This window comes from Felis catus, chromosome A2 (assembly GCF_018350175.1).
Source record: "Felis catus isolate Fca126 chromosome A2, F.catus_Fca126_mat1.0, whole genome shotgun sequence".
NCBI classification, from domain to species: Eukaryota; Metazoa; Chordata; class Mammalia; order Carnivora; family Felidae; genus Felis; species Felis catus.
This window is the reverse complement of record NC_058369.1, coordinates 71,280-133,032: the sequence shown is the minus strand read 5'-3', so window position 1 is coordinate 133,032 and position 61,753 is coordinate 71,280. Positions and strand designations below refer to the sequence as shown.

The 61,753-nt window shown below is 58.6% G+C and overlaps 3 protein-coding genes and 1 long non-coding RNA gene across 8 annotated transcripts; all 4 read left to right on the top strand.

The window, feature by feature from the left end:
* Positions 1–2,873: 2,873 nt before the first annotated feature.
* On the top strand, positions 2,874–10,220 carry ODF3L2 (outer dense fiber of sperm tails 3 like 2). Of its 2 annotated transcripts, XM_023242420.2 has the most exons (4): positions 2,874–3,720; positions 5,583–5,690; positions 7,534–7,647; positions 9,212–10,220. In XM_023242420.2, the coding sequence occupies exons 1-4, from the start codon at positions 3,618–3,620 to the stop codon at positions 9,694–9,696; spliced, it is 810 nt and encodes a 269-aa protein (XP_023098188.1). In that variant the 5' UTR covers positions 2,874–3,617; the 3' UTR covers positions 9,697–10,220. The 2 variants fall into 2 exon arrangements, with proteins under 2 accessions (XP_023098188.1, XP_044898245.1); XM_045042310.1 differs by lacking the exon at positions 2,874–3,720 and having other exon boundaries at positions 5,436–5,690; positions 7,545–7,647.
* A 2,065-nt stretch (positions 10,221–12,285) lies between these two features.
* On the top strand, positions 12,286–44,715 carry SHC2 (SHC adaptor protein 2). Of its 4 annotated transcripts, XR_006588403.1 has the most exons (14): positions 12,292–12,813; positions 25,784–25,854; positions 27,806–27,866; positions 28,016–28,165; positions 29,560–29,613; positions 29,752–29,803; positions 29,898–30,024; positions 31,267–31,420; positions 32,050–32,107; positions 34,686–34,829; positions 36,644–36,954; positions 38,851–38,984; positions 39,126–39,186; positions 40,555–44,715. XR_006588403.1 is itself a non-coding variant. In XM_045042297.1 (13 exons), exons 1-12 carry the CDS (start codon positions 12,349–12,351, stop codon positions 38,977–38,979), a joined length of 1,776 nt encoding a protein of 591 aa, XP_044898232.1. In that variant the 5' UTR covers positions 12,294–12,348; the 3' UTR covers positions 38,980–38,984; positions 40,555–44,715. The 4 variants fall into 4 exon arrangements, 3 of the variants coding, with proteins under 3 accessions (XP_044898242.1, XP_044898232.1, XP_023098186.1); XM_045042297.1 differs by lacking the exon at positions 39,126–39,186 and having other exon boundaries at positions 12,294–12,813; XM_023242418.2 differs by lacking the exon at positions 39,126–39,186 and having other exon boundaries at positions 12,296–12,813; positions 28,046–28,165.
* LOC111557508 lies at positions 12,826–20,054 on the top strand. Its single transcript, XR_002737562.2, has 2 exons — positions 12,826–13,240; positions 16,011–20,054. It is a non-coding gene; the product is annotated as an uncharacterized LOC111557508 (long non-coding RNA).
* Positions 44,716–45,942: 1,227 nt separating the features above from the next.
* Positions 45,943–49,646, top strand: C2CD4C (C2 calcium dependent domain containing 4C). The gene is made up of 2 exons (XM_023242412.2): positions 45,943–46,106; positions 46,664–49,646. Exons 1-2 carry the CDS (start codon positions 45,968–45,970, stop codon positions 47,965–47,967), a joined length of 1,443 nt encoding a protein of 480 aa, XP_023098180.2. The 5' UTR covers positions 45,943–45,967; the 3' UTR covers positions 47,968–49,646.
* The last annotated feature ends 12,107 nt before the right edge of the window (positions 49,647–61,753 follow it).

Here is a 61,753-nt window from a genome sequence, read left to right as displayed (position 1 = left end):
CAGCTGGAGGTGGGCCCCCCAGTCCCACAGCCACAGATCCTGCAGCAACCCCGGGGAGCTGGGACGTGGGCCCCTCCCCGGGGGAGCCTCTGGATGAGCCCTCAGCCCTGGCCAACAGCAGCACTGCAGCCTGAGCAGAGGACCCAACTCTGTCTATGGACTGTCTTCAGAAGCTGTGAGGTAAGAAATGTGGGTGTTTTTTGAGCCACTGTGTTGCGGGGAGGGGGGGGGATTTGTTATGTAGCCCAGAGAGCCAACAGCCTGGACCCGCGTAGCTGGCTGTCCACCGGAGAGTCCACACCTCACAGTTCCCAAACTGAGCTCTAGACCTTCTCCTAACCTGCCCCTCCCCTGCGTGTTCCCTCCTAGTAACAGGGAGCGTCCCCAACACCTCCGGTCCCCTCACCCCTACCTCAAATGTGCCACAAACCCTGTTGCTTGTAGTTTTAAAATAGATCCAGGACCCACCTGCTTCTTACCTCCTCCTCCACCACCGCCCACCAAGCCCCCCACCTCCCCACACCCGTCCGGGACCAGCCCCCTCCCCTGAGCCCCGCTCACGGTCTGTTTCCCCGCGGCCGCCAGAGGGCGCCAGTGAGCACCGGCTCGAGCAGGTGCCGGCTCTGCCCGCGGCCCTCGGGGGCTCCGCGGTGCCTCCTCCGGGACCCTGCACGGCCCGCTCCCTCTCTCCCCATCGCTCGTTCTGTTCCACTCAACACGGGCCTCCTCGCTGCTCCTGCCGGACGCCCGGTGCACTCGAGGCTCAGACCCTTTGTACCCGCTGTGCCTCTGCCTGCTGTGTCTTCTCCCCAGACCGCCCCCTCCACCCCCAACCTCCTTCAAGTCTCTGCGTGAATGTCACCTTCTCAGTGACCACTTCATGTCAGACTGGAAACTCTCCACACCTCCAACCTCTCCTTACCCTTGGTTTTCTGTTTCTTTCTTCCTGTCTTTCTTTCTTTCTTTCTTTCTTTCTTTCTTTCTTTCTTTCTTTCTTTCCATGTTTATTTATTTTGGAGAGAGACAAAGACAGAGCTTGAGTGGGGGAGAGGCAGAGAGAGAGGGAGACACAGGATCCGAAGCAGCTCCAGGTCTGAGCTGTCAGCACAGAGCCGGACGCGGGGCTCGAACCCACGGACCGTGAGATCACGAGCCCAAGTGGGCCGCCTGACCGGCGGAGCCCCCCCGGGGCGCCCCAGCCTTGGTTTTGCTCCACGGCACTGCTTTGCCTTCTAAAGCAGTGTAACTCACTTGTTTGCTTCTTTCAACAAAAGGGTGAGGAAGGGAGTTTGTGTGTTTTGTGCACACCTCTTTTCCCAGCACCTGAACAGTGCCTGCACGCGGCGGGCACACAGATGGGTAAAGGTCGGGTTAACCCTTATGCGCTCAGACCCTGCAGCCTCCTCCGAGGCACTGAGGCCCGCGGCCTCAGCCGCGGCCCCCACGCGGCGCCGTGTTGCCAGGGCAGAGCCCTGTGCCCCATCCCAGTCCGGGCTTCCTTGTTTCAGTTTGCTGATCTGCTCTTTTCTGCCAGTGAATACGTTGGATTAAAAACATGGCTCATGTGCATGGGCTTACAATTAATTAGCTTCTCATTCACATGCTGTTACCTGGCAGTTGTGCGGGTCCTGAGCTGAAAGTGAGAGCTGGAGGAGCCGAGTGGTCATGGATCGAGGCCGGCTGGGGTGCCTAAGCTCAGTCTGGTGATGTTGCTGGACCTTGAGGCCCCCAAAACCTCCCTTTCAGGCTCAGGCAATCATTCCAGTCTGTTCCCCACCCCACACTCGCTCTTGGCTCCTTCCTATGTCACAGTGGGGAAGCTAAGGCAGCTGGGGCTGAGTCCCAGCTAGCACCTGGATGAAGGACTGTCCTCCGGCCGGCACGCTGGTTCTTTCTCTGCCTGGCCTAGGGTCCTTGAGGCTGACCCCAGCGGCCGTATCCTGCACTTCTGGCCAGCTTGGGTCAATCAGAGACTCTGCCAGGAGGGAGAGGAGGAGGTGGGGGTGTCTATCTCCCATCTCCATCCTCAGTGCCCAGTTCTGGTCACAGCTCTGGAGTTTGTGCTGCTTCTGGAAGGAAGCAATGGCTTGTGTACTTTGGGGGCCCACAGGTTACTGAGGATGGGACTGGCTATGGGCTGATTTGTTGGCCGAGTCTCCCCAGGTGAAGGGAGCCCAGGTAAGCACCCTGAGGTGGGAACTGGCTTGAGTGGCTTTAAGGACTGGGAGGTTGCTACTGTGGCCAGAGGAGAGGGGGCGAGGGCAGAACGGGCAAGACTGGGCCCCGCGGGGCCTCGAGTGCCAGGGAGGGCTGGCAGTGGACCCCCAGCACTCCCAGAAGGCTGAGCGGGGGTTGCAGTCTGGGAGAAGACCTGGACCCTCGAGCTAAAATCTGAGTCAGAGAGCCCTGGATTCAACTCCTGGCTCTGCTGACGTTACTCAGGGACCTGAGCTCTGAGCCTCAGTTTCCCCACCTGTAACCACAGGTGAGGTTTTAGCAGCTGCATTTCCGTCAGTGAGATGCTGAGATAATTAAACAACACGAGGCACATGAAGTGCCTGAGCACATGGGAATTTTCTGGTGGCTTCACACAGACCATGCTATCCCTTTCATGTGTGGGGTCTGTAGTAATGTCTCTCTTCCATTTTTTTAAATAGTTTATTTATTTTGAGAGAGAGCACGTGTGGGTGCACACATATGCGGGGGCGGGGGAGGGGCAGAGAGAGAGGGAGACACAGAGTCTGAGGCAGGCTCCAGGCTCTGAGCTGTCAGCGCAGATCCCGACACGGGGCTCGAATCCACAAACCGCGAGATCATGACCTGAGTCGAAGTCTGACACAACCGACTGAGCGCCCAGGCGCCCCTGTTTTCTAGCACATTTGACGCCTCCTTATATACTATGTGCTTATTTATATTACTATGTGTTTATATATACTATGTGCTTTGTCCTCTCCTGAGAACACTACCTTCTTGTCTGTGTATTCCTGTTGTATCCCCACCAACCCAAACAGAACCTGTATGCAGTAGGTGCTCAATAGGTGCTTATTGGATGAAGGCAAGAAGGAAGGAAGAATGCAGGCAGGCTTCTTGGCCTAAAGTTGCAACCCCCAGAGTGGTAAATTCACTGTACGACCTTGGGCTGCGTCTCAGTTTCCCCAGCTGTAGAAATGGGGCCACACTGCCCATGACCTCACCAGTCCCTTCTGCTACATGGCTGTAGGTGTTGTGTTTGTGGCTCTGGCTCCCTGGAGCCTTCTCTGGCCCCGGCTGCCCAGCTTGGCGGCTCTCCGGGGACCTGCTCTGCTGACACCGGATTCTTCCCTGGACCATCCAGCCACCGGGCCGACACTTGATCCTGGCCTCACTTCCAGGCCAACGTCCGCCGACCAGCCTGCTAGGGCTGGGGCCCCAAGACTCTGTGCTGCGGGACAAGGGACTGTCTGTGCCGTCCCCAGGGGGGTGTGGTGAGGCTGGGGCTCTGCCGACACCAGCACAGGCTGCAAGGACTGAGGACAGTACCTGACCTGCGGCCCGGAGCCGCTGCAGCTGAGGAGAAAACACCAGGCGCAGGACCTGCCCGGCCCCTGTGCCTCGTGCAGCCACCTCCCCTGCTCACCATGGGGACCCTTGGCTGCAACCCTGCTCCACGGCTGACCACTGAGTGCCAGAGTGTTCAGACCGGCTTGAGGAAGTCCTGTGGGACGGCCACCTCGGAGAACGGTACGCACCAACCGTGGGGGAGGGAGGCCATGGTGGTGGGATCTCGTCCTCTATTCTCCCCAGCTGTGCTGGGGCTTCTAGAATATTCTGGGAGCCACCTGGAGGGGGGGAGGCTCTGATGACTCCCTGCTCCTCCCTAAACCTCAGTTTTCCTCGCAGCGGAATGGGTGTGAAGATAGCATTTCTGTTGGCTCTTGTGCAGTCCTCCACCCAGCAAGGACTGAGCATTTTATGGGCCAGGCACCCTTGCAGGTGCTGATGCTACAGCAGTGACAGAGCAGCAAAGGTCTGTGGGGGAGACACACACAAGGAAAACCAATAAGCAGAATTTAGAGCATATTAGTGATAAGTGCCTTCGACAACGGAGAGCGGCAAGGAGAGAACGGGCGGGTGTGGAGGCTTGAGGCCTGGACACTCTGCAGGGGCCACGGGCACTCTGGTTCTGACGCTGTGCATCCTCAGTGAGGGTCGAGGCCCCTGCCTCATTGATCTGCGTGTAGCAAGACAGCTCCGTGGCCCTGACATTCTTGCTGAGGACACCAAGCACTGCAGCTGTGGTGGGGTGTCTCTGTCGGGGCCTCGGTTTCCCCACGTGACAGTGTACCTCTGTCTGGGCCTCAGTTTCCCCACGTGACAGTGTATCTCCGTGTCTGGGCCTCAGTTTCCCCACGTGACAGTGTATCTCCGTGTCTGGGCCTCAGTTTCCCCACGTGACAGTGTATCCCCGTGTCTGGGCCTCAGTTTCCCCACGTGACAGTGTATCTCTGTCTGGGCCTCAGTTTCCCCAACATGATAGTGTATCTCTGTGTCTGAGCCTCAGTTTCCCCAATGTGACAGTGTATCTCTGTCTGGGCCTCAGTTTCCCCAATGTGACAGTGTATCTCTGTCTGGGCCTCAGTTTCCCCAATGTGACAGTGTATCTCCGTGTCTGGACCTCAGTTTCCCCTATGTGACAGTGTATCTCTGTGTCTGGGCCTCAGTTTCCCCACGTGACAGTGTATCTCTGTCTGGGCCTCAGTTTCCCCAGCATGACAGTGTATCGCTGTGTCTGAGCCTCAGTTTCCCAATGTGACAGTGTATCTGTCTGGGCCTCAGTTTCCCCAATGTGACAGTGTATCTCTGTCTGGGCCTCAGTTTCCCCAATGTGACAGTGTATCTCCGTGTCTGGACCTCAGTTTCCCCTACGTGACAGTGTATCTCCGTGTCTGGGCCTCAGTTTCCCCACGTGACAGTGTATCTCCATGTCTGGGCCTCAGTTTCCTCAACGTGACAGTGTATCTCCGTGTCTGGGCCTCAGTTTCCCCTACGTGAGAGTGTATCCCCGTGTCTGGGGCCTCAGTTTCCCCTACGTGACAGTGTATCTCTGTGTCTGGGCCTCAGTTTCCCCAATGTGACAGTGTATCTCTATGTCTGGGCCTCAGTTTCACCACGTGACACTGTATCTCCGTGTCTGGGCCTCAGTTTCCCCACGTGACAGTGTATCTCCGTGTCTGGCCTCAGTTTCCCCTACGTGAGAGTGTATCCCCGTGTCTGGGCCTCAGTTTCCCCTACGTGACAGTGTATCTCTGTGTCTGGGCCTCAGTTTCACCACGTGACACTGTATCTCCGTGTCTGGGCCTCAGTTTCCCCACGTGACAGTGTATCTCTGTCTGGGCCTGCAGCCCCTCCTACCTTTGACTCAGATGTGACTCACAATGCCCCTCCCTCACTTTTCCCCCTCCAGTGGGGGCAGCTCCCCCACCTCCACGTGCCACGGAGGGTGGTTGGGAGCCCAGGCGGGGGCTCAGGGGCTGGCCCCGGGTTCTCCCCCTAGTCTCAGGGTGTCCGGGCCCCAGGCCCTCACCTGAGGGCTTTGGTCGCAGGCTCCGGACCGGGCCTGTACGTCCTGCCGTCCACCGTGGGCTACGTCAACCACGACTGCACCAGGGTGGTCAGTCCCGCCTACTCACTCTTCCGGAGGCCCAGCCCAGGTAAGGCCAGCAGGGGGTGCGGGTGGGGGCGGGGGCCTCCCAAGCCCCCTGTGTCCCCTCAGGCCCCCCGAGGGAGGCAGGCAGCTTGCTGCGGGAGCCTGGAGAAGCTGCGTCCTCGTAGGCAGAAGACAGCAGGGCGTGGTGCTTAGGGCCCGAGTGTGTCTTTGGGCCGCTGCAGACCCCTGGACTTTGGACCAGCGTCCTAACCGCTCTGTGCCCTCGTCTCCTTCTCTGTGAGGAGTGGTGCCACGCTCCTCACAGAGCTGTCCTCGGGGTTAAACAAACATCCATTACGAGTAGCTCCCACAGTCTGCGGATCTGCACAGTGCTCAGTAGGAGTGGGTGCGGAGGGGTTTCTCTGTCGGCAAGACGAGGCCCCTCACAGGCAGCTGTGGAGAGGACAGGGTGACAATTCCTGCTGTTGGGCAGGCAGCAGGCGGTGGGGCTGGCCCCGTCAGCGGGGTTCCTCGCCTCCGCGTGGTGCACCCTTCTCCCGGCTGGAATGACGGCGTCAGGATGTGAGTGAACGTCACGGGCATCGATGCTGTTAATGTGGGTGGCCCTGGCCCCAGCACACCGTCCACGCCTATTAGCAGTGTCACCGGCACGTTCTAGCAAGACTGTGCCCTTCATATGAATGCCCACAAATTCCCTCACCCCATTTTCTAGAGCTGCTCTGAGGTCCCAAGTGCACCTGGGTGGGAAGGGCCCTGAATGAGGACTTTGATTCACCTGGACGAAGGCACGTGGGGAGGGGGCGGCTGACATCTTCAGAATCAGCAAAAACCCCAAACCAAACTGAAACCCAACTCAGGCAACTCCAAGGGGTCCCCAGGAAGGCAAAGGAGGGAATCAGCATGACATCTATCACCAGGAAGGGTTAAGAACTTCGCCTGTGGCCCAGGGCGACCTGGGTTCCCAGGTTCTGTCCTTGTCACAGGACACACTCTGGGGCAGAGGGACAGATTGGGGAGTTGAGGGTGAGTGGTGGCCAGTGTAGACTTTGCTAATGCCCAGGGAAGACTTCTTGGAGGAGGAGGCCTACAGTCTGGGCTTGCAGGAGGAGGAGTTCCATGGAGCCCCAGGAGACAAGAGGCCCAGGAAGGACAGCCCAGGCAGAGGTCTTGATGAGGAGAGGGCCCAGGAAGGACAGCCCAGGCAGAGGCCTTGATGAGGAGAGGGACGCCCTTCCTTTGTCAGCAAAGGTGCTCCCTGCGTGTGTGTGCCGCATGCACACAGAGCCGCTAGCCAGTGAGTGTGTGTCCCACACGCCACACACCGATGCGTGTGCATTTATGCCCGAATGGCTTGGAAGCGGCAGTGACAGCACTGGCCCCAGTGACTGGCTCCAGCAGGGAAGTGCCCTGTGCCAGGCTGCCCTCCATGGGCCCTCTCAGCTTTCAATCTCCTCACTCACCCTGCCAGTGGGGAAACAGAGGCAGAGACAGGGAGATGGCCTGCCCACAGACAAAACTCACGGAGGCCCTGCTGAGACCCCCGAGGTCCGACTCAAGGCCCCCTTAGGCATGCCCCATGACAAGCCCAAGCATGCAAAGGGCCCTCCTCAGAGCCTAGTTACTCTTACTGTGGCACAGTCCTGACCCACCCACCAGCTGGTTTCCTAGTCTGCGGCAGAAGAGAGGTCGAGGGGGCACAGCTGTGATCACAAGGGCACTGATGTGCTCGTCAGACAAAGTCAAAGCAGGTACCCGGGGCCCCCAGGTCAGTGGTCTAAGGTCCCTGCTCTCCAAGATGGGGCTGGGGGTGGGGCCGACCAGGGGCACTGAGCGGGGTCGGTGGGGCCATCAGAGGTGCCATTAGGACCGGGGGCTCCTCTCCCCAGCGTCTCCACAGGACGTCAGCCCTGGGCCAGTCTACTTCTTGGACCCAAAAGTCACCCGGTTTGGCCGAAGCTGCACCCCTGCTTACTCCATGCAGGGCCGGGGCAAGTCTCGGGGTGAGTATCTGATCAATGCTTCCCCACAAGGACCCCGCCCGTTCAGGCTCCCACCTCTGTCCTCTCCTTCTCCTCCCATCATCAGGTTCTTAGAATTTCAGTGTCTTTGGAATGACAAATTAAGGGACTCCGAGGAGGGGCTGGGGCCCTGAGAGAACCTGAATGAGGAAGTGGGCCAGGGTGACAGTGACCCTGTGTAACATATGGTGCCAAGAGGGCATCTGGGGCCCATCCGTGACATCAGGGGATGACAGGGCACAGTGGGGACTGTGGCAAATGTGGCAATTCCCTCCACAGACTCCAAAAAACTCACTTCCACCTTAAGTGCTGAATTTAATAACCTGATTCCAGTCTCCCATCCACCCTTTCCTCTTTTGACCTATCACCCATTTGCTCATCTACTCACTGATCAATCAGTTCATCTATCCATCCATTCACTCATCTATCTACTCACCAACCTATCCATGAACCCACTGCTCATCATCCAGTCCATCTGTTGATCCACTGATCCATCCATCCATCCAACTGTCCATCCATCCACCCATCCATCCATCCATCCATCCGTCCATCCATCGAATTATCCTTCCATCTGTCCATCCATCCATTCACCCACCAGCCACTCACCCTTCCTTCCATCCATCCATCCATCCATCCATCCATCCACCCACTTACCCTTCCTTCCATCCATCCAACCATCCTTCCATCCATCCATTCACCCACCAGCCACCCTTCCTTCCATCCATCTGTCCGTCTGTCCATGCATCCATCCAACCATCCTTCCATCCATCCGCCCATCCATCCACCCACCCACCCACTAGCCACCCACCCTTCCTTCCATCCAACCATCCATCCACCCATCTGTCCATCCTTCCATCCATCCATCTACTGATCCATCCCCCATGATCTTTCCGTTCACAATCCATCAACCCATTTATCATCCACGGAATCATCCATTCATCTACCCACCCACAAGTCAGCTCTTAATCCCTTTATCTATATATTCATGGATCCATTCATCTACTCATTCACTCCCCAATCACTCACCTCCCATCCTTCTACTCACTCATCCAAACATGTATTAAGCTGAGGAGTTGAAGTAGATTTGACATGCCCTTGCTTTTTATGAGACCCAGTCTGGTGATGGAGTTAGGCCTACATGGAGACCATCCCACCTCACTGTGCCCGTGTCTAGAGGGGAAGACCCTGGAGGGCCCTTAGAAGGGCTGTGAGGGCCTGCCTAGGAGGAGGGAGTGGGGAAGGCTGCAGGAAGGAGGGGGCTGTGGGGCTGTCTGGAAGGGTGAGGAGCAGCCCCTGGGGGGTGGGAATGGGAAAACGGAAGGTATGCGGGGCAAAGGGTTGAGCATGGGCAAAGGCCTGGAGGCTTGAAAGACAACAGGTAGTGTGTGCGTGGGGGGGGGGGGGGGAGGTCTGGGAAGCAGCAGAGACACCTTGGGGCTGCCTGACAAGTGCTGTGAGCTCCAGGATGTGTAGGGGCAGTGGGAGGCCATGCAAGGTCTTTGAGCAGGTGAGGACTCCTATCAACCCTCCTGCCCCATTCTCACAGGTCTGGAGGTGACACCAGGCCCAGGGGCCTACAGCCCAGAGAAGGTGGCCCCTGTGCACCAGCGGACACCCCCAGCTTTCACTCTGGGCTCCCGCCTGCGCCCACAGCTCCAGGACACCTCCACCCCTGCTCCTAACACCTATACCCTGCCCTCCCTCTGGGGTTCCCAGATATTCATTAAGCCCAGCAGCCCCAGCTACACAGTGGTGGGCCGCACGCCCCCCGCCCGTCCCCCTCAGGACCCTGCTGAGATCCCAGGCCCGGGCCAGTACGAGAGCCCCGACCCCAACACCTACCGTCAGCGCCAGCCCGCCTTCACCATGTTGGGCCGGCCCCGTGCCCCCCGGCCCCCAGAGGAGACTCCTGGCCCTGGCACCCACAGCCCTGAGCAGGTCACCATGACCAAAGCCCGGGCGCCGGCGTTCACCATGGGCATCCGCCACTCCAAATGCGCTCCCACCATGGTTGTGGACACCATGCCCTGACACCTTTGGGGTTAGGATTCCCGGCAGCCCCGGGACCAACCCAGTTTACCTGTGTTGTCACACGGGGTGTGGGCAGGCCCCTCCTGGGCCTGGCTGTGGAGAAGACACATCTTGCCTTCCTTTTTTTGAACTCTGAGGTCCTTCTAGGTCCCCTGCTTCCTTTGGTCCCTGGGGCTGTGACCCCGTGGCTCCGTGCAGGGCGAGCTTCCTTCCAGTGCCCCAGTTTCTTCCTCCCGGTCACAGCAGGTTAAGTCAGGCCACGCAGAGAAAGGGACAACTGCAGCCCTGCCCAGCGGCCGGCGGAGCTTTCTGTGTCCTGGAGCTCAGTGTCCACCCTGCTAGGGCCTGGGTCCCTGGCACAGTTCACGTTTCGGCTAAACTTGGGCTCTTCTCTGCTTCTCGTGGGTGCACAGCCAGCTGCCTGCCCCTGGTCCCAGCCCCCAAACCAGGCTGGAAGCGGCCTGATCCCTCTCTCTCTAGCTGCTTGCCAATAAAGCTCTGTGGCAGCAGAGCTGTCAGAATCACACGTGTGAGCTCATTTAACCCACTGTCCATGTCAAAGCAGAGACTTAACTGTGCCCTTGAGATCCAGACCCCCAATTCTAAAGCCCCTGGGGCCTGGATGGAAGCACAGGAGGGATCCAGGGCTGGGTAAGGCCAGAGGCAGACCCGGGCTTTGAATGGGGGAAGTCAGGGAGGCTTCTTGGAAAAGAGGACATTGAAGCTGGGCTTTGAAAGATGTATAGGAGTTTAATATATTCTAATATCCATCATCAGTAGGTGCCTACCGTGTTTCAGATATTGGTGAAGATCGTCTAAGCTTCAGAGCAATCGGGCGGCAGTTGGTGTTCACTGAGAGAAAATGGGGCTTTGGAGAGATGGGACACTTGCCTGAGGACACACTGTGAGCCCTCGTGTCCCCCTAATGCCAGGATCCGAATCCTGGCCATTGGGCTCTGTTCCTGCCATTCTTTGCTAGTGACAGGAAGGACACACAGAGGTGGTGTCATGTGACTGAGCCTCCTGTGTGAAAGCCCAGGCCTTATAAATCCTTGACCCAGGAAGACCCTAACCCAGGAGCCTGGGAGGGACAGACTGCCACCATGTCTCCCCAAGGAGGGGGCCCCGGGGCTGCACCTCAGGCTTGACACAGAAGGGTCCTGACACGCATGACCTCTGCTCTGTCCCTTTCTCCCAGTCCAGGGATGCCAATCTTGAACACAGACCCCTTTAACTGACTAGGTGGACACACACCAGGACCCCTAACACACACACACACACACACACACACCCCTCAGGGGAACCCAGGTGCCTTCCTCACACACATGTTCAAACTTGCACTCAATATACACTCCCACACAGTCCCACATGTATGCAGACAATAATAGACACAAACACGTCCAGACGGGGGCTCCAGACCCAGACAAACTCCCCCCCCCCCCCCCCCCCCCCCCCCCCCCCCCGGGTCCACCAGCAGACCCAGAGGCCACGCCCGCTCTATGGGGGCTCATCCCTACCCTGCACAAGAGCGTCCCAGTGTGAGACACACAGGCTTGGGGCAGCATCCCCGACCCCCACCCCAACGCCGGCCAATTGGCTGCGCGTCCCTCCTCCGCTTCGCCTCCTCCTCCACGAGCTCCGCGGCGACCGCCAGTCTGTGATCTCATTTCTCTGATTTATCGATCGGGCTCCAGACAGCCTCACCCCTCCTCCACCTGCGCGCGCGCCCTGGCCCCCTCCCATTGTTTCCCGGCAGTCAGCCCCACCCCAGTCGGGGGAGGGGAAGGAAGGTCTGTCAAGAGAGGCCAGGAGGCCTGGGGTGACCGTGGCATCCCTGATCCCCAGTACAGAAAGAATCACCCTTTCAGGTCTGGGTGGGGGACAGAGAGGTTGGGGACCGAAGGGCGGGCCCGCCTGCGAGGCTGAGGCCCACGAGTTCAGCTGGGTCGCTGCGGGACAGAGCTCCCCAGAAATGGAGGAGGAGCCCGTGACCCTCCAGCCCCGCGTCCCCGGCTTACAGCCTTGGAAAGTGAAGCCCACGGGGAAGCGGCATAAGGGGGGCCTCGGCTTCGTCCTGAGTCCCCCCTCCCAGACCCAGCCGGCCCAATTCACACTTCCGAGTACGAGTGGCCGCTGCGTGCCCCTCTCTGGGTCTCAGCTTCCCCATCAGGACACAGGGCAGGGACAGCGGTTGGGGTTAGGGTTTGGGGCTTTCTCCTCTGACCGCGTCCCCACCCCTCCGCAGGCCTCAGTTTTCCCATCGGTCAAAACCGGGAGAAGACAAGTGATTTCCAAGTCTCTCCCACCTCGGTCCTTCTAGGAATTTGGACAACGGGTGGAGGGGCCACGCTGGGGTCGCTGTCCGGGTCTTGGGTTGGAAACATCGCTCCCTCGCTGGCTGGCGGATCCCAGGCAGGGTCCGTGCCCTCTGTGGGCCTCAGTTTCCCCAGCCTCCCCGCAGGCGCCGGGACGCCCAGGGCCCGGGTCCCAGGGGCGCAGCCCCCCGCGGCTGCGCGCTGGGCCGGGCGGATGACATCACCGGGCCGGGGGCGGGGAGGGAGCGGGAGGGAGCGGGAGGGAGCGGGACGGAGGGGAGGGCCTCCTCCGCGCCAGGCGCAGCGCCCGGTCGGGCTCGGTCGGGCGACCGCGGCCATGACGCAGGGTCCGGGCGGGCGCACGCCCCCCGCGCCCCCCGCGCCCCCGGAGCCCGAGGCGCCCACCACCTTCTGCGCGCTGCTGCCGCGCATGCCGCAGTGGAAGTTCGCTGCCCCCGCGGGCTTCCTGGGCCGGGGCCCCGCGGCAGCTCGGGCGGCCGGGGGCGCGGGGGCCGCCGACTCCCAGCCCGAGCCGGCCGGTCCGGCCAGCGTCCCTGCGCTGGCGGCCGCGGTCCTGGGCGCCTGCGAGCCGCGCTGCGCCGCGCCCTGTCCGCTGCCGGCGCTCAGCCGCTGCCGGGCCGCCGGCGGCAGGGGCCCGCGGGGCGCGCGGGGGGCGGCCGGGCCCGCGGACGCCAGCGCCGACGAGTGGATCCGCAAAGGCAGCTTCATCCACAAGCCGGCGCACGGCTGGCTGCACCCAGACGCCAGGGTCCTGGGGCCCGGGGTCTCCTACATCGTGCGGGTGAGTGCGCCGGCCGGGATCCCGCGGACCACACCTCCCCCGGACCCCCTCCCCCACTTCCCACTCTTGGACCCTCGGACCCCTCTGCCCCCTCGTCCCTCCTCTCCCTGCCACCCGGACCCCCACCTCCAGCCGGCTCTGCGCCGGCCGCCCCCAACCGGGAGGCTCCGGGCTCGGTGTTCCCACGGCGTCACGTGGGGAGGGGCGGGGCGAGGGAGGCAGGTGGGTGGGGGACACGCATGCGCAGGGTGAACGCGCTCCCGCTCCGTTGGCGCCCGCTTGCGTAGGGTGGACGCGCTCCCTTTGGCGCCGGGAGGGGGGGGGGGTCTGCGGAGCGCGGTCGCGGGTGGTCGCGTCCTACCGCCGGAGCCCGTTCAAAGCTCTTTCTCGGACGGCGGAATCGGAACCTGCAGAGACCTTGGCCCAGGTGGGGGGCCCGGGGAAGGGGTATCCGGACCCGGCCGCGCCCAGCCAGACCGCAGTGGGACTAGGGGACTCGCGCTGCGGTGCAAAGAGAGGGGCCCTCTTTTATCCTGGTGCTTTACTGGGAACCTTGCAAACGCACGGAACAGCCCCTGTGTACCTGCACCTACGACGGTCAACATTTCCGCCTTCTCCACTCAAAATACCTATCCTGGCGGGTAGTTTTCCACGAAGCGGAAGGAAGTAAGCGGCCGAGTGTGACGCTTGCTGTGAGATGTCCCGCACGCGTCTCCCTAGATAGCCGTCCTCCTGCACACGCACAGCTCATTGTTACGTCTGGGAAATTACCAGAGATCCCGAAGTGTCATCAGACTGGTAGTCATTCACACCCCGTCAGTTGGCCTTTGGGGACCAGGAGCCTGGAAGTTAATGTGATTGCATTTGGTTATCTGTCCATTCCCTTTACAACCGTGTCCAGCACCTCTCCCAGGACTGGGCTGAGTAGTGTCTCCCACTAAATTCATGTCCATGGGGACCCGCGAATGCAGCCTTATTTAGGAATAGGGTCTTTGTAGAAGCAGTCACGTTAAGATGAGGTCATCCTGGAGGGTGGCCCTAATGTAATGGTTGGTGTGTTTATGAGAAGAGGGCATAAGGACACAGACGCACAGGGAGAAGCCACGGAGGACGGAGGCAGAGGCTGGGGTGATGCAGCCACAGTCCTGGGGGCACCAAGGGTTGTGGCTCGCCACCACCGGGAGCTGGAGGAGGCAGGAAGGACCCTCCCCTGGAGCCTGCAGACGGAGTGCGGCCCTGCCTCCACCTTGTTTTCAGACTTCTGGGCCTCCAGAACTGGGAGCATGTATGTTTCTGTTGTTGTAAGCGGCCCAGTTTGTGGTACTTTGATAGGGCCGGCCCCAGCAGAGGACTGTGCCCCTGATAGGGTGGACGTTCTGGATGTCCCAGACACTCCCTCCACGTGGGGTCCAGGTGTGCGACATCACATCCCAGGGGGCCTGTTAGATGTGTAGAGCCTCAGGCCCAACGTGGAGTTGTTGAGGCTGTAGACCGCCCCACGTTCTGGATCTCTCTTCTCACGGCGTCTTTTAACTGGGTTCTTTGCCCTTTCCCTTCCTGAGTCCTGGCAGTGGGTCCACAGGCTTGACTGGATTCAGAAGTGGCTTTGTAGCAAGAGTGTCTCGTGGGTAGTGCTGCGGACTTGACGAGGGAGCTGTGTCTGCCCACTGGCTGTGAGGGCAGGCGTGTAGGATGTTCAGAGTTCAGATGCTTGCGTTGTAGGGTGCGGGGTGTTGGGTTCTTCCAACGATCATGACATTTTTGTCAATGCAGCAGGTATTTAATGCATGCCCACCCTGCCAGGCACTGACAATCTGGTCGGAAATGGGGAAGATCTGGTGCCTGCCCTTACAGGGCTTAGATTCTAGAGGGAGACGCTGACAGTAACTAACCAAGAGAACACATAAATGGAAGGTGCAGGCAGGTGCTAAATTACGATGCAGGAACGAAAGTACCAGAGTGAGAGACTGGGTGGTCACCTCGGCAGGGGCATTAAGGAGAAGGCATCTCTCGGCAGATGACATTTAAACTGAGACCTGAAGCTGTGAGGCCCCAGACACGAAATGACTTGGGAAAGAGAGTTCCAGGCAGGGGCAAAGCAAGTGCAAAGGCCCAGTGGCAGGGAATGAGTTTGGCGTGTTTGGGTAACAGCAGGAGACCTACATGGGGCTTAGAGAAGGAGAGATAAGAGATTTGCTGGCAAGTTTGGCTGTAGATGGTTTTAAGCAGGGGTCGCAGGGTGGAGTTGGGGGTTTGAAAGGGTCTTTCTGGTGGCGCTATGGAAACGGGGTGGGAGTGGGGGCTGGAAGGGCAGCAGAGAGACCCAGGAGGGGGTGAGGGGAGAAGACCTGGACCCGGGTAACGTGAGGGTGGAGAGAGGTGGGGACAGGGTCTGTGTTGGAGATGCAGCCCAGAGGGGTCTCCGACTGACAGATGAAGGGCCCTGACCCCAGCCGGTCGGAGGGCCCCGTGGGGTCCGAAACAGCCTCGGCCCCCCGCCGTGTTTGCCTGGGAGCCTCTCTCCGCGCGCCTACGTCACAGAGCCAAGTAGCGCCTTTTGGTTTACAGAGCGGCATGAGGTTAAGGCAGGGGGCAGGCATCCCTCAGGTCACACCGGGATTGGCTGGTCTGAGCAGGACTCTTTCACACTAGGACCCTGGGACTGCAGAAGAGGATGTATGGTTCCCATTTTGTAAGTTGGGAAACTGAGGCACAGCGCGGCAGAGCGTGTCCACAGATGCGGAGTGAAAATCCAGTACCAGACCTGGAACTAAGGTCCCTCCCACAGAGCCTGAACTCACCCATCTGTCAAATACTAGGGCAGTTGACAGATTGACAACCCCAGAGACATCCCGTCCTGGGACCTACAGATGTGTCCCCTCACACAGCAGAGGGGACCTTGATCAGGCCCCTGAGGCGGGGGTGACCCTGGATGCCCTGGGGGCCCGGCGTCCTCACGAGAGGGAGGCAGAGAGCCGGGCGGACCCCGCGCTGCTGGCCGTGAGGATGAGGAGGGGCCGCAGGCCCAGGATGCGGCGCCTCTGGCCGCCGGAAAAGGGGGACACGGGGCTCCCTGGGGCCCCGGGGGAACCGGCCCTGCCCACGCCCGGGTGTTAGCCAGGAGGCCCGGGTCCGACTCCTGACTCCAGAACTATAAGGGGATAAGTTTATGTTAAATTTGTAGTCTTTTATTGTAGCGGCAAGAAGAAGCTAGTATTTCAGTCGGCTCACCTCCCTGATGTCACAGAACCGTCACAAAAGCCTAGAAGGATCCCTGTTTGAGATGAGAAGGCCCAGCCCCGGAGAGCAGAGATGGGAACGTGGCATCTGAGTTCCAGGTGCACCGTGTTCAGTGCTGTGTGTGGATCGGGGGGGGATTATCCTCACAACTCTGAGGGTTCCCACCCATTTTACACATCAGGAAGCCGAGGCACGGCGACGTCCAGGAACCTGCCAGGAGCGCTGTCCTGGTGAGGGTCCTGGCAGCTGCGATGCCTTCAGCTGTGTCACCACACCCTGACTCAGGGCTTAGACGTAAAAGATGTCGATTGTCGTATGTGAGAAGAGACCCCGGGTGGACGGCGCTGCGCTTACCTCAGCAGCTTGGTGACCTCATCGTGGATTCAGGCTCTTCTCTTGTGTTGAGGTGAATGGTGTCCCCGTGTTCAGGTCAACCTGGAACCTCAGAACACGGTCTTGTTTGGAAGTAGGGTCTTTGCAGATGTATGACCCGAGGATGAGGCCATGCTGGAGGAGGGTGGGCCCTGAATCGGTGACCGGTGTCCTTGTGAGCCGCGTGAGGGCCGGAGGAGGAGGCCACACGAGGGAGGCGGAGATTGGAGTGACCTGGCTACACCAGGGGCTGGACAGCGGCAAGGACCCTCCCCGGAGCCCCCGGAGGGAAGCACTCTGCACCACTTGGATGTCAGGCCTCTGGTCTCCAGACTCTGAGGGCACGTGCTTCTGTTGTTGCGAGCCGTCCAGTCTGTGGTGCCCTGTTACGGCCTCCCCAGGAGGCGAATACGCCACCCTTGACGTGACTTCCCTCTCGGATTAGTTCCTTTCCTGGCTGCAAAGTAGTGGCTGTGGCTCCACCTGTCCCGTCAGCCTGCAGAAAAGACCCTCTTCCCGCGGGGCCTTTTTTGAATAAGGGGACCATTCCCAGAAATCCCTAGCCAGCTTCCCCTCATGTCTCTTTGGCCAGACTTGTGTCCTGTGACTTTCCCTAAACCGAGGTCATCGCTGCCCAAAGAACTTTCTGAGATGATGGAATGTTCTAGATCTGTGCTGTCCAGTATGGTAGCTCCACGTGACCCTGAGCCATTGAAATGTGGCCGGTGTGACTAACAAACTAAATTTTAATTTTACTTAACTTTAAATTCAACTGGTCCCACGAGGCACGTGCTTACTGTGCTGGGTGGCTCGTCTAGTTTCCTTTGGTCTTTGGACCTTGTCTGAGGAGGTGGGTATCTGAGCAGAAGTGAACCTGTGATGTGGACAAGCCAGAATTTGCACCAAGCTGCGGGGACTGCTAACCTTGTTTTCCTCCCACTCCTACAATTTTGACACTGCCGACCTCTCCATTCACTAGAATTTCCCTGATGAGACCTTTCTGCTTTTTGAGGTGCCCTCGCTCGTGTCCTTTCAGGCGCTCTTCCTGAATGAAGGTTTTTACAGCGTGTGCCCAACTCTGCCCGAGGTGCTGTGGGGCACAGAAAGACAGTGACCCTGCCCAGGCAGACTGACTCTGGGAGCGGAAGGGAGCTCGAGCCTGGACACGTGTCAGTGAAGTGACTAGGACTCCGTGTCGCCCAGTCTTTCCTGAAGTGTGGTTCTCATATCCTGGCAATACACAAGGAACTATGGGAGGCTGACTGAGTAGAGCTGTCCTTTGGCCGCAAATGTAGCTTATTCCTTGAAGGAAAGGGGCAGAGTGTCTCCAGGGTGGACTAGCTCAGTGGCTCGACAACATCCCTAAAGACCTAGGTCTTTCCATCTGTTTGCACTGCCATCTTCAGCATGCTGGCTTAGCCGCCCTCGTGGTCACAAAACGGTAGCCACAGCACCAGGCATCACATGTGGATGCAGTCACGTGTACTGGAAGAAAAGACCATTTCTTCCCTAGTTCTCTTTTTCAGAAACTCTCCACCATTCCTCCCCACCCCCTCCCTCATTTCCCCCAAATGGCAAAATCCATTCACAGTAAGGGAAATGGGATTACCAAAGTGGCTTAAACCAATTATGAGCAGTGTGAGGTGCCTAGACATCTGGGAACTTCTTGGGCTCCACCCCAGAGCTGGAAACTCCGCGAGTGGGCCCAGTGATCGACGTTTCCAGGTGATTCCAACATCCATTAATGTTTGGGAACAAACAGTTTAAGACAATTGCTTGCAATCCTGTTGGATTAACCACGACTTACGAATGCCTGGTGTTTTGAAACCCTCCACCCTGAAATGAACTTGAGATACATATAACACTTACCCGCACATTCATTTCCCCTTAAAATTCACGCGGTGGCATAAAGCAACAGTGAAAAGAGAAGCTCAAGGACAACGCTTGATGGTAACCTAGGGGGTGTTTCAGGATGCAAACACGTACGCTTCGTCCTGTAGGAGCACCGTGATGGCAACAGGGTCCGGTGCCTTTTGAGACCCCCCCATGCACGTGGCAGCCACAGACACCGTTGGAGGTGCTGTATACAACTTGGCATTCCAAAGTAGGGGGCACCTCTTGGTAAAGTCTGAGCTACACAGAATAAATAACGTGTCAATACGTGTGATGGTTTTGTTAATTCCGTGGGTATTAAAACCATACTGAAAAGTGAAACATGGAATCACCACGCGACCCGGCAATCCCGCTTCTGGGAGTGCACCTCAAACAATTCAAACCAGGGACTCAAATGGGGATTTGCACCCCCGTGTTCTCAGCAGCACACTCCACAACAGCCAAAGACAAAAAAAAGTGGACACACCCCGAGTGTCCATCGGTGGATGAAGGATGAACACGACGTGGTCCGTCCACACCCCGGAGGATGACCCAGCCCCAGGAAGGGAGGACGTCCTGCCACCTGCCACCACATGGACGGACCTGGAGGTCACTGTGTGCAGTGACAGGAACCAGACACAGAAGGACACGTCCCGCGTGACCCCACTCACAGGGGGTCCCTAGAGGAGAGACAGAGAGTAGACGCTGGGAGCCAGGGGTGCGGCAGGGGGCTGGGAGTCAGTGCTTCACGGGACAGGGTCTCAGTCTGGGGAGACGGAAAGTTCTGGAGACGGGTGGCGGGGGCGGCTGCGCGACAGTGTGAGTGCGCTCGATGCTGTTGAGCTGTGCGCTTGGAGACGGTTACGATGAGGGGCGCCGGGCTGGCTTGGTGGAGCATGCGACTCTTGACCTTGGGGCTGTGAGATCGAGCCCCACATTGGGCGTGGAGATTACTTAAAAATAAAATCTTTAAAGAAAAAGAAATGGTTAAGGTGGCAAATCTTATGTGTTTTCTACCACAGGAAGTGAACAGAAGTTGCCTCCCATGGCTTGGGTTATGACTGAGACGAGTTAAGATTGGAGGCACGGTGGTCACACAGGGTTTCCCACATACACGAGAGCCTGCAGGTCATTCTGAGGTCCCTGGGGACCTAGGGCGGTTGGCATCAATGGGAGACTTCCCGTGTTAGGAGCAGGGCGCCCCCGCTTTCTGAAGAGCTCACACTGGTCGTCTTGCCGTCCCTGGGTCTGTGTCTGACTGGTGTTTGCTCACGATTGGGCTCAGGTTGTGCGTTCTGGGCGAGCAGCACAGAGCTGTGTGTTCCCCACTGAGCAAAGCAGGAGGCAGGGACGGGTGCCAGTCCCGATACCGGTTCTGGAAACTTGGATCGCTTGGTGTACTGGTACGAATGGCGCTCCCCCAAATTCGTGTCTGCCAGAGCCTTAGAATGTGACTTTCTTTGGAAATAGGGTCTTTGCAGACGTAATCTAGTTTAGATGACAGGATGCCGTAAATCTACACGACCGGTGTCCTAAAAGGAGAGAAGTTGGACGCAGACACACATGTGACAACAGGGGCAGAGACTGGAGTGTGCCTGGCAGCCGAGGACATCTGGCCACCCCCGTCAGAAGCTGGAGGACGCAAAGCGTCAGCTGCCCTGGAGCCCTCGGCTGCAGTGTGGTCCTGCCCACGCTTTGGGTTTCGATGTTTGGCCTCCAGAACTGAGAGAAAATAAATTCCTGTTGTTCTAAGCTGTCCGGATTGTGGTGCTTTGTTACGGTGGCCCCAGGACACTGACACACCGTCACACTGGTGAATTTATTTCCTTTGTAATTAGTAACTGTCTGCGGGGATGTAGTGTGTGTGTGTTTTTTTTTTAATCCGACCTTTAAAACTTAAGGGTGACAAGCATAAAGCGTGTGAGGGCGTGTCAAGCTCATCGTGTCTGCTTGGGCACCTGTAGTGCAGCAACACCAAATCAGATGTGCCCGCGCGTCCCCCCAGGGGCCTGCAGCCTCCCCACCCCCACCAGCATAGTTTGGTTTTGTCTGTTCTAGAACCTTGCTGGGGAGGGGGTTGAGAGGCTGTGCAAACAGCCTGGCTCCCAACACGCTCCCACTGATTTGTCGTAGCAGAAATCGACAGCTCTTGCCTGGATGGACGCTTCCGTTCCGGTAATGATGTTTACTTCAGTGGCCGTTAGGAAAACACTGTTGCGCATCAAACCGGAGTCTGATGGTGCAAAAGGCGGTCTCCTCTCTTCCTCATATAAGCTAAAAAAAAAAAAAAAAGATGTAATTCAGTACCATAAAATGTGCCCGCTTAAATTGTACAGTTCAGATTTTTAGTACATTTATACAGTTGTGAAACCCTCACCATGATCTAATCCCAGGACATTCCTCACCCTGAAAGGAAGCCCTGTCCCCATTAGCATTCACCCTCACTCCCCTTCCCCTCCCCCGGCCCCCACGAGCCACCCCCCCCTCCCGTCCGTGGATGAGCCTGTTCTGGACGTTTCACACACGCGGACTCACACCCCGCGTGGCCTCTCGTGTCGGGTTCCCTCCCTGAGCGTCGCGTGTTCGGGTCCGTCCGCGGGGCGGCGGGGGTGGGCGCCTCACTCCTGCTCCTGGACGAGGGACGTGCGTGTGCTCGGGGGACGCGTCGTGTCGATTTGTTCATCCATTGATGAAAATTTGAGTCATTTCCTGCCATTTCCTTGAAAAATAAACCCAGTTATGTTTATAATTGGAATTTATTTAAAATGAAACGTTAAGTGAACAATAGTATGTGCCGTGTGGCACGACTTGAGGAGGTAGATGAGGGCGGTGGGAGCTTGGCCCCGTCCCCTTCTGGGCCTCAGTTCCCCCACTGGTAAATCACCCCTTCCCTGTGGCGTCCTGGGGTGGGCTCTGGGCTGCCCTGGTTTTGCACGTGCACAGGAGCAGGTGGGACGCAGGGCCATTCAGGGGTGTCCTGACCTTCCGTGTTAGTGTCCTGGGGCGGCTGCAACACATTAGCACCAACGAGGCGGCTTAAAACACAAGAGTGTTCTCTCCTGGTCCCGGGGCTCGGGTTCTGAGACCCAGCTGGGGCAGGCTGGTTGCTTCTGAGGCCCGGAGGGAAGCACCTGTCCCGGCTCTCCCGGATTCTGGAGGTGCCGGCCTCTCGAATTCTCCACACTCCACCTCCAGCCTCACACACCTCCCTCTGCCTTACTGGGAGGTGTGTGTCTTACTGGGACACATGTCTTGGATTTGGGGCCCATCCCATCCACAGGCTCGGGGGGTGAGCACGTGTGTCCACCTTCAGGGGGCCAGCCTCCAACACACCACGGCTGACATTCGGTGAGTTTGTGCTTCTAGGACAGAGGTCACACTCGCTGGCAGACCCAAGGCTGAATTTGACCTCGGATCTTCTCCCACTGCCTTGTCTTTATGTTTGTTTTAATGTGTATTTATTTTTTGAGAGAAGGGGACACAGGACGAGTGGGGCAGGGGCAGAGAGAGAGGGAGACACAGAATCTGAAGCAGGCTCCAGGCTCTGAGCTGTGAGCACGGGCCTGACCCAGACCTCGAACTCACGACCTGTAAGATCATGACCTGGGCCGAAGTCAGAGGCTTAGCCCCCCAGGCACCCCTGAATTTTTACTTTTAAAGAGAAGGCAGTGGGAAGGGGCACCTGGGGGTTCAGTCGGTTAAGTGTCCGACTTCAGCTCAGCTCACGATCTCCCGGTCCGTGAGTTTGAGCCCCGCGTCGGGCTCTGTGCTCACAGCTCAGAGCCTGGCGCCTGCTCTGGCTCCAAAGTCTTGGACTTCTTGTCTCTTTAAAGAAGACTCAGGTGTCTGGGAGCACTGGGCCCTCTGGCTATGGAATATGCAGTTTACCCCAGTCCCCACTCCTTCCTGTTGTGCAGTGGGGAGACTCCAGAGCCTAAGGGCATGGGTTCAAACCCCGCATCTGCACCTACCAGCTTATGACTTTTACTGAGCCTCATTGGGCCTCTGTTTCTTGAGAGTGGCCATTCCACCTAACAGTGGTCATTCCAGCACGGGGACGTGAGTGCTGTCATTAAGAGAAGTAATGTGTGCAGCATGCTTGTGTGATAAGTGGGTTGTGATCCATCAGTGTGGGGGGCTCACCTCTCTGCAGGCCTCGCCCGCCTGGCCCTGTAGGCATCTGTCCCAGGGCGGCCCCTTTGTATCCCCTCTTGTGTGAGCTCCCCCTTCCCTTCATCTAAGGAAGGGCCGGGGGCACACTGGAGGACTTCAGCCTCACAGCTAGGGAGGGCTGGCATGAATTAGGTGAGTCTAGGGAATTAGGTGGTATGGGAATCAGAACCTGGGCCTAGAACACCGAAACCCACCAAAGCTGTCCTCTCAGTGTGCAGATCCACTCCTCGGAGCAGCGACCACGGCAAATTCCCTTTGAGGTCCCCTGTGTCTAACACATGCCTGGCATATAGGCCGTGCCCTTCCATCTGTCCATCTGTCCATCTGTCCATCGGTCTACCTGTTCATCCATCCATCCATCATCCAGCCAGCCAGCCAGCCAGCCAGCCGGCCATCTTCCCTTCCACCCATCCATTATCCATTTGTTCACTCATCCATCCATCTGTCCATCCATCACCCTTTCATGCATCCATCCACCATCCATCCATCACCCACCCGTCCATCCATCCATCCATCCATCCACCCAAGAGAAGGTGAAACAGATCTGTTCACTTCCCTACTTAAAACTCTCCCATGCCTCCCCCACTTGCCCAGCATGAAACACAGACCTTCAGCATAGCCCCAGGGCTCCGCAGCCTTCTTGCTATCCTTCTTAGCTCTTTGTGCTCTGCTCTAGCCACACTGGAGTGAGCCTGCAGCCTCTTCAAACTTGTTCTCACGTGTGGGCCTTGTAGTGGCCATTCCCTTGGCCTGGGTCTTTGCTCGCCTTGCCCCTTGTCTTCTGGTCACTACCTCAGGTAGCAGTCGCCGTGTAGCAAATCATCCCACAGTCTAGTGCGGGACAACAAACGTTATTTTTTTGTGGTTTTGTGGGTCAGCTTGAGCCGGTCTCTTCATTCCCATGGCAGTTGGCCAGTGTCAGCTGGGATGATAGGGATGGGGACGTGTCTGTTCTCACAGAGCAGGCTGGCCTAGCAGGGTCTCAGGGACCTGGGACTAGTGAGGGGACAAGCTCCAGGGCACAAGGGCCTTTTAGGCCTTGGCTGCGTCACCTTTCCTGACATGCCATTCGTGACCTGTGTCATCTTTCCTGACATACAAGGGCCTGGATAGGGGGAGGGATAGAGGGAGGGATGGGGGTGGGTAGGGACGGGGAGGGGAGGAGGGAATGGGGTGAGGGACGGCTTGTGAGCATAGTTTCAGTCTGCCAACAGCATGCGGTTTCTCCCCTGGAAACAACCACTTTACCATGCTAGAATCTGCTAGAATTACTCATCTACTCGCACTGTGTATACTCGCATGTGTGCACATCTTCCCCCTTGACCCCTTGTCCGAGGGAATCGTGACTCACCATGACCTCCATTCTGCACCTTGTTCCTGCTGTCTAATAATATACCTTGGAGATAATTTCATGTAAATAAACAATTCTTGTCTCTTTTACAAATGCATACTCTTCCATTTCAAGAACGATTTGTTTGGATTTAGCAAGCATACAGGGCCCCCAGTTAAATTTAAAGTTCCAACGAATACCAATAATTTTTGGCGTAAGTATGTCCCCTGCACTATTTGGGGCATACTTACACTAAGAAATATTCATTGTTTAGTGGGAATTCCGGTTGGCCTGAAGTCATGTATTGGATCGCACAAGCCCAAATGTGTTGTTTTAGGGTGTCTCTAATTTCTTGCTGATTTGTTCAGTTCTACAGGTCCCAGCAGCAAGGGGGTGCGTGTGCAAAAGCTCTCCCTGAGGGGAGACTGAGGCAGGAGACACAGAAGAGGGCCAGGTGTAGGGAGCCAGCCCCTGGTGCCAGCACCAGGGGGGGCCCAAGGGCAAAGGGAGTGGGTAAGCGCGGATCCATCGGGGCACCAAGCACCCGTCCACCTGTCTCCCTGTAGTCCTGTGCTCGGAGCCCCGTGGATCGGGCAGAGCGTGGGCCACCCCGCACAGTGACTTGTGAACACACGGGCAGTCCCTGGGCTGATGTATCTGGGGGCTAAAGTCCTAACAATGGAGTTTCAAGGTCAAAATGTATGGGCATCTATGATTTTTAAAAAATTGTAAAATTGACAAAATTAACATTTTATTTAAACAATTTTTAATGTTTATTTCTGAGAGGGAGAGTACAAGTGGGGGAGGGGCAGAGAGAAAGGAAGACACAGAATCTGAAGCAGGCTCCGGACTCTGAGCCTTCAGCACAGAGGCCGTCATGGGGCTCTAACTCACAAACCGCGAGATCATGGCCTGAGCTGCAGTCGGACGCTTAACTGACTGAGCCACCCAGGCACCCCGACCATTCACCATTTTAAAGTGTACAAATAGTATTTAGTACATTCGCAAGGTTGTGCAACCATCACCATTATCTGGTTCCAGGACATTCCGTCACCCTAGAAGAAACCTGTCCTCATTAGCCATCATCCCCTCCCCTCCCCTAACTGCTGGCACCTGCCAACCCTCTCTGTGTCTGTGGATTTACTTGTCTGGACGTTGCACAGACAGGGAATCACAGGACAGGTGCTGTGGCCTGGGGCATCACAGGAAATCACAGGACGTTGCACAGACAGGGAACCACAGGCCACGTGGCCCTCAAGATGCTGTGCCAGATGCCCCCCAGCACACAGGCACAACTGGAAAGAGGCTTGTGGCCCTAGTCTGGTCCCCGCTCCCCCTCCCTTGGCTGTGGTCGAAGCAGTCTGGGAGCTCTGCTGACTGTTTCTACCTCCTCTGTCCCTCTGCATTGTCTCTTGGAGGGTCTGAACTACCTTTCCGTGGACATGGTGGCCTAGGCAGGAGTTAGCAAACTTTCCCTGTGAAGGGCCAGTCAATGCGCTGGGTTTCACAGGCCAGATGGTTTCCTCCCAGTCTGCTTGCAGGCCCTGTGCTGGGTTCTGGGGCTACAGTAGTGACAGGAGCATTACCATCCCAGTCTTCCTGGGCTCACCCTCTAATGCAACAGGAAGGGAGAGCAAGCAGCTGATGGTTAAGCCAAAGCGAGACTGAGCCTGGAGGGTCAACCAGCTTCCGTGGAACAACGTGCTTAGCATCAGGGAAGGGGGTTCTCTCTGAGGAGGTGACACTGAGCCTGGAGACGGGGAAGGAATCAGTGCACACGAAGATGGGGGAAGGGAGCAGCAGGGGCACAGCAGGTACAAAGGCCCTGAGGCAGCAAAGCTAGACATTGCTGAGGACGGGGCTGGAGACGAGGGTGAAGAGCTCGCTGCAGGGAGGGCTTGGATTCGCTTGTCACCTGACCCAGGCTCTGCTGGGCTCGTGCTCAGGGCCTGCCTGCTAATTGCTTCTTCTCTCTTCTCTTAGTACATGGGCTGCATCGAAGTCCTCCGCTCCATGCGCTCTCTGGATTTTAACACTCGCACCCAGGTGACCAGGTGAGCCTTTGAGACCGGCTGCTGTGGGGCCAGGGCCTCGGGGCAGCTGAGGGAGGGCTGATGTGAGGCTTTGGAGAGGTGGCAGTAGCCGCTCAGACAGTCTGCGCAGCGACATTCCCTCCTGCCTCACAGCTTGGAGAACAGTGTGGCGGGACTGAGAATGGCCTTGTGGCGGGGCATAAGCTGAGTTCCAGCTCTGTCCTGCCGTCCAGTTGTCTCTGCTCCCCAGACCCTGGATTCTAATAGAAATGACACCTGGCGCCTTGCCGTGTGCGAATTCCACAGGCGTGCTGGACCCACAGGTGCTGGCTGGTGTCCGGCTAGGACTCAGGTCAGGCCTGGAAGGGGCTAGGAGCTGGTTCTGGGTGGCACCTCCGTTGTCCCTGCTTTTTTTGGTGCAAAGCACATCGATCTCGTGATGCTCTGAGCTGCCAGGAATGAGTCATGAAGAGGCTTAGGGATCCACGTCCATTTTGTTTTTTAATGTTTTATTTATTTATTTATTTATTTTGAGAGAGAGAGAGAGAGAGAGAGAGAGAGAGAGAGAGAGACAGAGCCTGAGCGGGGGAAGGGCAGGGCTGCCAGCTGTCAGCACAGAGCCCCACGTGGGGCTCGAACGCATGGACCCCTGTGAGATCATGACCTGAGCCCGGCCACCCAGGCGTCCCAGGATCGATGTCTTTTTGCATGTGAAAACAGGCCATTCACTGTAGACATAAAAACACTCTACTGAGTTGTAATTCACACATCAAACAATTCACGCACCTAAAGTCCACAACTCAATGTGTTTTGGTTTCTTCACAGAGGTGTGCCTGTTCTGGACGTTTCCCAGACGCGGACTCACACCCCGTGTGGCCTCTCGTGTCTGGTTCCTTCCCTGAGCCTCGTGTGTCCAGGGTCTGCCCGCGGGGCGGCGGGTGCGGGTGCCTCTCGCGCCTGCTCCGGGCTGAGTGATGTGCGCGTGCGCGGTGGAGGGGTGTCCGCGTGCGGGGTGGACACGTTCATCTGTGGACGTGCGCGTGGGCGGTGGATGTACCCGAGTGACCCGTGCGTGCACGGTGGTCGCGTTTCTCTGTGGATGTGCGCATGCGCGGTGGACACACCTGAGTGATGTGCGCGTGCGCGATGGACACGTTCCTCTGTGGACCTTTGCCTGCGCGGTGGACGCATTGTTTGTCAACCTGTCAATGGACACTTGGGTGGCTTCGACCTTTTGCTGATTGTTGTGACTCGTACTGCTGTGAACGCGCGTGCACAGGTTTTGTGTGCACGTGTGTTTTCATGTCTCCTGGGACGGGAGGTGGGGTGTCGGGCTGTGTGGTGTCTCCACATCTCGCTGTTTGAGCAGCAAGACCTTTCCCGCCGCGCCTTTTCGCCTTCGCGCCTGCCGGGTGTGAGGGCCCCGGCCACTTGGGGCCCAGCACGGTCCCTCTGACCTTCAGGACCCGTGAAGTCCCAGTCCTCCCCAGGGCTAGCGGTTTCACAGAGGTCTGTCTCTTAGTCTGGCGAGCCCAGAGCAGAGGTCACGCTCTCATGCCACAGCTGGGGATCTTGGCTGGCCTGTGGCCGCATGACACTTGGGGTCCAGGCTGACGCCCTATGTCGTTGGCTCCCCTGAATCTCACCCCTGTGGTTTGGAGTTGGGCCATGGCCCAGGGATGTGTTGATCACTGAGAAGGAAGCCCCAGAGGGCAAGAGCTGAGGTCGGTATGTGCATGGGTATCTGCCGGGTACAAACGGGTTGGGGGCTGAGAGCCCCCGGTCCGTGGCTCTGTTCCTCCCTCCTCTCTCCAGGTACCCGCTTCCCTCCCTCCTGTGAGCCCCTTCCCAGCTCAGGATTCAAGTACCTTCTCTGCCCATGGCTTCTGCCCCCCACACTCCCTGAGCTCCTACCCCCTCCCCAAGCCCCCCTCCGAGTTCACTAAGCCTCCTCCTACAACCCCCCACACAGGGAAGCCATCAACCGGCTCCATGAGGCAGTGCCTGGCATCCGGGGCTCCTGGAAGAAGAAGGTGGGTGACGGGCTGGTGGTCCTGGTGGGTGTGGTTGGAGCGGCGGCGGGGGGGGGGGGAGGGCGCGCCATGGCCTTCCTGGACCTTGCCCCAGCTGGAGCCCCTCTGCTGCCCCACCTTTCCCAGTGCCTGGGCTCCTCACTCTGCAGGCCCAGCACTGCCCTCTGCCCTGTCCCCAGGCCCCGAACAAGGCGCTGGCCTCCATCCTGGGCAAGACCAACCTGCGCTTCGCTGGCATGAGCATCGCTGTGAGCATCTCCACCGACGGCCTCAACCTGTCCGTGCCTGCCACGCGCCAGGTGAGTGCCGCCACCCGTGTCCTCAGCCCCCAGCAGCCCCCCGTGCAGGGCAGGTCCAGGGTCCCGTGGGCAAAGCTGGAGAGATGGCAGGTGTGGGGCTGTGTGTGAACATGTTCACCTGGAGATGTGCCGAGGCCCCGCCTGAGCCAGGAGCCGAGCTGCCCTCATGGCACTCACAGTTGGCACGAGTGCGGGGGTGGGGTGCAGGGAGGCTGCTGAACCCCCACAGTGCCCAGGACACCCCTGCCGAGATGGACCCCCCCCGCCATTGTCAGCAGTGCTGAGGGTGAGAGCCCTGGCCGGGAATCTTCTAGTGGAAACAATCCAGCAAAATAATATTGCACAGATAAGGGAATAATTACAAATTCTAAAAAGCATTGTGAGGCCAGGCAAGGGGTGCTGTAGGTGGGCACAGGGCACTGTAACCTAGCAGGGGTGTCACGAAGGGCTTCCTGGAGGCGGTGATGCTGGCTCCAAGGGAGGAGGTGAGGAGAGATGTCCCAGGTATAGGTCACCCTGTGGGGAGACAGAGCTGGAGAGGTCAGTGAGGTTCGTGGTGGGGAGTTAGGACTTGTCCAGTCAGCACTGTGAGCCTGGGAAGAGCGGTGATGTGGGGGCACCGCGGAGGGAGCCCAAGCAGGGCATCTGTGGAGCCCCTGGTGAGGCGGCCACTGCTCCCTGGGCCCTGAAGGAACATGAGCAATGGGACAGCAATGGGAGGTGGCAAATGGATGCAAACGAGCACGCGAATGAACACGGAAACAGGCCTGCAAGTGTGCACCAAAAGCAAGCATGCAAATGAGCAAGCAAATGCAAATGAGCATGCAAATGAGCACGCAAATGAGCACACAGATGACGATGCCTGGGCGCTGGTGCCAGAACAGAGCCTCCGGCTCTTCCCTCCTGTGTCTCCTCCAAGCCTCCATGGTGCATTGGCTGTGCCAGATTAGTGCGCCGTCCGCGGTGTGTGTCTGGGCGGACGCGCGGGCCAGAGCACCAGGCGTGAGGGCGCAAAGATGGGCTAGAGTGTGTGTGACTGCATGTGTGAGCATCTGTGTATAGGAGGGCGTGTCCGTGTGTCTGTGCACGTCTACGGGCGTGTCCGTGTCTGTGCACAGCTGCGGGCATTTCTGTGCGTCTGTGCACATCTGTGGGCTGTCCATGTGTCTGTGCATGTCTGCGGGCATGTCTGTGCGTCTGTGTCTGGGTGTCAGAAGTATGCACGTGTGAGAGTGGTGGGCGTTCCCCATCCAGCTGCTCTCCTGGTCACCCTGGTACCCATTCTGACTCCAGCCCTTTCCTGGTCGCTTCTCTGTGGCCCTGGCCTGGTGAGCCTGCCCCCTTCCCCGGCCCCAGGACTGTGGCCCCCCATGACTGTGTCTCTCTCCCGCCAGGTCATTGCCAACCACCACATGCAGTCTATCTCCTTTGCGTCGGGAGGTGACACGGTAAGGCCAGGGACTGGGGGGGTAGACTTCTGGTCCTGTCTGTGCCCTACGGCCCCATGCCCATCCACCCCTGCCCCCTTACCAGGCCGGGGTGGCCCCGGCAGGTCCAACCCTCTCACTTGTCCTCTCTCTCCCCAGGACATGACTGATTATGTGGCCTATGTAGCCAAGGATCCCATCAACCAGAGAGGTGAGGTCCCAGTGGGGGCGGGCGGGGGCCCTGTGGGCCGCTGTGCCAGTGGGCCGAGGCTATGCTGATGCTACGTGACCATGACCCTCTGCAGCCTGCCACATCCTGGAGTGCTGTGAGGGCCTCGCCCAGAGCATCATCAGCACCGTGGGCCAAGCCTTCGAGCTGCGCTTCAAACAGTACCTGCACAGCCCCCCCAGGGTGGTCCTGCCCCCGGAAAGGTACCAGGCCACGTCCTCCACGTCTTCCCAGAGACATCGTGCCACCTGACCAAGGCCAGATGCGCAGTCCCTGCGCTCACCATCTCCACCCCGGGTGTGGGCCTTCGCTTTGTCCCTCCTTCCCTCTCTGTTCCCAGTGGGCACGTGGCTCCACTGCCCGGTCGCCACACCCTCCTCTATAAAACCCGGGTGAAAACAGCCCGCGCTCGGGCTGAGGCGAGGATTAGGGGAGCCAGTCAGCGGCTGTGGTCATCACCAGCCTGGACGGGTGTGGCCAACGCTTCTGCAAAAGGGCCAGTCGGTGTGTCCAGCTTCCTGGGCCAGAACACCTGCCTCAGCCATTGTAGCAAGAGCGGCTGGGGACCATACGTGAAAGGATCAATGGGCTGCCTGCCAGCTAAACTGTATTTATAGGCGCTAAATTCGGAATTTCATGTAATTTTCACGTGTCACCAAACATTGTTCTTAGGATGTTCTCCTAATCACTTAAAAGTTTTGTGGTTTAAACGAGTAGGAAGCATTCTTAGCTCCTAGGCTGCACGCATGCAGGCGGGGGCCAGACTTGCTGAGCCCTGCTTTTAGCTACTTAGTAGCTCACTGGGTGGAAACTTGCCAGACTAAATGACGGACAGGTGAACGTGTTAGACGTACAAACGTGCTCACGTTAAGGAATAGGGAGCGTCTGCAGGAGTACATGCTGCCGTGCGCTTCTCCTCCGTGCAGCCCCTCACCAGCATGCCTGCGCCACACGGGCTCACGTGTCCATCGTGTCCGCTCGCGGGGCCCTCCTCTGCTGCCTGCACCCTCGTGCCTGATAAACACTGATAACAGCCTCCCCCGTCTGGCTGTCAGGAACCGCAGTCGCCTGATCAACTTCTACAGGGGCCCTTGCAGGGCCAGATGGTGCTGAGGGCACTCCCATCCTGGCCCCGTGGCCCCGCGGCACCGGCTCTGTGTGCCAGACCGGCACCCTGTGTGTGCTGCCTGGTGGGGGTGGGGTGGGCAGAGGTGGGCGCAAGGGAGTAGAGACCAGCTGTAGTTTCTAGAAGGCACTGGAAAGAGTGTGAGGTCCCATCTTACAGAGGAGGAAAGCGCACTGGCCCAGAGCAGGAAGGGGCTCAGCCCGGCCCACCAAGCAAAGCTCCAGCCACGCAGCCTTGGCGTCCTGGCAGGAGCTCCCTCTCTCTCTGCCCCTGAGACCTGAGGTCCCTGCCTGTGCTCCTTCTTGCTGTCTGTCCCCAGGCTGACCAGGCCCGAGGAGTCGGCCTGGGGGGACGAGGAGGAAACGGAACACAATTACTACAACAGCATCCCAGGGAAGGAGCCGCCCCTGGGTGGGCTGGTGGACTCCAGGCTCGCCCTAACTCAACCCTGTGCCGTCGGCGCCCTCGGCCAGGTCAGCCTCTGTGGCCCTCATGGGGGAGGGATGGTGGGAGGTCATCTCTAGGCACTGGATCCTTGGGCCTGACCCTGGCTTCTCCTTCTGCTCCCCTTCTCCTTGACCCTAGGGGAGGGTATCTCATGCTTCCCTGCCCCTCCTTTCCCTCCTTCCTGCCCCAAATTGCACAGATAGGTCTGGCCCTACTCCAGATGTGACTCCCACCCTCAGATACTGATTAGAGAATTCTATTGGCAGTTTAATCAGGGCCACGAGACGAGACAGGTTTCCAGGGGAGGTAATGAGAATATACAACAGGGAGACTGACTTTGTGGTCGGAGGACTTCCACAAGGAAGCAGTGTTTGGGCTGGGCCCTGACGGGTGAATAGGAGTTGCCCGGGAGAACAGTGCAGGGAAGGGCATCCAGGTGAAGGGAACAGCATGCAGCAGCCAGGGCCTGGGGGCAGGGTTGGCAGGGTGCAGAGCTTCCCTCTTAGCATCTGACTTAGGTCTCCAGCCGTGCAGGAGGGCAGGGTGTTGGATGGTGGGGTGTTGGGCTGGGAAGGTCCAGCCCTCCGGGAGGGCGGGGTTCTGGGCTGGGAAGGGGCTTGCACGTGGCAGAAGGACCCCTCACTCTCTTTTTCAGGGCGTATCGCCTGCTCGAAGGGACACCCGCAGTCTGCCGTGGGACCTGGGCCCCTCAGGTAACAGTAGATGCCCTGGAGGCTCAGGGAGGCCCCCGCCCCCCCCCCCAGTTCCTCTCTTCTGCCCCACTTCACTTTCACCCGCAAGATGTTGTGCGCCCCCAACACTCTTAGTTGGTTTGTCTTTCTTCTGTACAGACTAGGTTCATTGCATTTTGGGAGGGACACAGCATTCACGTGGTTCAAAATGCCAGAGCACAGAAAGGCCTTCAGTGAGAAGTCATGGTGTCACCCTGGCCCCGTCTGCCTATCCACCTCCCCAGTCAGGCCACCACTGTCAGTACCAGTTTCCGTTATTTTTCCAGTATTTTCCACGGACGTTCAAGCGTTTTCCAATCCATGTACTATGTCTTTCGCTCCCGCCTAGCTTTTCCCATGTAGCAATCCACCCTGAAGTTCCTTCCGCATCAGCACGCGCCCCGTGCCCGTTCTTGTTCGCACTGCCCGCGACCCCCCGCGCAGAGGGTCTCTTTTATCTCGCCTGCACTTGACTCACGGACACTTGGGTAGACTCCAGGTGCTTGCTGTGGCGTCTGCGGTGTGACGAAGGGCCACGGATGTTCGTCATTCCGCTGGTTCTGGTCTCCACACGGTCCGGTCCCCTGAGGGCGGCTCCTTGTTCTCTTGTGATGGAAATCACGCGTGTCCCCACCGCCCGGCACTTCAGGCTTTGGCTTTCACGAACCGACTGGGTGTTCGGCCCACGAGCACTTTGCCCTGTTACACAGAATGAGAAGTGACGTGAGGCTGGCACCCCCTTGGCCCTCCGCTCCCAGTCGGGGCGCTCGGCCCCCCGGCTCCTCTGTGTCTCCTCTCGGGCTCGGTAAGAACAGGCACCCGCAGACATGGTGACTCTCCAGGCGTGCTGTGGGCGTCTTGGTCGCTTTGAGGTTCTGCAGTGTCAGCCTCCTGGAGCTTGCGTGCCTACGTAGCCCCTACTCCTGGGCACCGAGGGTCCCCCCGACACACACGGTGTGCAGCCCCGTGTTTCTCCTGTGGGTGCCGAGCCGTGAGGCTGCTGACATCAGAGCCTGTTAGTCACGTTACTGGAGGCCGCTAAGCTGCTCTCTGAAGCGAGGGTGCCCGTCGGTTCGCCCACCAGCCTGCTGTAGTCGCCTGTCCCCTCACAGCCTAACATCTGTGCTGGGCTTTTTTTTTAGATCTTCCCAGATAATCTGGGCACTTCGCTGCCAAGCATCAGAACCCTCGTCGACTGCCAGCACCCAGTGGTTAAAGAACCAGGTGCCAAGCTATAACGTGGCCCTTGTGTGCTGTTTGTCTGGGACATGGGCTGCTCACCCATGACTTCCAGGGTTCATAGGCACTTCCCAGCCCTGAGCCTTCGCACACACTGTTAAGGCTTCTTTTTACACCTTTCCCAATTCTCTAGCCAAGAACTCCTTCCAATACATCGATGCCCCAGCTCCTGTGTCTGGGGATTCTCTCTGTCCGGATTCCACAACCTGAGTTTCTTCCCTCTTCCCTGGCCCTGGCCATGAAAGGCTGGGAGAACCCTCGCCTCCTCCAGGCAGACCGGGAAGCCTGCACTGAAACCCCTCTGCCCCCATCAGCCATCCAGGCCTGGCACATGGTCAGCACTCATATGGAATCACATCTGTTTGCCAGACGCTGTTCTACGGTTTTGGTCCTCACCCCGCTTATGAAGGAGACTCCTATTCTCCCTGTTTTATAGAGGAAGAGAGTTAGGCACAGAGAGGGTGGCGAACTTTCCCCTGTCCACAGAGGGCAGGTGGAGCTGGCCTGGGAGCCCCATGCCCATGAGGTTAAGGATGTAGTTGGCATACAGTGGGGACTGCAAACAGTAGGGCCCTTGGGCTGGATTTGGCCACGCAGTGTGCCAAAATCATTATTTCTCTGCCAAGGATTAAAAGTGGTGACGTCTGGAAATGAAGACACAGTTCTGAGAAAAATACGCACAAATGCCCTTTGAACCTGGGAAAAGCTCAGCCTTGCTCAAAATAAGAGAAAGGGGAAGTAAGGTCCCCCAGACGCCATTTACCTGGGAACCTGTCAGACCAGCAAAAACCCAACACCCTGGGAGGGGTGAGGGCAGGGGAACAGGGCAGAGGCGAAGTGGTCAGGATCCAGCAGAATCTGAATGGGGCACTGAGTGGACCCAAGTGAGAAATCCCTCCAAGGACAATTTTTACTGTGGTTGTGGCTTTTGAACCATGCAAATGCGTTACACACTTACAATTAAGCTTGAAAAGAAAGGAAATCCTACAACAGGACAGAAACAGAAACACATGACCTATGTGTCATGTGGATAGCATAATTACAGGGGGGACAGTTCGTTGTTAGTAATTTTTAGATGGGGACATTTAACAGAAACATGGGGGTTTCTGCCATCGTCCTGCCTAGTCGCAGTGGCCCCTCCCCGAGAGTGGCCCTCTAGTGCCCCACAGCCCCTGGTTGGACATTTATGGGTTTTCACTCCAGATGGCTCTGCAAGAGGGTGTGAAGTTTCCATCCGGCAGGGAGGCGGGCTTGGGCGGGGCTCCCAGGTGGGGTCCGCTGCTCCCCCAGCTGCCCCCTCCACTCCTCCTACCCTCCCCAGGCCCACCAGGGGATGGCTACGTGCAGGCTGATGCACGGGGCCCCAGAGACTATGAGGACCACCTGTACGTCAACACACAGGGTCTGGATGCCCCAGAGCCCCTGCAGCCGGAGGACAGCCCCAAGAAGGACCTGTTCGACATGCGTATGTAGGGGCAGGCCAGCCTGAGGGGGGAGGCCATGCCCCTAGCAACCTGTAGTCTGATGGGGGAGGCCCAGCCCTCTCCAGTTGGGACTTTGCAAAGTGGTGAGGGTGGCGTGGGAAGTGTTTCCTACAGGACTCCCTAGTGTGATAGGGGAGGCTCTGGTGGCCTCCCCCCACTCCCCTCCCCGGGGCTCTTCAGTCTGTTGGGAGTAAGCCAGCCTCCTCTCTATAGGGGTCCCTAGTCTGAGGGGAGGGGCCTAGTTCATGCCTGGAAGGAGTGGCTAGTATGATGGGGGAGGCTCAGGCCCCTGTTCTCCATGATACTCCTTAGTCTCTTGGGGGCGGGGGTAGCTCCTTACCTCTGGGCCTCCCAGACTGACAAGGGGATTTTAGCTCCCTCCTCAGGTGACTCTGTGGCTCAAGGCAGTAGGCCCAAGCCCCTTCCACTGGGAATCCCAGCCTGGTGGGGGAGGCAACCTTGAGGGGACCCCAGTCTAATGAGGGAGGCCGAACCACATATTGATGGAGTGAACACTTGATTCCTTTCTTCCCTCTGTGATGACCCAGCCTGACGGGGTGGTCAGTCTAACGGGGGAAGTTTGCAATCCAAACAGCGTCATTATCTGCAACCACGCCAATGTCGTGGTCATCCACAGGCATGGTCGTCTCCCTTCCTCGGGACGCCTCCCTAGTGGGAGTGCCCCAGGAAGCCGGCTGGAAATTTCTTCCTTCACAAAGTCTGCCAAGCCCCCTTCCCCACCATCTGACAACTGGAGAGTGTGCATGTGAGTGGGGGGGCAGAGAGAGAGGGAGGCAGAGAATCCTAAGCAGGTTCCGTGCCGTCACCCAGGCCCCCCAACTGGACTTCTTATCGCAATAGGACATGGGCTGATAGTGCCCACTGTGCAGCAGTTGCCAGACTAAAGGCGTGGCCCCCGCTGCCTCCCCACAGCAGCCCTCACCTGGGAAAGGAGCTGCTCCAGTGTGGGGGCTTCTGAGGCCGGTGGTCCCCCGGGGTGATCAGGCGGCCCAGCAACTCTGGCCAGGCTTCCACTGAAAATTCTGGGTCTGTCTCTGATTCGTGCGGTCACACGTCCTGGTGGCTGGAGGCTGGGTTGGCTGCGCCCAGACCATGGAAGGAGTCAGGGAGGAGGGATTCCCAAGGGCGAGAAAGTGGAAGGCATGTGGGAGTGCGGGGGTCAGCGCTGGGATTCTGCCTTCCAGGGTGTCTGATCTATACTGCTCCACAGCTCCACATCCAACTTTACAGTGAGGAGACAGGCTCAGAGAGGGCGAGTGGCTTGTCCAGTGTCACACTGGTGCTTGCTGGAAGCCTCAGAAAACCCCTGCAGATCATAGGAAGCTTTTCTGTGAACGTCTGTAAGAGAAAAGGATGCCTGCCGCCTGCCACCGAGATGCAGTGTCGTATTAGAGGGGCTGGCGATGTCACCAGGCAATTAGTGAAACAGGCATAAACATTGGAGAGGAAGAAACGCTGACCTCATTTGCATAGATTTAACCAAATCCGTGAAAATATACTGCATAACTAATAGAACCCATTAGAGGGGCAGGAAGGTGACTGGTGACCAGGTTGGCACCACACAGAGCACACACACACCCACTCAGCGCACGGCCAGTGACGTACTGTGGCCTTAGGGTACGGTCTGAGGCACCCTAGGTGCTCAATGTTGCTCAGGTCCTGGGTGGGGGGTAACCACCTGGAGCTTTTTCCTCCCAGCCCAGGCCACCCCCCTCCGCTTTCCAGCAGGAGGCAGCTGCCAACCCCGCCTCCTGCACTTCATCTTCGCCTCCAGGACCCTTCGAGGACGCTCTGAAGCTGCACGAGTGCTCTGCGGGGGCGGGGGCGGCGGTAGCGCCCCTTCCCTTGGAGGACCAGTGGCCCAGCCCCCCCACCCGCCGGGCCCCCATCGCCCCCACGGAGGAGCAGCTGCGGCAGGAGCCCTGGTACCATGGCCAGATGAGCCGAAGGGCCGCAGAGAAGCTGCTTCGAGCCGACGGGGACTTCCTGGTGCGCGACAGCGTCACCAATCCCGGGCAGTACGTCCTCACAGGCATGCACGCGGGGCAGCCCAAGCACCTGCTACTTGTGGACCCTGAGGGCGTGGTAAGGTGGCGCGCGGGGGGCGGAGGCGGGGCCTGAGAGCGGAGGGGCGGGGCCGCAGAGGCGGGGGCGGGGCCGGGGCCGCAGGGGGCGGGGCCGGGGCCGGGGCTTGGGCAGGGAGCATGGCCCGATGGACGGCCTTAGCACCTTTAGGTTTAACAAAGTAGTTTGAGGGTTACAAAGCAGATTCTGTTTCCGTTTACCAGGTAACTTAGAATTACAAAGTATTTTCCTGTTTAAGAAGAATTTTAGGGTTTACAAGGGAGTTCCCAGTCTATACGGCGTTTTAGGGGGTTAACAAAACCTTTTCTAGCCTCGAGGCCTTTCAGGGGTTACAAAAAGTGCTGTATTTAATCAATTATAAGATGCGCTTTTGCCCCTACAGTCTGTCATCGCTATGCGTCTTTTTTTTTTTATATTTATTTTTATTTTTTATTTTTTAAAATTTACATCCAAGTTAGTTAGCATTTAGTATGACAATGATTTCAGGAGTAGATTCCTTGGTGCCCCTTACCCATTTAGCTCATCCCCCCTCCCATCCCCCCCTCCTGTAACTCTCAGTTTGTTCTCCATATTTATGGGTCTCTTGTTTTGTCCCCCCACCCCGTTTTTACATTATCTTTGTCTCATGTCATCACTGTGTGTCTTACAAAGAATGATGTCTTTGAGTGTTTTTTTTAAATAATGTATTTCAAGCCTCATAAATATGTCAATTTGCAAGGAGTTCTAGGGTCTACAAGTTAGTAAATTTCTTCATGATGCACACTTTCCTTTCATCTATTTATTAAAAATTTCTTAATGTTTATTTATTTTTGAGAGAGAAACAGACTGCAAACCAGGGAGGGGCAGTGAGAGAGGGAGACACAGAATCTGAAGCAGGCTCCAGGCTCTGAGCTGTCAGCACAGAGCCCGACCCGGGGCTCAAACTCACAAACTGCGAGATCATGAGCTGAGCCGAAGACGGTCGCTTAACCGACTGAGTCACCCAGGCGCCCCAAAGTTTATTTATTTTTGAGAAGCAGGGGAGAGAGAACAATTGAGGGGGGGAGCACAGAGAGAGGGAGACAGAGAATCCCAAGCAGGTTCCAGGCTCCAAACTGTCAGCGTAGACTCCAATGTGGGGCTCGAACCCATGGACCACGAGAACATGACCTGAGCCAAAGTCAGATGCTTAACCGACTGAGCCCCCAGCCACCCCTCTCCATTTTTTTTGAAGAGACTAAGCTTAGTTCCTTTTTCAAATTCAAGTTTTATTTTTTGACATCAAGTATTTACTGAAATTCTAGTTAGTTCACATGTATAGTAAAATTGGCTTCAGGAGTGTAATTCAGTGATTCATAACACACACAACATCCAGTGCTCATCACAATAAATGCCCTCCTTAGTGCCCATCACCCGTCTAGCCCACCCCCACCCACCTCCCTCTCTCAGCCCTCCGTTTGTTCTCTATCATTGAGTCTCTTGTGGTTTGCTTCCCTCCCCCCCCACCCCCTTTCCCTACGTTCATCTGTTTTGACGTCTTTGAAGCCTGCGTGGTTTTTAACCATCAGCTGTGTCTTTGAACTGCATCAAAGACACATCTGCAAAGACACTTTCTCCAAACAAGTTCCTGTCCACGGCTTCCAGGGTTTGGGACACGGACATGACTTTTTGGGGACCACCAAAAAGGGGTCTGTTGGGGACCACAGAACCCTGGTGGTTTTGGGGCCCGTGTGCATACCTTACTCTGGAATCTTGAGTCTGATTCTGTGGTTGAAGCCCTGGAAGCTTCTGACGCAGCAGCTCTCAGACTGGAGCGTGCATCAGACCCATGGGGCGGGCTCCTGAGGTTGCAGATTCCCAGTCAGCAGGCCTCTCCAGCTCCCGGTGCTGCTGACGCTGTCGCCTCTGGCCCCACAGGTGCGGACGAAGGATGTGCTCTTTGAGAGCATCAGCCATCTGATCGACTACCACCTGCAGAATGGGCAACCCATCGTGGCGGCCGAAAGCGAGCTGCATCTGCGCGGCGTGGTCAAACGCGAGCCCTGAGCCAGGTGCGCAGTGGGCCCCACGGATCCCAGCTTCTCCCGTTCGCTGGCTTTTCTCTCATTTTAGAAACTAAGAAAATTCACAAAGCACACAGTTCACCCATTTAAAGTGTGCCACTCAGTGTTTTGTTTTGTTTTGTTTTTTAGCATGTTTAGAGATGTGCAACCATCCTCTACCTAATTCCAGAACATTCTACCACCCCAAAAGGTACCCTGTCACCATCACCCCTCCCCCAGTCCCCGGCCCCCACAAGCTCCCTTCCCATCCGTGGATGAGCCTGTTCTGGACGTTTCACACACGTGGACTCACACTCCGTGTGGCCTCTCGTGTCTGGTTCCCTCCCTGAGCGTCGTGTGTTCGGGGTGCGCCCACGGGCAGCAGGTGTGGATGTCTCGCTTCGGCTTGCAGCCGAGGGACATGCGCATGCGCGGGGGATGCGGTCATCTGTGGACGTGCGCGTGCGCGGTGGGCACGTGTTTATCCACTCACTGTCAGTGGACATTTGGGTGTTTCCACTTTTTGGCTATCACGAGGAAGACCACTCAGAACACATACGTCCAGGTTTTTGCGTGGACTATGTTCATGGCTCTTGGACATATACCCAGGAGTGGCATTGCTGAGTTGCTATGGTAACTCCGTGTTTAACGGGGAGGCGGGGGGGGGGGGGCACTATTCTGGAGGAGGGGCTAGCGTAGCCTGGGTCCGATGGGTGTTTCAGGAGAGGTGCGCGAGATGAAAAGGTGCACCCTTGGGCTTTTGCTTTTGGTGTTGGGGAGGGACAGGCAGGTCTGGGTCTGGGTGGTTCCAGGACCTTTTGGTGAAAGACTGGGGCCTCTGGGGGAGGTGGGGGGTGGTTTAGGCAGGACATGCGCGGGAGCTGCGGGTGCGGGGGGGGGGGGGGGGGGTGGTGGTGGCCTGAACTGTCTTGGGGAGGAGGGAGAGGCAGGACCTGGGATTTGGAAGCCAGGAGCTGGGGGCTCAGCTGGGGAGGGAGGGGCTGCAAAGGAAGAGGGTTGTGGAATTTCCCCAAGGGCTCAGCAGAGAGGAGCTTCTGGCCAGGTTGGGCTGCTCTCCTGTCCCCAAGACAACGGTCCCCTTCCCGCCTCCTCCCCCACCCAGGCCTCAGGCTGCAGGCACAGAAGGGGTTTCCAGTGTAGGGAAGGGCTTCTGGGGCTGGGGGTGGGCCCATGGGACACCTGAAAGGATCAGCAGGTCGGGGGCTGTGTGTTTGCACGTTTGCTTCCCTTCCCCAAGGTGTTTGTGACCAGAGAAACAATGCTGATGGCAGTAATAATAGCTATGCTCCCACCTCCCGAAACTCCACAGGCTTCCCCCGTGGTTCTGAACTGGCACCACTGTCGTTAGCATTGTCGTTTTGCAGAAGAAATAGCACAGGGAGGTTAGAGCACTACCCTAGGTCACACTGTAAGAACGTGGGGAGCTTCACCCCGGTCCCTCAGCCTGGAGGCCCTCACTGGGCCCTGTCACTGAGGTTCAGGGTCCCGGACGCCGGAACCTGGGTCTCTGGTTGCCGTCTCAGCTGACCCTTGACCTCTCCTTCTCTTCCTTCCCCAGGTGATGGTTCTCAGCTCCCAGCTCCTGTCCTGCTCCGCAGATGCCCCTGTTGTGGCCTTACGGGCTCCTCAGCCTCTCCCTCCGGACCCTGGTCAGGCTGGAACCGCCACTGTCTCTCCTTCCCCCGCATAGGCCTCTCTCCAGCCGTCCCTGGGCGGGGTCAACAAGGCCAAGAAATGGGGGCCCACGACCCCTTTATCCTGCTGACGCCCTGCCTGCCTCCACCCTCTGCCTGGAGTGAGGGTGTCCATACCAAAGACAGAAACTTTTCTCACCTCTAAAGAAAATACATTAAAGACAAGCAGTCCTCCATCTCCAAGCCCTGGCCAGGGCCCCCGATGGGTTAAGGAGGCCCACCTCTTTTCCCAGATGGACTTCAGCTTCTCTCCCTGGAAAGAGGGATTCCTGTCCTTGACTGGTTCAGTTTTTCCACCTGAAAAATCAGTGCACAGTTGTCTTTTATGGGGAAGAATTGAGATGCTTTGGGTCCTCAGGCCGGGGCACCTGCTGATGTTGAAGGGGCGGGTAGCCTTGGGGCCCAGCTGGGATGGGGGGCATCCAGGCAAGGCCAGCACAACCGGCTCGGGGGTGGGGGGCGGTGGGTGGCTGTGGGACTCTGCCCTCCCGGCTGCCAACCTGCATGGACATTTGGGATCTGCTGGTAACACGACCGTGAGGAAACGAACCCACCTGCACATTGAGAGGCCCTCTGGCTGGAAGGCTGAGGCCAGTGTCCCAGGGGCAGAGCCAAGGCCCACGGTGTGGCCTTTCGGGGCTGGAGGATGTGGGGACTGGAGGGGGGGATGGGGAAGAGGGCGCTGGGCCTGTGGGGCAGTGGTCTGCTGTCCGAGAACCCCCGGCATCTCCCTCACACCTGTTTTTACCCCGAGATAAAGCTTCCCCAACACCCCCGTCTTCCCCTTGGAAACATCTGTATTTCCTGAATGCTGCAAACCTCTTTCAAGATGCCCCTGCATGTCTGGCAAAAAGTTCTTTTCCCTCCAAACTGCTCCTGACTTCCCCCCGAATGTGGCCTGACTTCTCTCAGACCACCCCTGTCACCGACAGAGCCCCTGCACACAGCTGTTGCTCTGCAGACCTTGCCTCACATGATTTCTGGGCTCTCCTTCCCAGAGACCGCCATCTCTCCCGGAACCCCTCCTCTGGCCCTCCTGGAGAGGCCGCCCTGCCAGGGCCACACCCCTGCCCAGGGTCTGGATCTCTGGGGAGACTGAGAGATTCGATGAGATTTCTCTGCGGTCAGCAGGCCACACCCCCTGCCCTGGGGGAGCCTGGTGAGGGTGAGGGGAGCAGCCCACACCCCGCTCTGTCTGTAACCAGGGGGGAAAGCCGTCAAAAAACAGAGCCCGAGGAGACAGACGCCGTGCCTCTTACTTTAGAGACACGGAGGCAGAGAGCCACCGGTGTGTGCACCCAACCCACGTCCACCCATCGATCCAGCCATCTATTGGGCATTCCATTCACTGGTCCATCCACCCCTCCCCCCATCCTGACACCCTTTAGTAAGCCTGCATTCTCCTCTTACCTGCCTGGACCTCTGGTGGAGTAACAAGGATGAAGCAGGACCGAGACTGGTCCTTGTGGTCTGTCCTTGTGGAGTGAACAGCCAAGTGACGTTAATCAGCAAATCACTGCTAAGCGTGTAATGACAACAGTGAAAAGGAAAGAGTCCTGAACTTAGTGATCTGTGGGAATGACACAGGGGCTGCGATCTGGAGGATGAGAGCCCCAGATGACGAGGACAGAGCTCTAGGCAGAAGGAATGGCATGTGCAAAGGCCCTGTGGTGTGTGTGGCTCCCAGCACATTTAGGGGCCAGAAGGATGACCTGTGTGTGACTACAGGTGGAGCGGAGGACACAGCTTGTTCGAGGCCTCACCGCCGGGGGGTAGCAGAGCTGGGGTTCGCACGCCATCACCTCCTCGTCCTGCTCTCTGCGCTGGAAAAGCCAGGTCTGGGGTGCACACACAGTGACGGGAGCTGTGAGCCTAGCTTCAGCGGGTCCCCCACACGTCTCTTGCGCCATTCTACCTTCAATTGTTCAACTGATGCTCCTTGCGCCAGCCTCACCCTCAGGGAGTCTTGGGGTGGGAGGCAGCCACCGTGTCAACTCAGACTGGTTGCTTCCCTTCCTGGAACTGCGTACCCTGTGGAACTGGGCTGCCCCGTGTGCCTCAGTTTCCTTACCTGGAAACTGGGCGTGGTGGCCCTCCCCCACAGAGAGTTAACCTCTGCCTTGTTGGGTCGGGGTCTCCCCTGGGAGCTTGCAGACGGGCCTTCCTTTTCCAGGGGAGGAGACAGAGCTCAGAGGAGCAGCTGTTGCCACAGCTGTGTGGGTACAAGGTGGCCCTCTGGACTGGAGCTTCCTTCTTTGAGGCCCCTCCCTGTGCTTCCCCCAAGACCTGTCTGCGGTGGCTGTGGGGGGCGGCCTATGACTCAGGCTAGCTCCTGGGAAGCACCCTGTCCCTCCTCCTTCCCATGAGGCTAGCTCCCTGGGGGGTGGGAGTGGAAGACCAAGGCCATCCGTCATGCAGTGGCATGACTCAGGTCAGGGGTGGGGGTGCTGGCCAATATCGCCTGGTCCCCCTCCCCAGCTTGGACTGGAAGCCTGCACCTCCCCAATTCTGATCCCAGGAAGGCTGCAACTTGGGGTGTGGGGGAGTCCCGGGGGGTCTGCCACGCCGGTCAGCCACAGGGCTCTGCAGAGGAGGTAGGTTTTGTCGGCTGGGAGAGGTTCTTCTGTACGGACCGCAAGCCTCACTAACCAGCAGGAAGGGCCAGCCTCCTGGCCCCCGCCCCTCCCAAGGCAGGTGTTTGGGACCTGTCCCCAGGTACCTTTTCTGTCTGGGGCTCAGTTTCCCCAGCCCCCAAAGGTGATGGGGTGGAGGCACAGGGGTGTGGCTTCGGCTGAGCTAGCAGTGGTGGGGTTCAGGTTCTGGGGTTCCCTTCGAGGCCCGGCCAGGCCTCCCACAGCTGAGCCCCTTTTCTCACCAGGAGCAACGTCCAAGAAGTGAAGGCTGGCGCTCACATCAGTGCTCTAGGCCCTGTTGTGAGCACTTTGCCTGTCAGCACCTGTCTGTCCTTGCTCTGTGGCTGTGGTGCAGGGACAGCTGTTATGCTGGTGGACAGCCGAGGAGATAGAGGCAGAGAGGTCTGGACACTTCAGGAAGTGTTGGCCTCAGGATTCGAACCCCAGATGAGCATCCCCAGTTGGTTAGCACAGGAACCGGCACAGAATAAACTCATTGCCTCCTCCCTCAACCCAACTGGGAGTAGACCTGCCCCAGCTGGGTAGGGGTGAGGGCGGAGTGAAGCCCCCAGCACGCAGCGTGGCTTGTCGTCAGAAGACCTGAGATGGTCACTCCACCTTAGTGGGCACCACTGTCCCTGTCTGTGCAATGGAGAAAGGCGGCCCATGGCCTCTGAGGTCCTCCCTCCTGCCTGCTTCCAGAAGGAGTGCACTTCCAGGAGTCATCCCTCTTACTGTGGTGCTAGTTCATCCATCTGTCTGCCAGGTAGTTATTAAAGACCCCAGTGTCTTGGGGACAAGGCGGGGACAAGGCTGCCACACCCCTTCCTCCCTGCAGTTCCAGGCTGGCAGGGGCAACGGATGTCAAACAAGTATGCGCTCCAGGGCATTCTTCATGGTAGCTCAAGCTGCGGTTCAGCGGGCTCTGCCGGGCCGTGATGCTGGCCCAGCCCAGGCGGGCAGGCAGGGCAGGCTTCCTGGAGGCAGTGGTGAAATGATGCATTCATTGGTATCTGCCTCCCCTGTCAGACTCTGTGGTCGTGCCAGTGTTGCCCACAGCACAAAGAGGGGCCTTAATATTTGCTGAGAGAGAGCAAAGCTGAGACAGACCTTTGGGGGGGAGTCATGGGCCCTGCTGAGCCTTGCTTTTCTTATCTGGACAATGGAACTCCAAAGCCCACCTCACTCCAAGGTCAGGTAGAGGCATTGGAGGGGCAGGAGTTCTGTCCGGCTCCCACCTGCCCCCCTGCACCCCCTTCTGCTGTTGAACCAGTGGTCACTCCAGACCAGCCCCAGCCGAAGCTGGGGCCACGGTGGGGCTTGGGGACACTCTTGGAACACAGGAGGCTCTGGGACAATCGTAATTTAATAAAGCCCAGGCTTTGGATCAGTGCTGGCCATACATTATCGTGCTGTCTCCTCACCCAAGACGGGTAGGCCTTAGGTTTCAGAAGGGGGCATCGAGGCTGGGAGGGAGGGCCAGGAATGAGGAAGCAGAGGTTGAAGGGAGCAGATCACAAGTCGGGAGGGGCTGGGATCCAGCAGACCTCATGTGCTCAGGAGCTGCCAGGCCTGGGGCCCTGTCCTGGTCTCACCCCTCCTCTGTCTCTCCGTCTGTGAACAGCATGTCGGTGCTGTCCCCTCTTCCCCTGGGTCACGGTTTCCTGTTATGCGTGTGTCACAGGAACCACCGAACCCGTAACACTTCATCGGTGTCTGTCTTCTGGCATCCCTCGCACTGGGACGCATCGGAAAGCTGGACATTGTGTCCATGCATCACGGTCGCGTCCTCAGCACCCAGACTGCTGCCCGCCCGGCGTCCACCAGCTGCTCAATAAACATTTGTTCTCGAAATGAAGGCCGCTTCTTGCACGGCTGCAGGGTGCGGACGCCTGCCCGTTTACTGGGGAGGAGCGCGTCTCAGTGGCCATGTCCTTATTTCCAGAAGGAAACCCTCACTTCCCCTGCACAGACCCACCCGGTTCTGGTGAATCCTTGGGGGCCGGCGGGGACACCTTCAGCCGCACTTTTTTTTTTAATGTTTATTCATTTTTGAGAGAGAGAGAGAGAGAGAGAGAGCGCGCGAGCACGAGTGGGGGAGGGGCAGAGAGCGAGAGGGAGACACAGAATCCGAAGCAGGCTCCAGGTTCCGAGCGGTCAGCCCAGAGCCCGACGCGGGGCTCGAACCCACCAACCGTGAGATCATGACCCGAGCGGAAGTCGGAGACTCAACCGACTGCGCCCCCCCAGGCGCCCGAGTTGTTGCCATTACTGTACTCATCGCGTGAGACGGGAAGGGCCTGTCTCTGGAGCCCCGGACCACGGCAGGTGCGGGTCTGTGTCCCGCCCAGGTGAGCTGAGGCAGGGGGTTGGGGCCTCCGGGGGCCCTACAGCGCAGGCACAAGGCACCCATCCGCAGGCACAAGAGCTACGACTGGCCTTCGATGAGGCGCAACCACCTGCTTGCCTCCCATCGACCCCCACCAGGCCCCTGGGGCCTGGGCCTGGGGGCGGGGCGGGGCGGGGCGGGGCGGGGGCCCCTAGGGCCTGGGGGCGGGGCGGGGGCTGCGCGTGCGGCTGTACTAGGAGGAATACGGCGGCGCGGCGGCCGGGCTGGGCGGTTTCCCGCCGCCGCCGCCGGTGAATGAGTCCCTGCTGCGCTGCCGCCGCCGCCCGAGCTGGAGCTGCGACCGCGTCCCCCCGCGGGCCCCGACCCCTTCGCGCTGCGACTCCGGCGTGCCCGCGGGGACAGCCTCCAGCCTCGGGTCACCACCCCGGGGCAGGTGAGTGTGGGGACCCCGCCACGGTCCGCGGGGGTCTGCTAGGACCCCCGCCCCCACCCCAAGCTGAGTCTGGCGGGGGGGGGGGGGGAGACACGCGGGAGGGGTCAGCTCGCTGCGCCTTCAGTCCTCCGACTGACCTCCTCTCCCTGCCCAGACCCTGGTGCCTGGACCCTCAGTCCTGGGCAAAGCCACAGGTGGGTGGGAGCTTGGCGGGGGGTGGGAGGGGGGCGGGGGGGGGCGGAGCGGGGACATCCTGGGGATCCGCGCTTTGAGATCCTCAAGACGGGGTGGGGGCGGGAGAAGGGTCGCTGTCCCCTGGGAGCTTCCCAAGAGTCCAACGTCGCCCCCACCTCCCTCGCTTCGCCTTGGTTCTGGGAAGTTAAGCTCGATCTCCCTGGGGAGGGAGGACGGGGGAGAGGTGATGCGCTCTGAGTGATCCTGCGCAACCCCCCTTGGCCGGGACCTGCCCCTGTGGCTCCCCTACACAGGCGTCGGGAGCCCCTGTTCCCTTCTCCCAGGGCCTGGGATGCAGCTCCTGACCCCGCTTGTCCTCTCAGACTCTGCAGAGCTCTTCCTGGCCTCCCCTCTGCCTGCCCCCATGAAGAAAACCAGCGTGTGGTTCCTGGAGCGTCTCCGGGGGTCCGGAGAAAACGCCAGCCCTGGGAGTGAGGCAGGGGACAGGGGATCCAAGGGACCCCTGTACAGCAATGTGCTCACACCCGACAAGATCCCTGACTTCTTCATACCCCCCAAGCTGCCCGCTGGCCCCACAGATCCCGAGGCGCAGGCAGAGCTGGGCCCCGCCACCTCCGATCAGAACCTGGCCTCGGGGACACCCCGCCGAGCCCCCCGGAGTCCCCGGCTGTCTGCCAAGCTGCCGGCTGAGAGCAAGAGCCTGCTGAAGGCAGCCACCCGGCACGTGATCCAGATTGAGAGTGCGGAGGACTGGCCAGCGGAGGAGGCTGCCACCAACGCAGACCCCCAGGCCCAGGGCGCCATGTCCCTGCCCTCTGTGCCCAAAGCCCAGACGTCCTATGGCTTTGCCACACTGGCAGAGAGCCCCCACACGCGGCGCAAGGAGTCCCTGTTCCACAGCGAGCATGGAGCCCTGGCTCAGGTGGGGTCCCCAGGTGCCGGGCGCCGTCGGGGGGCCCCCAAGGCCAATGGGGGAGATGGGGTGCCCAGGGAGGCTGGTGGGGCCCTCATGAGCCCCAGTCGCTACTTCAGCGGTGGGGAGAGTGATACTGGGTCCTCGGCCGAGTCCTCCCCATTCGGGTCCCCTCTGCTCTCTCGCTCTGTGTCACTGCTGAAAGGCTTTGCGCAGGACAGCCAGGCCAAAGTGAGCCAGCTCAAGCACTCGGCCGGCCGCCACGGCTCTCTGTCTGCTGAGGACAGTGCACCAGACGCCAGCCCGGGGGCTCGGCGCCGTTTGACCCGCAGGGCCACCCCGGAGCCGGGCCCTGAGACTGGCCAGGCGCCCCGGGCGGAGCACGCCGTCCGGATGGGCCCTCGGGGCAGCGTCAGGCTGCTGGCAGAGTATGAGGCGGCCCAGGCCCGCCTGCGGGTGCGCCTGCTGGCTGCCGAGGGCCTCTATGACCGCCTGTGTGACGCCCGGAGCATCAACTGCTGTGTGGGCCTGTGCCTGGTCCCCGGCAAGCTGCAGAAGCAGCGCAGCACCATCATCAAGAACAGCCGCCACCCCGTCTTCAACGAGGACTTCTTTTTCGACGGCCTGGGGCCGGCCAGCGTCCGGAAGCTGGCCCTCCGGATCAAGGTGGTCAACAAGGGTGGCAGCCTCAAGCGGGACACGCTGCTCGGGGAGAAGGAGCTGCCCCTGGCCTCCCTGCTGCCTTTCCTGTAAAGGCCCCTCCCTGCCTCCCTGCGGAGGGTAGGGTGCGGGGTGGGGGGGGGGAAGACCCCACCCGCGTCCCCATGGGCGGGAGGCCGCGTGGCCAGGCCGGTGGGGGGCGGGGGCTGGGGTGTGGCGTGTTCAAGCTCAGACTGGGGCTGCAGTCGATGCCGGGGGTGGCCAGGATACTATTTTTCACGGATTCATTTTTTTTTTGGAAGAGGAAGAGAGGGGGCTGCCAGCAAAGAGAAAGGGACACTTGGCAGGGCTGAGCGTCCCCCCTCCCGACCCCCCCGTGCCCCAAGTTCTGCACGGCCTTACCCCTTCAAGAGTTCTGGAAAGGGGTTCTCAGGGTGGGGTGTGGGGGGCCGGAACCTGTTCCTGGAGGCAGCTGGTGTGGATCACAGGCCTAGAGGTGACCAGTCCTGAGGCTGAGGCCCATCTTTCCCTTGGTCGTATGGGAGTTCTCCTGGCCCGGCCCATGAGACACCCCCTCCCCCGCCAGAGAGCAGTAGCAGGCCTGGGATCTGCCAACAGCACCCACAGGGCCCCAGAGCCAGAGCCCGCCGGGGAGCAGGGTGCCACGTGTGGTCTGAGAGCCACGACCTGGCAAAAGACAGGCAGAGAAGGGGGCCCGGACGCAGAGGAAGCCCCAGGAGGGCTGGTGGAAAGCAGACAGCTCTCCTGTGTGCTGTCTTCCTCCGGCACCTTCCCTGGCCCGACTCACCTCACCTGAGACCCTGCTGGGACATCCGGAGCCTGCTTCCCCAGGAGGGGCTGCTCAGAACAGACCCAGAGAGCAGCCTCCCGGCCCCCGACCCCCTCCTTCCTGCCCCTCTGGGGCTGGGAGCTGCCACCCTGCCAGCCTCCTGCGCAGCACCCTTGGCAGCTGGACACCAGGGACTGATGGCTGGATTTTACTCCACGTGGTAAATGATTGTGGTTAGTGTGGGTGGGACGGAGGGATGAAGCTGGCAGGCCAGGAGTACCCTGCTTGTGCCCCTTCATGCCGCTAGGCCGCTGCATGGATTTAAGTGTTGTGTCAGTACGTGGCTCCTTGAATGATGTTTGCAGACAGTTTCTGGCCTAACAGGACAGAAACAGTATGGTTTGAAGCAGGGGCCTCTCCTAGCCCACCTGGTGGGCACCCTTGGACCAGGGCAGACCAGGATGGGGGCACCCCTCCCCATCCAAACACTGTCTCTCCTAAGTAGGTTCCCAAATGCCACTGGGGAAGGGGCGGAGGACCTTCCCCCATAGCCTGGGAAAGCACTTGGTCCCCTTTGCACTTTGGGGAGAGTTTGGGGCCCTTGGAGCTGAGGTCCCTTGCTGTGCCCCCCTTGCCCCTACCTCTGTCCTAGGCCTGCTCCTTCATGCTCCCTGCTGCTAGTGTCAGAGGGGCTCCCCTTTACTCTGGAACCTGGGGACCGCCCAGCACCAGGCTTGTGGGCTGGAACAGGCAGACAGAGGACCCTGCATTGAGTCAGATGCTTGGGGCTTCCACTATCTCCCTTCCCTCTGACCCCGACCTCTCATCCCTGCTTTCCGTCTGGGGGGGGGTGTTTTATACACCCCTGCACTATTCGATATCTTTGTGTTCCGTGTCGACTGTGGGTAAATCTTCAAGACACCCTCCCCCAAGTGTGTTTGTTTATAAATGCTGTTTTTAGTGCAATAAAGGTGTTTCGGGAGTGCGGGGGTGGAGATCTGCTTGTTTAGTAACGAGAGGAATTTTGCCTTGAGTTCCAGGGAGGGTCGGTGGAGTTTTCTCAGCCCTATGGATCCTCTGGGACTGTCTCCTGCTTGTGGGGGAGGCGGGAATGCCAGACTGCCGCAGAGCAATGGCCCTGGGGACCCCCAGGCCCTCTCGCAGTCACAGCAGGTCAGTGAGCAGGGTCCTGTTTTCGTCCCCCATCTGCACACATGACATCCCACCTCACAGGCCAGGCTGGGGACCTTCAGTAAGCTGCCTGTGGCAGCCCAGCTAATGAGAGCCAGGACGGGAACCCACTGTGGCCACCAGAAGGATGCTCGGGCCTGCCACTGCCAGGCTATGGAGCAAACTGGACTGAGGTGTCATCACCGATAAGGACCCCCCCTCGGATGCCATGAGCTGCCAAGGCAGGAATGCCCCCGCTGACGCAGCCCTCACTCTCAAGCCCTAGGCCTGGAGGTCAGACAGGAATAAAAAGCCAGCATTTCAGCCAGGAGGCCACCCCCACCCTTGTCATGCCACTTGGAGATGCCCCGGGCCAGGGCGGCAGGAACAGCCCGGGCTGTAGACCATTCACATCGATGCTGTGCCCTCAGCCTCGAATGCCTCCCAGCCCCCAACTTCTCCACTTTCAGGCTTCAGCTGAGATGGTGCCTCCTCCAGGAAGCCTTCCGGGTCCTCTTGGCTGGGAAGGGGGGCTTTTCTCAGTATGTCCTACATCCGACCTCGGCTCACATGCTGCATGGGGTCCTGTCTGTCTCCGACTCCAGGGTCGGGACAGGTTCATCTCGGTGAGTGGTGTCTTCAGGTCCAAAACCATGCTGGGCTCCCAAGAGGTGCCTGACCGGCGACTGATGAATAATTGGAAAGCCACAGCTTGACCCCCCATGTGTGTGCTCCTGCAGGGTAGCTGGGGAACAGGGAAGCCGGCAGTGAAGGGGCACCCGCCCTTCACCCCAGCTTGGCTCTCACCAAGGAGCTGAGTTGGCATGAGATGTGGAGAACCCTTGTCCCGTCAAGGCGTGATGGGAGGTGGCATCCATGACCTGGGGGACGTGTGGGAGCTCCTGTCACAGAATGCCGGGGGTCGGAGGTGGGGCATCACGAGGAGGAGAGCAGGTCAGTCTCGGGGAGTGTGGGAGCTCGGCTGACGTGGGCTCCGTTTACTCTAGACTCGCTCCGTCTGATGTGGGGGCGGGGGGACCGGTCCAGAGAATGGAAGCAGGTCAGCTGCATTTCCAGTGACCTGCTCGACAAGGGTGTGCTTCCTCCTCAACACCAGTTCTGGGACAGAGTCACTGCCTGCAGTCGAGGGGGCACGGCTGAGCCCTGGGGGTGCTTCCCTGCCACCCCTTCCTCCACAAAGCCTGTGTGGGGCCTGCCCACCCCCACCTGGCACAGCCAGTGTCCTTGTAGAACTGGTGGGACTGAGCGGCCCCACCAGACCCGGTGGGCTGTGGGGACAGCAAACACATCTGAGTGTTCAGTCTTTCTGCCTGAAGGGGGCGTGAGCTGAGCTCCCGGGGTATGCTGGGAACAAGGCCACCACATCCCAGCCGGGAAGCTGCATGTCGCAGACCAGAGGCGAGGATCCGGGTGTGTGGCCCTACTGTGTGCAGCTCCTGCGCCCTGGGTGCCTGCAGTTGTCTGCTGGTCTCTTCCTCTGGCACCCACTTCACAGCAGAGAAACGAGAGCGCAGGGAGCCCGGGAAGGAGCTGGCCTTGAACCCATGTGCGTGGCCAAGGGCTGGATTGGATCCCCCCCCACCCCCCGGACCGCTGGCTCAGAGCTGGGGTCCACTAGGACCCCTCCCCCCCGCCCCAACACCAGAGCCGGTTTCCTCTGGGATTCTTGAGCGGACTGTGAGTGCCCTGTGCCCCAGTTCAGGGCCCTGTCTCCTGGTCTGAACCCAGGCCTGGCTCCTTTCTCTCCTCTCACCCTCACGGGGCCTGGACTGTCAGGCCCACCACGAAACCACCCGGAGCCTTTGTGTGGAGCTGGGGTCCTGAGCAGCCTTCCACCTGCTGACAGCGCGCCAGATGAGCCGCACTAACGAGGCCTGGTCCGGCACGGTTGGTCCCAGGATGTGTTGCCAGGGCAACCGGGCGCCTTCTTGCCTCTTCCCCACTAGCCACTCACTGCCGGCAGCCTGTGTGCTGTGTGTGTGTGTGTGTGTGTGTGTGTGCGCAGGTGTGTGCTGTGCGTGTGTGCATGGGCGTCTGTGCACATGTTCACTCTGCGGGCGTGTTAGTGTGGCCACGTGCCTGCTGTGTGCACAGGACACAGTGCAGGGGTAAGTGCAGGAGCGCGCGTGTGTTCGAAAGTGTGCACCTGCTGCCCTCGCACCTGCACAGGCTGTGTGTGTGCTTCTCTGTGCACGCACCGTGTGCACGTGTCACCATGTAGTGTGCGTGTGCTGTGGCTGCCCCATGCCTCACGACACTCAAGAGGACGTGCCCAGATGGGACCGGCAGCTCAACAAGGCCCCTGCCTCCTGTCCCTGTGCTGGCTCCTCGCTGGGAACACCCTCACCATGTGCTCTCACTCTGCGTTTAGGTATCAAGCTGCCTTCTCCTTCTCAGGGTGACCGGCCCCCCGGTGACGTCAGATTCCCCCTTCATAACCCTGGTTGTGTCACGCACCGCCTGTGATAGCAAGCTGATAGGAATGGCCTGTTGTTTGCGCCCAGCGCTCAGCCCCGGGTGCAACCCGCAGGGTGGGGGGGAGGCGTAAGTCTTTTGTCCCTCCAGCCTGGCTGCTACACTGAGTGCCCCTACACCCAGGAGAGCCATGGACATCCAGGGCCACCACTAGCAGTGGGCAAATCACAAAATGGTGCCCCTTTGTCTGACCCGAGCCGGTACTATTGACAACAGAGGCCAGAGATGAGGAGTCAGATGCCTGGTGACCTTGTGGGCACCTGGATCTGACTGTGCCTGAAGTCCACGACTGCACACCATTGCAGTTCAGAGACAGTAAAGTTCATTGCAGTAAAGTTCCTTCTCTGTGTAAGCCAGCTTGATAATATTTGTTTGTTTGTTTGTTTGTTGTTTTTCCATTTGTAGTCAAAGAACACTGATAGGCCAAGTCTTCAGTCTGGTGAAGTAGAAACAGCCCTGATGTAGGCAGGCAGCCCCGGAAGGCCTGGGAGCTGCACATCCCACTGCGTTGGGGAAGGTGGCACTAACCAAGGAGGGCTTTGCAGAAGGGGCAGAATCTGAGAGAGGGAAGGGCACTGGGGCAGCAGGGACCTTCCAAAGGTGGAGGGAAGGGGCCTGGGGATGGGGCCCACCATGGGTCTGCATCCCACCCCAGTCTGCCCTCTGCCTTCACCTGCTACCCCTGCTCCCAAACCTTCCATGGCTCCCCATGGCCCCATATCCTGGCCTTGGAGACCCACCCTATGCCCAAGCCCCCACTGTCTGTGAACCTGTTCTCTGCGTGTGCTGTACTTTTCTGGGCCTGGAGATCCGAACCCTAATCAGGGAGGAGCTTAGGGCAGCGCTCCACGCTGGAATTCAAGCCCCGGATTTTTCCATGGCGCGGCCTCCAGCGAGTCCCGGGGCATGTCTGGGTCTCCGACGCTTGGGCTGCGATGAGGCCCAGGCGCCTTTGTGGGCAGAGCTCGACGCACAGGCGCGTTCTGCAGAAGCAGGCACAGTTTTGCGATGATAATTAATATAATCACATTAGGGTGATAATTGTAGGCTACCGCCAGACCCACTGTGGTCGGGCTCCCCCTTGGCCGCCGGGGCCGGACCTCGCTCCCCCGCCCCTGCTCTTCCCTCCAGCTGCCGGCACCCCCTCTGCGGTGTGGGATTCAATTAAGCTGTTCCACCCCGCCCCCCCGCTTCTCCGCGGCAGCGACGGAGCGGCTACCACGGAGAAAAAACGACTTCAATAAACAGGAACCTCGGGGAGGGAGCGGACTGCGTTTGCCGACCCCTGTCAAGCCAGCCTCCGCGGAGGGCCTGCTGGGGCCGCGCCCCACCTGTATGTTGTAGATGTTCCGCCCTCCAGGGTTGCGTGGACATGCAGACCGCGCAGGGCCCGTCGTTAAGCCCGCAGTGGGTGACGGGGATGGACTGCTGAACCCTTAGACTCTGCTGACCCGACTCACACAGGGGGAAACTGAGGCACAGGGCGGTAGGCCCAGCTGGCAGGTGTCAGGAAGGCGATTCCGCCAGCGCTGGGTGCAGACCCCAAGCCTTCAGCCTCAGCCAGGCTGCCTTCCCACACCTTCACAGCCTCCTTCTCAGGGAGACGCCACCCCCTGCCTTCCAGGCCCTGCCTGGGCTTCTGGCCTGAGTTTGAATCAGGACAAGTCAGTCCCTTCTGTGTGGTTCGGCCTCCTCCTCGCACTCTGCGTCCTACCCCATGCTGTTGGCGGCTGGGGGAAGGTCTGATCTGGCACAGGTGTGCACCCAAGGCGGGCGCTGCGAGGGCCGCTGCCTGGCGGGGAATTTGAGCTTGCCCGGAGGGCTCCGGGACACAGCCCATGCCTGTGGTTTAAAGTGGGGCCTTGGGTCCCCAAATCCGCGGACCTGGAGGTGGAGTTCAGCCACAGGGGGCCACCTGCCGGGTCTGGCGGGATGTGGCAGGAGGCCAGCCTGGCTGTTCCTGCTGAACCGCGCCCCGCCCCCCCACGCTTCTCTCTTGGCCCTGTTCGCCCGCGTAGGCTTTGCCCGCGTGTTCAGTGAGTTCTGTGATTCCCTTCCAGAGAGTCACCAAGCGTGAGGGGGTTCTGGGGTTGCCTGGATTTGCAGTCGGTGTCATCTAGTCTTTCCAGCTGGTCTTCCTCCCGCGCCGCCACGCCAGCCCCTCGCCCTCCCTGGGAGCTCATGTTGCCATGGTGACCACTCATTTCCCCTCCCCCACCCCTCCCCACTCCCTGCCGGCCCCTGACTGGCGCTTACCTTTACCTCCCCGGAGGGAGGACTCAATCCCTGAGCCCCTGGATAAGGCTACCCCTTTGATCCCCATCCTTACTTTAGCTCCCCCAACCAAGCCACAGAGCCCCTTCTTTGTTCCTTGAAGTCAGGGAGGCCACTCACATCGTGGATGGCAGCCTGGCTCCCTGAACTGCCCAGAGGACCCTGGGCAAAACCCTCTGCCCTGCCCTCAGTTTCCCCATGTGTAAAATAAAGTGCCAAACTAGCTTTTACCTCTGGGGGTGGGGCAGCGGCAAAGTCAAACTTGCAAAACGTTCACAACATAAACCTCATCCAAATATGCAGTGACCACCTAACGTACGTACGTCATAGATTTATCTGAGTGCAAAGCTGCTTCAAAGGAGACTCAAATTTTACCAATTCCGAGTTCAAGGTAAAGCAAAACTAGTTAACGCCTTCCAGGGCAATGAAGTGTAGCCTTGGGGATAGATTTCTTCTGTTTGCAGCTGTGAGTCTTCAGGTTCGCAATTAGCAACCAGCCCCACAAGCTCAAGTGTCAGAGTCAATGAGAAACCACCTTTCCCTGGGCGTCCGGTGGCCCTGCCTCCCCCCTCCCACGACCTGCTCCCTCCCCTGCCCCTGCACTACCTGCCCCCCCCCCCATTATGTTCCAGCCAACACGGGCCTGCCTCCCGGTTGCACCCCCAACAAGGCAGGTATGGTCCAGTCCCAGGACTTTTGCACGTGCTGTGCCCTCTGCCTGCCTGGTGTGCTCTTTCTCCAGATCTCCACAGGACTCTCACAGAGGAAAGGCCCTCCCTGGCCGTCCGTCCATCCAAAATGCCCCTCCCACTCCCTTTCCCCCTACTCTTCATTTTCTTTTAGCACTCTGGGTCGGCCAGGACTGCCTCCTTGCTGAATTTCGAGGCCTAGACCAGTGCTTGGCTCACAGTAGGTGCCCCACAAATGTTTGCGGAGCGAATGAGCCACGGAATGGCCATCAAGACTCTAAGATGCTGTGTTTTTCTGAGGAGTCAGCCGGAGGGGGTGCGGGGCCAGGCCTCCTCCCACCTTCAGAGGCAGCAGCAGACCCCCATTCACACGCACACACAGACTCTCTCCAGCTGACTGGGAAGGACCTTTTTACTGCGTGGTCGGCCGCCTCCAGTTACTTAATCGCACAATAATAAGGGCAGGCTGATAGGAAAATAGACCCAGGATTTCGGGGGCACACACAGCAGGTGTGTGGGTGCCTGCCTGGTCCGCGTGTCCCATCGCATGCCCGCCCTTGCACACTCGTACCTGCAGCCTTCGGGGTCCTTGGCTTGCATACACGTTCCTCCCGTCTCCGCCTCTATCCTCCTTGGCCTCCTCCTCTGTCTGTCCTTATTCCCTCTTCTTATAAGGACACCAGTCACTGGACTTAGGGCCACTCTACTTCAGTATGACCTTGTCTTGTTTCTTTTTTTTTTTTTTTAATTTTTTTTTCAACGTTTATTTATTTTTGGGACAGAGAGAGAGACAGAGCATGAACGACGGGGCAGGGGCAGAGAGAGAGGGAGACACAGAATCGGAAACAGGCTCCAGGCTCTGAGCCATCAGCCCAGAGCCTGACGCGGGGCTCGAACTCCCGGACCGCGAGATCGTGACCTGGCTGAAGTCGGCCGCTTAACCGACTGCGCCACCCAGGCACCCCGACCTTGTCTTGTTTCAAGTTCATTTCCCAACTCCGTTTTCGAATAAGGTCTCATTCACAGGTTCTGGGAGTTGGGACGTGAACATGTTTGGGGGCCACACAGTCCAACCCACAACAGCTTTCTTGTCCTCAGCTGCTGGTTAATTCAGACTCTGGGCCTGTACAGCCAAGTCTCTTGATGGGGTCCAGCGCTCTGCACTTTGGGTATTGTTTTTCTCAACTTTTAATTTTGCTCTAATTTCAAATTTGCAGAAACTTTCAAGGTTAATACCAGAAACTCTCATAGACTCTGCACAGACTCACCAATTGGTTGCATTTAGTCCTGTCTGCTTTGTTGTGTTCTGTGTCTATATCTATCTATTATCTGTATGCATATACTTATATTTAAATGCACTTTTCTGAACCATTTAGGCCTGGAAGTGTAATGCCCCTTCACCCATAACACATCACCGTATATTTTCTAAAAACCAGGATTCTCTTTTATAACCCACCACGGTTATCACAATCAGGAACTTTCACATCAATACAGTACTCATATCTAACACACTGTCCGTATTCAAATGTCACCAGCTGCTCCAATGATGTCCCACTGGGGGGACTTGGTAATGAGCAGGTTGCCATGGCAACAGATATTGGCAGCCGGGTCAGCAGGCAACAGCTCAGAGGAGCCTGGGCTGTGCCTCCTGGGGGGCAGCCTGGGGGAGGAGGGCCCAGAGGGGGCAGGAGAGCATCCCCTACTACTCTTGGAGATGGCCCTTGCCCTGGGTCAGGGTTAATGGAGCCTTGGGGACCACACAGAGTGAAGTTCCTCCTGGTCTTCTCAGATCGCTGGTGTGGAGGGGGTTTTGGGACTTGAACGTGTCTTTCTGGGGAGACACAATTCAAGCCGGGACAAGCAGAGCCCAAATTCCTGAGGCACAGGGTTTAGATATTAGCCAAGACATTGCTGGGCAAGGCAGCGCGTGTCGTGTCTTCTGTGGTGACCACCCCGTGTGTTGTGTCTTCTGTGGTGACCACCCCGTGTAGGGCACCTGCCTCAGAGCTGCCCCTGCCTTGCAAGTCTGCGTTGCAGCTGCCTGCACACCGTGCTGCCTCCTCTCGTTCCAGCCTTTCACGCTCCTGGTCCCACAGCTGGTCGCCAGTCACCTGTCAGTCTCCTTCCTTGCGGACAGAGCCTAATGTTTGGGTGCCCTCCCCATGGTGTGACTCAGGGAAGCCCGTTCTACGTGGTGCTGGCACAAATCTTCACTGGCGGTCCACTTCCTTGCTGGGGATTGGTTTATGCATGGGCGTGTAACCCCCTGCTGGCCAATGAGATGGGGGAGAGGTCTTGGAGGGGGGCAGCTTCTGGAAGCCGCTGCTTATACCCCTTCAGCAATGTGGGCTGATTCCTCATGCTGCCAGCTCTGGAGCTCTCTCTCTTTCACCTCCTGCTTTCACTTATCAAGACCCTTACGATTACATTGAGCCCACGAAGATAATCCGGGATGATCTCCCCACCTCAAGGTCAGCCGATCACAGCCCTAATTCCATCTGCAACCGTGATCCCCCTTGTCCACAGCATAATGTGTTCACAGGTGCTGGGGATTTGGAGCGCATCTTCGGGGCTGTTGTTCAGCTGACCGCAGGTTTCCTTGCTGACCATGTGCCTTTGGCTATGGCAGCCTCATGATGAGATGTCCGGACCAGCTGCAGCCATACTAGTGCCCAGTGAGGAAGAAAACAACGCAAAAAGTAGCAGAACCCAGAGGATCACAGAGCAGCAAAGCGGAGAGAAGTCCAGGAGATTCTGAGTAGGGAGGCTTGCTGGGAAGCGTCGGGAGCCGTTTTGGGGGGGAGATAATATGTTGCCTCACTGCTTAAGCCCATTTGAGGCAGGATCTTCTGTTGTTGGCTGCTGAAGGCATCCACAGAGGAGAACCGCAGCCACCCCTTAAATGCCCTTGAAATAGAATCTCTAGCTGTGTGTGTGTGTGTGTGTGTGTGTGTGTGTACGTGCGTGTGCGAGAGAGAGAGAGAGAGAGAGAGAGAGACTACCTTTCCCAGACTCCCTTGCAACCAAGTGTAGCCATGTGACTAAGTTCCAGCCAATGGGATATGAACAAGAGTGGCAGCGTCTTTTCTGGGCCTGGACCCCCCCCCCTCCCCCGCCCCAGGTCCTACCATCTGTGGATCGGGCAAACGACCCAGGTGTGTTCACTCGGTGGGACCCTGCCCAGATGTGTGAACACAGGGCGTCTCACGGGCACCATTCTGAGCCTCACAGGCCAGACGCAAATGAACACGAATACCGAAGGATCCCATTGATAAAGAAAAGTCATGTATGAGGACAGAAGGCAGGACAGTGGCTATTCCCGTGGAGGAGGGAGAGGGGGTGGAGGGTCTGGGGGTCTGCTGTGAAATCCGCCAAGCTCTGCATTAGGACAGATGCTATCCAGCCCCGAAAGTAAAGTGCAGGACCCAGGGCAGGGGGCACAGCCTCCCCTCCCCCTCTTTCTTGAGCTGCAATGCACAGACCCCGACTTGTGAGAGAGAAAAGATCCCTCCATTTCAATAAGCCATAGACCTGCTGGGTCTTTGTCGCAGCCATGAAGCTATGTTGCATCTGTGACGACAGACAGGCTGTCCTCACTGGGGTCGGAGATGTCAAAGCCACGACAAGCGTCTTCCTCAGGGTCAAAGCTTCTTAAACATGAGTGAAGGATGCTTTTCTATTTCGGATGAGAGCAGACAGCATGAACTTCACCCTGCTGGTCAGACTCCCTGCAGCAGGCCTCACCCACGTGTCAGTCCTGACATGGGGGCTGTCCTGCCCCAGGGACCACGGGGCCCTGTCTGGGGTCACATCTGGGGCGCTCCTGGAACCAGGTAGGTGGGGCCAGGGCCAGGAATGCTGGGGAAACCCTGTTTTGTAAAACGTGCAGCAGGCTGGGAGGCCCTAGGCCGCCTCCTCCAGGGCCCTTCAGACCAGCAAATCCCAGCCGACCCCAATCTCCGATCCTGCAGGCACCACCTCGGTGGGGGGTAGGTGGGTAGGGCTCATGGGGTACCTTCCCCAGGACCCCCAGTGCAGACTTACTGCCCGATCACTTACCCCTCCCATTTGGGGAGGTCTTAATTTAGTCTTAGGTGAGGGTGGGGTAAGGAAGCTTTGGCCGGGGTGGTGGTAGGCAGGGTTCAGAGGGTTCAGAGGTGGGGGTCGTAGGAGGCGTCAGGAGGCTGTATTAGTCCCCCCGGAACATCCTTCCATGATGTGATGGATACTTCATGGGCCGACCGCCCGGAGGGAGGAAGGCATCACATCCCTCGGCTTTTGCTAGGAAGCCAGCGTGAGGTCAGTGGTGACACCTCGGGGGTGGCGCTCAGCAGTGGGCGCTTAGCGTGTTGGGGTCGGCTGGCCGCGCTGACCCCGCTGTGTCCCGCATGTCCTCATCCTCCAGCAGTCTCGCCCAGGCACGTTTTCAATGGCAAGCGGAGACGGCGAGGGTAGCAACAGGCGCAGCCACCCACGTCTTCCACCTTCTGTTTGCCAAAGTCAGCCATCAGAGGAAGAACTTCAGAGTCACCTGACAAAGGGCACGAGCAGAGGACGGGTGAGGCCTCGGGGCCTCTGTATAAATGATTTCCCTCCATCACAAAGTTTTGGGAAACATGACTAGTTTAATAATAATGCCAGGATTTTAAGCAGGCTCCATGCCCAACGTGCTGCCCAGCACGGGGCCTGAACTCACGACCCTGAGATCAAGACCTGAGCTGAGACCAAGAGTCAGACACGCTCAACGGACTGAGCCACCCAGGCTCCCCTAGTCACTGTAACAAAATACGATCCTACCGCACACCAGAGGATTTAGGATTTCAGGGTCACTGCGGCTTCCTTGAACAGAGCAGAGCAAGCGACCTGGACAGCAGGTCACTGGCCCCTCTGCACTCGGCCCGCCCCCCGCCTGCTCCGCGCTGTAGAAAAAACTCGACACCTCGGAGAACCCCTGCCCTGTCTCTTCCACCAGTGGGAGATCGGGGGGAACCCTAGAGGGAGAAGCCGGGTGTCTGTCCCTCTCCCTTTCTTCTGGCTTTAGGTGGTGTCCCCGCTGTGGCTCCAGCTCTCTGGACAGGCCCACCGAGGTCCCAGCTTCCATCATGTGGCTTCTGCTGCAGCCCCTAACAGTGGTGGCCGTAGTGGCTCCTTGATGTGGCTCCTCTTTAAATTGTCACCCCATCCCCTGTGTGGCTTCTCGGATCTGTGGGAACAGATGCTCCCCTGGAGCCTTCCGAGGGAACCAGCCCTTCCCACACCCTGACTTTAGCGCAGTGAGACCGAGTTGACTTCTGACCCCAGAACTGTAAGAGAATAAATGTGTGTTGTTTGAAACCACTGCCTTTGGGGCAATTTGTTAGAGCAGCCGCAGGAGACTCTAGATGCCCCCAGGTGCCGGGTTTTGTGGGGGAGGGGGGCCCCAGCAGAAACACGTCACTCCGCCCTGTACGGCTTGTGCTCCGGCCATCCCTACATCCCCAAAGCCTGTGTTGGGAACTGCCACTGGGAAGCCCATAGTCTGGGGACACATGTTCCCACTGAGCAGGAGGGATTTTGGGGGAGGGGCCTGGAGTGTCGCCTGAAGGACAACACACAGCTTTTGCGCCCCTATCACTCGAGTCGCTGTCATGATTTTGGTCGACCCACGCGTACTCTTGTCGCCTGATGCATCTCTTTAGGTCAGCACATTGACCCGTTTCCTGAGTGAATTTGTACGAAAAAGAGTGTACCGTGTCTGTAAATGGGAAACCAGCACAACTTTCCATAAAAAGAAAGAAGCTGTAAAAGTCGCGGCTGAAAGTTTGATGAGAGGAAACAGTGTCTGAATAGTCTTCAAGTATTTCTCAAAAGATGCTTATTAACTTCAAGGGGGAGAACATGGCACTGTATTGTGGAGAAACCTGGACAGACCACCTGAGTCAAAGGAGGGAGGTTCGCGTCCGCAGCGACGGGATGTGTTGCTGGCTCCGCTCGCCTTCGGACAGCACCCGCTGAGGGATTCTTGCCAAAATGCACATCCCTTCACCGATCATGAGAACATATTAGAGAAACCCGGACAGTGTGACATAACTGGCCCAAACCTTCAAAACTGTTTAGGTCATGAAAGAGAGTGAAGGGTTGTCAGAGGACAGGGTACCGAAGAGGCTCATAGGTGTGATGCCTCGCTTGGACTGACTCTGGAGGGGAAGAAACCGTGGGAAAGGACATTATGGGACTGTCTCTGAAATTTGGGGAAGAAATCTTGATGAACTAAGGGGTTGTATCCATGCTATGTTCACCCTGATTTTGATAACCTGCTGTGGTTATGCAAGAGAACATCCTCGTTCTTAGAAATACGTGCCGAGTCTTCAAGTCTTGGTGGGGGGGGGGGGGGGGTGAAGGGGCGTGATGCTTGCAACTGTCCTCAAATGTTCAGGGAATGATAAAGCAATGTGTCGACATGTTAACAGTTGGTGAATCC

Bases quoted from the DNA above. Each gene is read 5' to 3' on its own strand.
- C2CD4C (XM_023242412.2), top strand. From the start codon at position 45,968: ATGAGTCCCTGCTGCGCTGCCGCCGCCGCCCGAGCTGGAGCTGCGACC. The intron at 46,107-46,663 runs GTGAGTGTGGGG...TTGTCCTCTCAG, and splicing joins GGGTCACCACCCCGGGGCAG to ACTCTGCAGAGCTCTTCCTG.
- SHC2 (XM_045042297.1), top strand. From the start codon at position 12,349: ATGACGCAGGGTCCGGGCGGGCGCACGCCCCCCGCGCCCCCCGCGCCC. The intron at 12,814-25,783 runs GTGAGTGCGCCG...CTCTTCTCTTAG, and splicing joins GGGTCTCCTACATCGTGCGG to TACATGGGCTGCATCGAAGT. The intron at 29,614-29,751 runs GTAAGGCCAGGG...CTCTCTCCCCAG, and splicing joins TTGCGTCGGGAGGTGACACG to GACATGACTGATTATGTGGC.
- ODF3L2 (XM_023242420.2), top strand. From the start codon at position 3,618: ATGGGGACCCTTGGCTGCAACCCTGCTCCACGGCTGACCACTGAGTGC. The intron at 3,721-5,582 runs GTACGCACCAAC...CTTTGGTCGCAG, and splicing joins GACGGCCACCTCGGAGAACG to GCTCCGGACCGGGCCTGTAC. The intron at 7,648-9,211 runs GTGAGTATCTGA...CCATTCTCACAG, and splicing joins GGGCCGGGGCAAGTCTCGGG to GTCTGGAGGTGACACCAGGC.